The sequence below is a fragment of the Pseudochaenichthys georgianus genome, chromosome 9 (genome assembly GCF_902827115.2).
Source record: "Pseudochaenichthys georgianus chromosome 9, fPseGeo1.2, whole genome shotgun sequence".
Lineage (NCBI taxonomy): Eukaryota > Metazoa > Chordata > Actinopteri > Perciformes > Channichthyidae > Pseudochaenichthys > Pseudochaenichthys georgianus.
Window position 1 is genome coordinate 42,180,681 of NC_047511.1, and position 72,089 is coordinate 42,252,769.

The 72,089-nt window shown below is 43.6% G+C and overlaps 1 protein-coding gene across 4 annotated transcripts; it reads left to right on the top strand.

The window, feature by feature from the left end:
- The first annotated feature begins 857 nt into the window (after positions 1–857).
- On the top strand, positions 858–53,770 carry tet3 (tet methylcytosine dioxygenase 3). Of its 4 annotated transcripts, XM_034090561.2 has the most exons (11): positions 858–1,026; positions 1,548–1,610; positions 20,249–23,057; positions 26,972–27,062; positions 33,076–33,169; positions 37,717–37,925; positions 40,670–40,820; positions 41,432–41,521; positions 42,871–43,008; positions 43,973–44,327; positions 47,569–53,770. In XM_034090561.2, the coding sequence occupies exons 3-11, from the start codon at positions 20,297–20,299 to the stop codon at positions 49,191–49,193; spliced, it is 5,514 nt and encodes a 1,837-aa protein (XP_033946452.1). In that variant the 5' UTR covers positions 858–1,026; positions 1,548–1,610; positions 20,249–20,296; the 3' UTR covers positions 49,194–53,770. The 4 variants fall into 4 exon arrangements, with proteins under 4 accessions (XP_033946452.1, XP_033946450.1, XP_033946449.1 ...); XM_034090559.1 differs by lacking the exons at positions 858–1,026; positions 1,548–1,610 and adding an exon at positions 13,934–14,554; XM_034090558.1 differs by lacking the exons at positions 858–1,026; positions 1,548–1,610 and adding an exon at positions 15,837–16,223.
- Positions 53,771–72,089: the final 18,319 nt, after the last annotated feature.

Sequence of the window (72,089 nt, forward strand, 5' to 3'; positions counted from 1 at the left end):
ACACACACACACACACACACACACACACACACACACACACACACACACACACACACACACACACACACACACACACACACACACCATCCACCTTCGCTCTATCTCTTTTTGTCAGCCTTTCTTTGATGGTGCCACACACACACACACACACACACACACACACACACACACACACACACACACACACACACACACACACACACACACACACACACACACACACACACACACACACACACACACACACACACACACACACACACACACACACACACACACACACACACACACACAGTCCCTTTTTATTTTACCTCCCTTTTTTCTAGCTCTTTTTTCTCTCGCCCTCTCCCTCCCTCCTCCTCTCCCTCTCTCGCCGCCTTCACTTGCTCTCCTTCTATTTCACCCTAGCAGCAGAGCCCAGCCCGTCCTCTGATTGGTGGACGGACTGCCTTTGTGTGCTATCTCTAGCGTGACGACTCTCCCCGGCATGTGTGTGTGTGTGTGTGTGTGTGTGTGTGTGTGTGTGTGTGTGTGTGTACATTTGTTCACCAATGTATATGTTTGAAGAAGGGGGGGTGAGGGGGGGTTGGTTAAAGGGGCATTTACATCATGCATGAAGAAGGAAAAGAGAAAAATAAGTGAACGTGTGGGAGGAAAGAGGAATAGCGATCACACAGAGAGAGAGAGAAAAAACCTTTGCCGTGTGTGTGTGTGTGTGTGTGTGTGTGTGGTAGAGAGGGAGAGGGAGAGGGGTAGAGCTAGAGCGCAAGCGACACAGAGAGAGAAAGAGAGAGAGGGAGAACGTGCGTACGAGGGCTCATGTAAAACCAGATTAAAAACACAAGATGGCTTCCTGAATGGGCTGCTGGAACACAGGCGAGAGAGAGAGACCGAGGAAGAAGAGTGGAGAGAGGGAGAGAGAAAGGGAGAGAGAGGGATAGAGGTGAAGACAAGAGGGAGTCTTCTGATGGGGATTCGGCCAGCGGACGGCGGAGTAAAAACCAAAGCAGCTCAGAGGCTTGGAGGGTAAATATTCATCACTCCAGACTATTTCAGGATTGATAGGTGGGGGGGGGGGGGGGGGGGGCTTGGGGAACAGCTCTAGACAAAACACATAATTTAACATCGAGACATCCAGGGTTACGCAGACACGCCGTGCACAATGAGAAGACCCAGGGTCCATGTCCTGCGTCCCAGCTTTCACTCACACAATGTAGTTACACCTCTGAGGCTTGGGGTTGTGTCAGGTGGTGAGCACACAGACATTACATAATTCGTGAATAGAAATTGAATCCGTGTCCCGGCAGCAGAGGGAAGTGCCGGCTCGCTGTCTGAAACACCAATCAAAGAGAAAGACTTTATTTATCTTTGACGCGTGCCAGAAGGAGGCTGTACCCCCGGTGCTCCCGTCCTTAATGACCAGTCTTCTGCAAACCGGCCCTTGTCGCATTATTCTATTGATTGCTAATCTCCCCCCCTCCCATCTCTCCCCCCCTCCCATCTCTCCCCCCTTTCCCTCGCTCCCCGTCTGTTGACTGGCTGTACAGGTGGAGTATTTTGAAGACAACCAACGAGGCGGCTTGGGAAACCCTGGACCTGCAGCGGAGGAGGTAAGACGAGTGCCATCTCTGTCCATCTTGCTTTGATTCCCGCTTCTTTACGAGCTGTAAACATTCGTCAAGGCAGCGACCAATCCTGTGTGTTTGCATTCCTCTAAAGGTGACTAGTTTCCATGTCTATGTTTTCAATACGCAGAAAGCGCCGTGCTTCAGTCGCTAGTCAGTCATTGGACTGTTTGCTCCTCTCTCCGGCGAGCTCATTGTTTCTCCCTGAGATGGTCTCCGGTTGGAATCGAGGTGCATTATTAGACATCCCAGGATGTCCTTTGCCAATCTCAATTTCCCCGCTCGGTCGCAGACTGTGTTAAAGTTTATCTCCAAGCCGCGGTGAGCTGAGCGCCTCATGATGAAGTGGCGGCGTCCTCAGTTTAAAGCGTCCCACGCTGCCTTCTGATTGGTGCCAGAGAAAAGCATGTGTCGATACAACAAGCCAGGGAGAGGAGGGAGTAAGAGGGAGGAGGAGGAGGAGGAGGAGGAGGAAGCCGACTCGCCGGCTCCGGAGCCAGGAGGGCCGTCCTCCTTCTTCTCCTCCTCCTAGGTTCTGGAGTCAAGTGAGGTAAAGGGAGTAAAAGTTAGTGGGTCACGCATGCGTACGTGGGATTGCCGGCGTAGTAACCTGTGGCGTGAGGCGGCCGCTGAGCGCTGCTGTTCTTCTGTCTGTCGAGTCGAGACACGACTGTGCTTCTGTGCAGAGGAAGTTTGAGCGGCGAGGATTCATGAAGAAAGGATTTGTCGAGTTATAAGATTATTAGGATGTCATGTCTGCGGGAGAAAGAGCTTTCGTTGCACTTCACTTGCACGGGGGACAATGTCCGTGTTGTAGAACGAGACGATGTGGAAAAGACGAGATACCAGAGGTGGGAGAAGATCATCTGGTCAAAGCAGTAAAACCACTATTTAGAAATACGCAGTTCATTTTGTTGCTAAAGTACAGAAGTATTGGCATTAAAATTATTTTTTGATATTGATAAAGTACAACAACTAAAAGTACTCATTATGCAGAATGTCCATCTTTCAAATGATATATATTGTACTTCTGGATTATAATCATCCATGAATGAGTTTCTCTTTTTAAATGACTTATTAAACTGCTCGGTATCTTAATCCATAACGGTTCATCACAACAAACAATTGTATTTGATGTTGTGTTAATATTATAAAGGTACTTGTAACTAGCGTTGTCAAATACTTTTAGAGGAGTAAAAAGTACAATATTTGCTTCCAAATTGTAGAGGAACAGAAGTATACAGTAGGCTTAAATTGGAAATACTTAATACATGTCAAGTATTTCAAAGTTGTACTTAATTACTGTTAAATATACTTAGTTACTTTCCCACGCTGCAGGTTACGACTGGAGGACTTTCAAGGCTATGAGATGTTAGTTAATCAGTTTCAATGAACAGGTTTGCCTTAGGCCCGCTCTAATCCCGTGCCTCTTATCTTTACGGTATACACACGACCATCTGTCGGTGAGAAAGAAGTGCAGACGGTGTTTAACAAGTTTCTATTCTCTGCCGCCCTGAGATCCTGTTTGTCCGGGTCAGGGTCCTCGCCGCGGTGTTTATCTCGCCGGGATCGGTTTCCTTGTCAAACACTTCCCCGGTCACACAAAGAATACCCCGGGCGACCGCCGGCAGCAACGAGTTTTGACTAAAACAAAAACAGACGGAGAATATCAGCCATGCGGTAGCTAACCGGCACTGTCTCCAAGTGTCTTTGAGCGTTCACTTAACTGACCTGCTGGGACCAGAAAGGAAATGGCTGTTCGACCCGAATGTCCTCTAGTAACACTCGTGCGCTACATTCAGTGATGGCAGAATACAGAAGTTGGCACGTTGTCCATGTTCACACCTTTCCCCAGAAAACACAGAGATGACAAGTTGTAAGAACTAAAAAGAAATGTATACATACATAAATGTACATCGTCATATGCACATATAATCGGAAAAACCTACGTAAACAGATGATCAGAATGCAGACACACACATTCAAACATATATTTTAGTCATTGGAAGTGTCTTTTTAACCTTGGCATGAATACTATTGAATCCCATATCCAAGGCCATACAAGAAGCAAGCTCTGTACACATATTAAAAACAGATATATTCAGCATTGTGTTTCATGATATATCCCTGTTGTTGGTGTTGTACTTTTCATATGTATGTATTGCTTCGTTTTAATCAGTTTTATCAATGTGTGGTTGCATTTTCCCCCTCGTACGGAAGGTTCTGTATCGGCAAAGTCTATCATCCGTACTATTATGATTATGATAATTCCAGGACACACACACGTCAGATCAAAGACATGATCACAAGCACGTCAGTCTGCTCTCTCTAAGCGTCGCTGTTCAGGAAGTTAAGAGTGTGTACCACAACAGTCGACACGCAGCGCCCTCACGTGATTCTTCTTTCCACGCGCGAACGCAGGATTTCCTCTCTCGACTCGTGACGAACTTCAAACGGCCCGCTGGCAGGAAGGAGTCGGAGGAGAGACTGAATGTGCGTGACAGCAGATGGAAGGTCTTTAAAATCACAACGCTGGAATCCCCGGCTTCCATCGCAAAGGGTTAACGCTGACCCAGTTTCCGTGGCAACACTGAAGGTCTGATGACATCATCGCTTTAATTTTAGCTCAAGTCCTGCATCCAAAGTTTGGTCACGTGACAAACTCACCGGCACCGCACATGTGTGTGTGTGTGTGTGTGTGTGTGTGTAGTGTAGTAGTAGAGACTGAGGAAGTGGAGGGTTTGACATCACCTCTTCCATTCAGCTGGCTCACGATGCGTTCACTGCTCTGTGTGAAGTTTCCGTCTGTGAAGAGATGCAGCTAAGTTCCCCGTGTGCTCTGAAACGCAGCTAAGTTCCCCGTGTGCTCTGAAACGCAGCTATGTTCCCCGTGTGCTCTGAAACGCAGCTAAGTTCCCCGTGTGCTCTGAAACGCAGCTATGTTCCCCGTGTGCTCTGAAACGCAGCTATGTTCCCCGTGTGCTCTGAAATGCAGCTATGTTCCCCGTGTGCTCTGAAACGCAGCTAGTGATCTGATAGCTGTGGGGGAAACGTGGCTTATAGGCGAAAGTCTGCTCTTTGGTTCTCAGGGTGAACAGATGGTGCTGTCGTGGTCTTTATTCCACTCAAAAAGTCAAACATAAGGATTCAAGGACACGTCTTATTATTTTCCTTTAATATTCATTCATGAAAAACGCATTTTGTATGAATTACTAGCCTTGTGTTTCCTTGAACTCTTGATAATAATGTTGAATGCCTCCATGGGGAACATAACAATACAAATGTGGACTTTTGATGTCTGCAGAAATTACATCTGACTTCAGGATGTCACTACACAAACACGACTTTTCAATAAGACACTACTATACAAAACACTTGAACGAGTACGTTTGAGACATGCAGAGGTTATTTCAGTCTTGCTTTTTCTCCGTTTCTCATTCTTCGCTCACTGAGATCAAAGAGATCAAATCTGTTTTCTTTAGCGATAACACAAAGTACATCATTGATAAATAAATGGTTATTTCGCAGGAACTATATCTTGAGGATACTGGAATATAATAAATGTTATTTTCTACATACAAAGTATACACATGTCCTGAAAAGCATACATTTATTCTGCGTCCTTGAGTTGGTGACAGATCTTCGTGATCACATGACTTAAGTCGAGGCATTGTCTGCAGCTCAGACGTGACTACAAATAAACCCACTTCACCTTGACTACAACCCTGCAAGCAAACTCAGAAATAGTCAGCTGCTTCCTGGCAGTTCACAAATATCTACAGTACTTTGTGCAGAAGTCATTTCCTTTAACGGTTACAAAAGAAGTATTGTATCAAAGGCGCCTGAAGGACTGGAAAACATCACATCCAGTGAATCCTCATGAGAGTTCATAATGTGTATCGTCACCAAAGCTGGCCTCACATGCATGCAATCATTACAGCTCCCTATTATGCTGTTTTTCATCACTACATCACAGGTCTCAGATATATAGAGAACCTGTCTCTGATTGGCTGAAACACCAAACAGATCATTGCAGCATTACCCATAATCCCCTCTGTTTCAGCCCTGTTTCAAAAGGGCTGATTCTCTGTCTGTTACTTCAGATGAAGATACGGAGCCCCTCCCCGCGCCCCTCTCATACCTCATTCACACCAACGCAACTCCGGTTCAAGCTCCGTGCTAGAGCTTTTCAGGTTCAGAACCGGTTCTTCGGTTTAGCTCCGGCTCTTTTCACACCGTCCAGAGTGCGACTGGTGCTGCGTCATTGCGTCATCGTTTGCGTCATGACGTAACCGTTTGCGTACCAGATTCCCAGCAGGTAGCTGGCCTCCTCAGTGGACCACTGCTGCTTGTTAAGTTTCTCCATCGTTGTGTACAAGCTGGATAAAACGCCGGCTTGTTGTTGTTGTTCAGGAGTTGATCCCGCCCCTGCCCCCGCCTCGACGTAAACGTGACGTAAGCGGTGCTTTTGCTTTAGCCGGACAATTTGTTGGTGCTTGAAACGAACCGGATTCCGGAGCTAAGAGGCGGCTCCGCTGCGGTGTGAACAGGAAAACCCGGTGCTTTTCAAGCTCCAGCTCCGAACCGGCCCTGAAACACCGTTGGTGTGAATGAGGTATGAGAGATATTTGGTTAAAAAGAACACAATGGTGCTTTAGGAGGAGATTCAGGTGATAAGGGGGGGGGGGGGGGGGTTACCTTGGTTACACAAGCCAAACAATTGTTATGACATCATAAAGAGGCCAAAATCTGAAAACTTTCAGAGTCTCTTTACACAGAGGGGACACATGTTGATGTAGAAGAGACATGAAGAAGAGGAGACACATGTTGATGTAGAAGAGACATGAAGAAGAGGGGACACATGTTGATGTAGAGGAGACATGAAGAAGAGGAGACACATGTTGATGTAGAAGAGACATGAAGAAGAGGAGACACATGTTGATGTAGAAGAGACATGAAGAAGAGGGGACACATGTTGATGTAGAGGAGACATGAAGAAGAGGGGACACATGTTGATGTAGAGGAGACATGGAGAAGAGGGGACACATGTTGATGTAGAGGAGACATGAAGAAGAGGGGACACATGTTGATGTAGAAGAGACATGGAGAAGAGGGGACACATGTTGATGAAGAAGAGACATGAAGAAGAGGGGACACATGTTGATGTAGAAGAGACATGGAGAAGAGGGGACACATGTTGATGTAGAAGATACATGAAGAAGAGGGGACACATGTTGATGTAGAAGAGACGTGAAGAAGAGGGGACACATGTTGATGTAGAAGAGACGTGAGGAAGAGGGGACACATGTTGATGAAGAAGAGACATTAAGAAGAGGGGAAACATGTTGATGTAGAAGAGACGTGAAGAAGAGGGGACACATGTTGATGTAGAAGAGACGTGAAGAAGAGGGGACACGTGTTGATGTAGAAGAGACATGGAGAAGAGGGGACACATGTTGATGTAGAAGAGACGTGAAGAAGAGGGACACATGTTGATGTAGAAGAGACATGGAGAAGAGGGGACACATGTTGATGTAGAAGAGACGTGAAGAAGAGGGGACACATGTTGATGTAGAAGAGACGTGAGACCGCTCAGCTGTTGCTCGAGCTCTTTAACTCTCACCTCTCTGCTCACTCCCTCTGGACACTTTACTGGATCCTGAATCCCTCCGCTAACCCACCGCCAGGTTTTATGCAACACAACGCCACAACTGTCCAGGCTTTATGGCACGCGCACGAACATGTTGATCTCTGGAACAACAGAGGTTCCTTAATGTGAATTCCCATATGGTTGATCCAGAGAAATGTGGGAGATTGGACTGATTGTAATGTCAGATAGTATCGGTTATTTACATTATTGATTCATCTGCTGATTATTTTTCTCGATATATCGTTTGATCTATAAAGATGAAAATGGTCCACCCCAGTTTCTAAATGTTGTTTAAATGCTGTATTGTCAATCAAAAGGCCAAATATATTCACTATACTATGATATTAAACAGAAACATGCAGGAAATATCCACCAGGGGCTAAAAACAGCATTCGATGTCACTTTGGCATTCAAAAATTACTCGACTTTAAAATATTGTTGTTTTATCACTTACTCTGTGAACGATTAAACGATAATAAAAATAGTTGGACACCTTTCTCCTCCCTTCATCTGATTGATTAGCACACTTGTCTGTGCAGCTTTGATGTACGATAAGTAATACAGCTGATAGTCCAGAACACATGGCATGTATTTACTTCAGAAAGACATTATACATTAAAGGTAAAACATTTCCAGACATCATCCTCGATAAGAGCCTGTCTTTCATGGGACATACAAACCAGTTGGACCTTGACTGTAAATCAGCATGATTTAGTGTAAAGAGTGCTGGCCCTTTAAGCCCGGCTTCGCCTCACGTGAACATATGGGAAGCTAATCTTAGCCGAGTCCTGAGAGAGGCTGGCAGCCAGCCACTGAGCAGGGGCACGTTTCTGCAGCTCTCCCTCTCAAGTACGAGCAATTTAAAACATCATATAGTCTCCAAAAAGCCTTTTATTTATTTATAATTATTAAGTGTGTGATGTGTCTCACCTGAAGACAGGTTGCTTTACTAGATAGATAGATAGATAGATAGGTAGGTAGGTAGGTAGGTAGGTAGGTAGGTAGGTAGGTAGGTAGGTAGGTAGGTAGGTAGGTAGGTAGGTAGGTAGGTAGGTAGGTAGGTAGGTAGGTAGGTAGGTAGGTAGGTAGGTAGGTAGGTAGGTTAGTAGGTAGGTAGGTAGGTAGGTAGGTAGGTAGGTAGGTAGGTAGGTAGGTAGGTAGGTAGGTAGGTAGGTAGGTAGGTAGGTAGGTAGGTAGGTAGGTAGGTAGGTAGGTAGGTAGGTAGGTAGGTAGGTAGGTAGGTAGGTAGGTAGGTAGGTAGGTAGGTAGGTAGGTAGGTAGGTAGGTAGGTAGGTAGGTAGGTAGGTAGATAGGTAGGTAGGTAGATAGATAGATAGATAGATAGATAGATAGATAGATAGATAGATAGGTAGGTAGATACTTTATTTATCCAAAGTTGAGACATGGTTTTGTCACAGCAGCATGCTGACAGTCAATCTACAAGAATTACAAAATGTCTTCAAAATAGAGTGTGTTTAGTGTCCCCCCCTTTTGTAAAAGCGTCCTTGGGTATATGTGAGGCGCTATATAAATGTAGGTAATTATTATTATACTCTCAGTAAATAAGACATAGTCCCTAAACACTATCAAATATACAGAATACATAATGATACTCTCTTATATACCAATCTTCTACTATTCTAAATAACCGTTAATGCTGGACAATGATGTAAACTTTATTACGACTTGCCTCACATCACCCTGGCACACAGTGAGGTTTTATTTTATCATTTTTTTCCCACATCCATCTCCCGTCTGTCTTTTGTCCACTCTCTTTGTCTCGGATCCAAAAACATTTCCTATATATTGATTACATTCTTCTCCTTCTTTTCAAACCTCAGGCACAAAGAGCTGCCTCTTGAACACAGCGCCTCCCCCTCCTCGTTATTTTTTAGCAGCTCCACCCTGCCCAACAAACCCCCCCCCCTTCCTCTCCTCCCATAACAACCTTTAATTTTTTTCTTTTTCTCAAACCACTCCTCCCTTTCTCTTTGTGAGTAGAGGGGTAAGGGAGGGAGGGGGAGAGAGAGAGAGAGAGGGTTGGCCTTCCCCAGCTGGGCTATTCGTGCCGAGTTGCACGTGCCACAGTCAGGAGGTATGACTCAGACTGGATACCGTACATTCAGCACTACGATCTACACACAAACACACCCCGAACATAACACCGTCCTGCCTGGGAGCGTGTCGGGGGAGGAGCCATGGGGTGGGGGGGGGCAGATGGCAATGAAAGCAAAGACAAAGAGAGGGAAAGAGACCGGCGCAAGGTGGAAATAACACGGTGAAGCCTAAATGATGAACAACATGTGAACAGATAATGGATTCATGTGCACTGATCTGATGTTAGAAACCCTTTCACGCTATGCAAAAAAGTACTACTTTGTGACTATCCTTACCATTTTGTTTTGGCAATTAGAACAAAAACAAAGAGAGAGAGACAGACATGTGCAATGTGGAAATAACACGGAGAAGCTGTTAACAGTCTTTTAACAGATTCAAAGATAGTGTACTTTCCTTTTTACGTACACTTTTCGGATGTTGGGTATATTGCAAAAAAAAAACTATAACAATTATTTCACTTCTTACTATCCCTACCATTTTGTTTTGGCAATAAGATCAACAACAGAGAGAGCGAAACAGACAGATGCAATGTGGAAATAACAAGGAGAAGCTACTTTTCAGATCGGCCTCGATATGCTTTTCAAAACAGGCGCTGTCGATCATTGCTGTCGGATTGTCATCAACAAACAAAGACACGTGGACCGACTAAAAGATGCAAGGTGGAAATACCAAGGGGAAGCTTCATGTAAACGATAAAAGCAGCCAAACTGCGTTGAAAGAGGTATTGCGTCATCTGGACAGCGCTTAATATTCTGATCTTTCACTTAAAGTCGCTGTTTTGCACAACATGCGAAAACCATCCGACACTCTCAGCCCGCCAAATACTAAAATAGCTGTTATCTAAAAGTAGGGCTACTTCTGTCGCTTGGACTTTAAAACTTCTTAACATAATGAGAACAAACTTTACTTGTCGAGTGTTAAAAGCAAACGTAGGCTTTACCATGTGGTTGTTCTTTCTTTCTTTATTAAATTACCAGAAAAATTGCGATCTGACAATAAAATTACGTTTAAATCTTGAATTGAATCTGGCAATATATCAGTTGAAATGACACCATGGAATTTTAATATTGCGATAACAGGTTGTGTATACGGTATAAAGGCGATCTGGATAGTGAATGTTCTCCACATGTGCCGAGACTAAATATTCAATACAAAAAAGAAGTCTCGATGTACGACATTATAAAGTAGGGATGCTCCGATCGCCGGAATCAGTATCGGCCGATACCGATCGCCGATCCGATCGAGTGGGCGGGGCCTAAATGGAAGATTTAAACATCACTTTAAATCTTCCATTTGAAGTGATGTTTAAAACTCAGTTAATGCTCATTCACTGGAGCTTCCACAAACAATCAACTTAATTATTACATTCAAATGATGTACATTTCCCCTCTCTCTCTCCCCCCTCTCTCCCCCTCTCTCTCTCCCTCTCCTGACAGCCTGTCAGTATCTCATGCAGCTCACTGATCCAGTAATGAGTGACCCGACAGTGAAGAATACATATATTTATAATAACTAGTTTATCTTGTTCCAGAGGTAGATCAAATAGCTAAGTGTGTTAGGTCTACCTCTTACGGTACGTCCACACAGCAGCTTTTCAAAAATCTTGAAAATCTTGGAGCTGGGCGTGTCTGAAAGCTTGGGGATTTTTTGCGAGCAATGCGACCAACAACCAATCACATGAATCTCCTGCCCCCGACATACAAAGCAAAAACCCCCGGGGATTTTATGCGAGCAATATATATATATATATAAACTCCCCAAACAGGCGAAAACCTACCAGTTTCCCCCACTGCCTCTGCCACCTCCCTCCATGCCTGGCTCCTCCGGTTTGTATCCCCGGTAATAGTTCTAGTCGTAAAGAACCGGGTGATTTGCTACCGTAATTTCTCGTTTGGAATATGAGGATATGAACTGCGGTGAAGCCATGTTGGCGAGCTTGTTTTGCCGCACACAGAGAAAAGTGTCATGTATTTTACGTCATGCGATCGGCTCTCGCGATCGGCATGTTTAGAGAGCACCGATCGATCGGTAGAGGAGGTGAGTATCGGCCGATCTCGATCGGTGACTCGGTCGATCGGAGCATCCCTATTATAAAACGTTGTTCAGTGTTCTTTATAAAGAAGACAAAACTAGGCAAAAATAATAACTAACCATAAGATAGCCCAGTAATGTATTCATCTGTATTTGTTAAACCAGGCAGACACCCTTTATTTTCTGCTCTGTTAAATATTTGCAGCTTCTCGTCCTGCCCGCCAATAAACCCGCTGACCTGCTGAACAATCCAATGCTGTCGGCACTCTAGCATGTACGTGTGTGGGGAGAGAACATCACTGAAGTTTGCTCCTCTGCATGTGTTGCCTGTGTGTGTGTGTGTGTGTGTGTGTGTGTGTGTGTGTGTGTGTGTGTTTGTGTGTGTGTGTGTGGCCTATCATTACTATACTTGTGGGGACCTGAATCTGTTTACACAGTCACGTGTGGGGACTCGCCTCCCTTATGGGGACAAAATGGAGGTCCCCATGAGGGGAATCATTAATTTTAGGGTGAAGACTTGGTTAGGGTTAGGGTAAGTCTCCAGGAAATGCATGTAAGTCAATGTAATGTCCCCTGAAGTGATGTATACATGGTGTTGTGTGTGTGTGTGTGTGTGTGTGTGTGTGTGTGTGTGTGTGTGGTGTGTGTGTGTGTGTGTGTGTGTGTGTGTGTGTGTGTGTGATGGGAAACAGGAAAGTGTGTGTTGGGGGTCGGAAGAGGAGAAGAAGAAGACAAGAGGGGAGAAGGAAAGACGAAGTGTGTCAGATCTGATGACCTTGATGGCTTTAGACTGCAGGGTAATGTGGGGTGAGGGTGTATGGAAGTAGATGGGAGCAGGAGGGGGAGTCAGCTGGCGGGGAGAGATGTGAGGAGGGGGGGAGACCCTCATGTCATGACCATGTGAGCTGCTTGATGCCTTAACCCCTGATGAGAGGTGATCTGCAGAAAGAGAGAAAGCCGTTCCTGTAGATATCATTCACCTGAATGGCTTGTTCTGCGTTGGCTCTTCGTGTGTCTCCCACACACAGGCCTCCCACTATGTTGGTGTGCTGGTAACATCTAAACACAAGAAGTTTGTTTCGGGGCACAGAAGGGTTTTTACGTCAGGACTTTGTTGAGAAGAAAAGAAAAAAGATGATTCAGGGTTAGTCATATGCAATTCGACCCGGCACACACGGCCGAGGGTGGCTTTCTCATGTCAGTCATCACTCCTACAACCTGAACCTTTCCTCTGTGATGCTGAGAAACAGAAAGCGAGAGACGGAGAGAGACGGAGAGAGAAAGAGACGAAGGCGTGAAAAAAACCAACTAATTTGGACGATCATTTGCCTAGATTGTGAGATGATCCATGCGAGAGCGTGGTGTGCTTTCTTCTTTCTCGATGCCGGGTTGCAGCAGGTTTGCCGTGAGTACTTTCTCTTGAGCTCTTAGGGAACAGTTGATTTACAAGTTAGACGACAGGCCGTGTGCCCTTCAGTTATAATGCAGTCAGTCACGTTGTTCTGCTATCTCGATGAGAGTAACCCTTTGTGCTCCGGAGGTGACTTCAGGACAGCTCTCATGGGCAAACCCGAAAGGCAGCATGGTGGTGTGTCGAAACATCCGAAGCATACTATGGTGTAATATCTGGTTGACCCCTGACCTTTCGTCGAACAGGGCTCTGGTAGACACCTGGCTTTCCTCAGATATCACCGGCTACTTATATCCACCTCAACAGTACACGTTGATCACATGTTTTGTATTTACAGTGTGTTGTTTATCCTCTGCATGGCATGTGAGAAAGGTGGATCTCCCGTCGCGGAGGTTTCTCCTTTGTTGATGTTTGGCTCGAATTCTACTTCTTGGTTTTACTCAGCGATGTATTTGGACAGTGACGCTTTCACTCAGAGCTCGACTGTAGATGAAGAGTTTAACTTGCGTTTCTGTTTCTTCATGGTGTTGATAGTGTTAAAGGCATGTGCTGCTGTTGTTGTTGTTGTTGTTGTGATGACTGTGAGGTCTCTTTTAGCCAGGACTATTTCTAGGGTTGCTCCATTATGGCAACAACCATTAAAATAGATGTCTTCTCCATATCTCCTATTCTTATTCTATAACTATATTCAAGGCGGATTGTGTTCAATATGTAAAATTGTAATTATTTTATTTGGATTATCTTGTTTTCTTAATCTTTGGAAGACAATTGGCTCCGTACTGTTTCATTATGATTTATCGTGGCACGTGTTGTGTCGCGGTAAAGGACAGACAAAGCCTGCTGTGCTCATTAGTTCCTTCAAAAGAGGAACTGCGCGCGGAGAGCATGCGGCGCAGGGGTTAAGGCGAGTGTCGAGTTTGAAACTGCTGTGTCATTGCAGCCTGGAGAGTGAGTCGGGCGGATGCCGCCTCCGAGTGTCCGTCGGTGTGTGTTGTGGGTGATAGTTGTAAGTGGGCACGTGGCAGAAGAAAACATGTACCCGCCAAAGGCAAGCGTCAGGGTGGGAGACACTCGTGACGACGATGACGGCGCAGCTTCGTCACCGCCACATGTGTTTCCTACCTCTCTTGCTCACTGCTCTCCCCCTCGCTCATTGGCACTCCCCGGTCACATGACCTGATGCTCCACTTCTCTTCTCCTTCCCTTAGACAGCTTAGGCTGCGCTGTGTTCCTCTCTAGGATTTGACGCTCATCTGTGTGTGTGTGTGTGTATACGAATATGTGTGGCAACAGAGGGACAGACAGCGTGCACTTCACAGGGACACAGAGCGCGGGCGTCAGAAAGAGTTGGAAGGGAAATGCTACGAGGAGAAAAGGCTCAGGAAAGAAAACAGAGAGGCAGAGGCACTTTGAGAAAGCGACAGATCAAGAGGAAAAGGCAAAGTCAGAGAAGCAGCACAGGCTACTGAAGTTGATCCAGCGCAGCGTAGCTCTGTAACACAAGAGAAGAACACTACGCAGGAGCTGACAGCGATCTGCACGGGGAGGACGGCCATGTTTCCGCCCCTCCTCCTCCTCCCGGTTTAATCTGCTCCAAAACTCCAGCAATGTTGGAGAGAAGAGAGGAGACGCCACAAGGCCGGTCTGACAGGGAACATCCAGCGATCATGGCGACGTTGATGATGATAATGATGGCAAAGACGCCAAGGCAGGACAACGGTGAGGACACTAGAGGACATTTACCGGTGGATAGAAGTCCTCAGCGAACTGTGGTCTGTCTGTGCGCTCTTCATCCTCATCATCTTCGTTGCGCCCTTACATAATGACTGTTTTTCTCCTAAGACATCCTCCCCTTGTTGTCTTCCCTCTCCTCAGTGTTTCCATTCTGCTACTCTTTCTTGCTGATGTCGAAGTGTCATCGGCTCTCCCCTCTCCATCCCCTCACGTACTTCCTTTGACTTCTTTTGTAATCGCCATTGCTGTTCCGTTTATGTTCACCCCGCGTGCGCAGAGTGATTTGACATTATACCGTCGATGGTTTATAGGGCGAACCCAGCCGGAGACCGTCCACCTCGTCCGTTGGATCTTCGAGGCAGGGCCAGCAGCTCCCTCCCCATCTCCCATCCTTTCCTCTTTCCTGCGCATGCTGCCTCGCTTGCAGGATCTATTACTATCCGCCACAGGTGTAGGATTCAAGCGAATAGGCGACCGATGTGAATGGGAAAGAAAATGGAGATCCGAGAACCATAATCGGCGGCTTGTCCTTTGGCCCAGAGCCGTAATCTCGTTCGCTAAAACCATGGAACAAAAACCTCCGTAAGGAAAAGCAGACCCCATTTCCAGACGACATACACACGCGTAAACATAACATCGCTGTTTTCCTTTCGCTCCTTTTCCCCGTTGATGGTGTCGTGAGTTGTGCATTCGCTTGGCAGTCGATGGTTCGCCTCTTAGCACCGGAACATTCTGTCATAGCCCACATTGCCAACAGTGGGCTTTTTTGTGGATAAACAAAACACACAGTTATATGTAGCATCATCTAATGCAGTGGTGCTGAAGGGCGTGCACACACACACACACACACACACACACACACACACACACACACACACACACACACACACACACACACACACACACACACACACACACACACACACACACACACACACACACACACACACACACAGAGGTTTTCTCATTGGTTTTCTCTGCTGCACCGTGCTGTTTCCTAGGCTGCCGCTACTGGCGACTCTCCCCCACAGCTCTCTGTTTCTGCTCACTGCACACTCCCCCATTGCATCGTACGTGCCCACTGCGGCTCAGATAATGGCCTCTCGCTCTGCACACACTGGAGAGAGAGAGAGAGAGAGAGAGAGAGAGGAGATGGAGGGAGAGGCTGCGCGAGAGGGAGGGGAATGGAGAGAGAGAGAGAGAGGGGAGATGGAGGGAGAGGCTGCGCGAGAGGGAGGGGAATGGAGAGAGAGAGAGAGGGGGAAGGTGGGGGCTGCGAAGAGAAGCCGACTGCATGTGTAGCCGAGAGAAAGAAAGAGGATATTGAAAAAGGGAAGGGAGGAGCAGACAAGAGATAATGAGAAAGGAAAAAGGAGAGAACAGAAAGCGTCGGCCATAAGAAGAGGCACGAGAGAAATTAGAAATGTGTGTGTAGCCGTGTTTGGGGGAGGTTTGTTGCGTGTGTGTGTGTGTGTGAGAGAGGCTTGCTGTGTGTGAATGCATGCATGTGTATTTCGGCGCTCGCTCTGCCTGTGCAGACTGCAAGAGATAAAAACGGAATACAACCCATCGGGCTCGGACTGATCGTGGGCTGCTGGGAACCTCTCATGCTCCTCGTAGCGTCTGCTTTCCCCTTCTGGACGGCTAAGACCACGTAAGTATGCGGCGCCGCTGCTCGGGCTCTACGCCGGCTTCATATTGTCTCTGCTTCATGTTCCTGCTCGGCACGGCAGCAAAGGAAGGGGTGGGGGGGGAAGGAGGAGGACAAGAGGCAGGATTGAGGGGGGGCTGTTGTGTATCTGGGATTTAGGTTCAGCTGTCTGCTCACGAGCTGCACTTCACCCACTCGGCAGCACCATTAGTGCTACGGAGTGGCTTTGTTTCCTGCACCTAGTCGGTGTTGTTGTCAGGGGGACACAGCCCTCGCAGAGCTGCAAAAGCTTGTCTTGTGAAATCAGACTTCCACGTCTGATCTGGTTAGCTGTGTTGATGTCTTCAGAGACGCTTTAAAGAGTGTGTCAGGAGAGAAGACAGACACACTCTTGGCAGGCGCTCTCACGGTGTAAATATTTGTCAAAGTGTCACGTGGTCTGTCCAGCCAGAGATACCCGCATAGGTGTAAGTGCTGCAGGTGTCAAGTGCCGCCTTCGTTCCCAGGTTGGCGAGCTCAAGGTTAATCAGGGCTGCGATCATAAGAGGACTCGGAGAAGTGTCGCCGTGCAGGGTTTATTATCTGCACACCGGAGTGAAGTCCATTGGAGTGCAGCCCGCGGCGCTTTAAACTCACGTGACTGTGTGTGTGTGTGTGTGGCGGGGGTTTGTCTCTGTGACTGTGTGTACAAGGGGAAAGAGATGGCTTGGTTGGGGGGGGTGCAGTGTTGCAGTCACTGTGTTTCAACACACTGCAGTTCCCATAACTGCCGTGCATGCACCCCCCCCCCCCCCCCCCCCTCTTCTTCGTCTTCCTCTTTCCCGTGCGATGCAGACGTGGGGCCTCTCACGTATTGCATGCCGGCTGTTCACTGCTATCCCCGACAACCCCCTCCCCTCACACCTCTTTCCAATACCCCCCCCCCCCCCCCCATGGACCCCCAACAGACACCCGGCGCAGAAGGTGGATTCAAAAGGCCTGAGCATACTGCCCGTCCAGTAATTAGCCACTTGCAAAGGCTCATTTTAATAATATTCAAATGATGAGGAAGCTACACGTCAGGCTTACTCCTGCTGTCGAACGCTGATGGATGGACGCACAGCAGCCATGTTCTTTGTTTTTTACATCTTCTGGATCTGGAACTAGTTCACATGTATGTTGAGGAATCAGATAGCCTGCTATGGATTTGTGTGTAAGTGTACGTTGTTGTGTCTTCTTAAAGTGCAGGGTTTGATGCATGGAAGTGTCCTTTATAGTGAAGGCTACTATACAATGTGAAGAATACATAAGGTGCATGTTTAGATTTGTAATACAGTTTGTTATTTCTCAATCATCCAATTTATCCATAAAATGGCCAAAAATGGCATTCAGTGTTTAGCAAATGTCTCGTTTAGTCCACAACTCATATATGTATACATCTTACTTTCCTAGAGGAGTGACGAAACCATAACATGTTCACATTTATGAAGCTTGATAATATGTCTGTAAAATGGTCATCAATGTTTCCAAAAGCCCAAGATAAAGTCCTTCATTTTCTCGTTTAGTCCACACCTTAAAATCATTCATTTTACGGACATTGAGAAGTAAAGAAATCACATTTTAATTTAATATCTCACATTGTAACAAATCATCTTCGCAGCTTTTGGGCTAACACCAAAAAGCTATTTCTTTAGTGAGTCTGCCATTGATTATGTGCTGTTCAGCCACGACATGAACTCTGTCAATGATCCCTCAGACTGCCCTTGGTCCATCTGTTTGCTGGTACTCTCTTGAGTTATTTGAGGACAATCTACGAGGGGTTAACCTGGGGTGAATGCTGTTTGCACGTAGTATTTCAAGATTCATCAATGGATCACCAGAGGCGGCTTTAAATCATATATCAAGATATTTCAGATCAGTAGCCTTCCAAACAGACAATGTAAAATGATATCGATGAGATCTCACCCCCACCCCCTGAGCAAAAGAACAGAGTGCTTTTGAAAAAAGTCCAATTGGTGTGTTTGCAGTTTTTGGAGAAACTAGTGGTTCCTGACCCAATCCTGACTCAGAGAGGAAGTGAGAAATGTGGCTGCAGCGATCAGCTCTTGATACGTGCAACAAAACATCCGACAAGGTCTTTAAACCTTGAGGAATGAAGAAGCAATGTGTCCCCGATGTGTGACTCACAGCCAGCATGTCTATGAAATACTTTGAAGTAATGCATGGTGGGCTGTCGCAGGTGGTTAAAGACAGATCATTGCTTCTGTTTGTCTTTATAAATCACCGGTGCTCTAACGGGTATATTCCCTTTGAGAATCAGAGTCTCTTTTATACGGCAGGGGCAACGATGGAACCGTTTACAAGTGTTTACATGACAGGGAGGTACATGGGCCAAACTCCAAAGCACAGCTGTTTGACTTAAAAAACATACACTTATTCCAGATTACACATGTTACTGATGCAAAGTGCATTAGATGATGATTATAGAAGCAAAAAGAATCGTTAACTTTACTGATAAATGATATTATCGATGTTTCACTGACATAACGAGACATTTGAAGACATCACCGTGGGCAACGAGACACTTGGAAGGAGCTTTTATTTGTACTATTTGTTTTGCCAAATCTTGCCCTTTTTTGTATCATCGCTTAAAAGTCGGGACATCCCATCGGGTGTCTTGGTTTGCACATTTCACTCTTCAACGGTCCCACACATGTTGGGGTCGTTTGACTTGATGGAAAGGCACGCCATTCCCTTCACTTTTCTCACTGCATCGATTTCTCATGATGTGGCGGTCTCTCAACAGAAGCGTGATGGTATTCAACCACGTGGAGAAGTATTTTACACAGTAGCCACATGTTCCATTAGCCATGCAAACATGCAGTATACGTCCATGACCTTTAACACTAGACAGGCCTTTCTGTCTGCATACACATACATGTACAACGTCAATTCTGCCCAACTGCAATTGTACTCCCTACAACTTGGTAGCATTCAGTTGTAAATTCATCTTGTGTGTGTTCTTGTCATGTTTGAGAGCATTGCATGTGCAGAGCCACAATCTTCAATGAATACTGTTTTGAACGTTAAAGCCTCAATGTTCAAATGCCAACAAAGAATTTGAGTATTTGTAGCTCTCCAGCTCTTTGGCTGTGGTTTTACCAGCCAGGGCCGAAAGGGGGTTTTCTTCTATCTTAGCATGACATACTGATCTTCAGATATTTGGTTGATTCTGTGTTTGCCATTTAAGGTCTTGTTTTAGAAGAACATGTCTTGGGTTGAGGATATAGTCACTCAAGCGAATGGAAGTTGCGCTGCACACGTTCAGACTCTGAGTTGAGCTGACACATGTTTTTCAGAGACTTAAAAGAGTCCATCGTGAACAATATAAATCAACACAAAATTCCACAAGGCCGATGAAAGCAGAATCACAGATACAAGCATTGCATTACAAACACATGTTGTTATCAAGTGCAGTACATTTATTTTTGTGTGGGACATTTCTTAAATATCTTTATTCGTTTCTTTCAAAGTGCATTACCCTTTTTTAATGTACTAAGAACTTTGTAGTTTTTAATGTAAGTAGAATATTTTGGACCTCAAAGTCAATTTGTGTTTTGTATATTTGGTATTTGTCTCTCCTCTGCCACTCACACCGAGGGTGACATGCTTTAGAGCCAACTGCCTGCTTTGCATAGCCCAACTGATCTGGAGCACAGTGTCCTTTCATAAACAACAGTAACACCGTGCCTCACGACCGGTGGCTCGCTCGACAAAACACTCGCCTGTTATGAAAACAGTCACTGGAGCAAGAGCTAATGGAGCTTTCCTTTCCTGACATGACCCTGCAGCGCCGTATGTTCCGTGTGAAGTGGGAGGGAAACCCTGGGTGAGAGCTGAAAGAGGAAAAGGGAATGGAGTCTGTTATTAAAAATACAAATTCATCTGGTGATTTCCCTAAATCATGCCTCGTGTACAAAGTGTACTGTCTTACAAGTGTCCCTGGGTTGTTATGATCTCACTAACCTCAGTCCTTGTTTGTATTGCAGACTGTTCGCAAAGTCACTTCAGTGGATGGCCCCAGAAGTGGAGGCCAGATGGAAATTGGGTCACATGACCGCCTCCAGGAAGGCGCGCTGAGCCTGGAACTGGCCAATGGGGTGAATCGCTTCCCCAATGATGAAGCCTCGTCTATGGAAACAGATCAGCAGCGGGCAGGGAGTGTGCCTCCGAGGCAGTGCTGGGTGTCAGGACATGGGAAGGTCAGTGACACCCAACAACAATGTTGGAACGGCAGCAGCGGTCCCACCCCTGGAGAACCTGTCCACCACGCAAACATGGAGGACGCCCACAACCTGGTGGCTTTCTCTGCTATCGCCGGCTCCCTGCCTCCTTCCTCCTCCTCCTCCTGCCCCGCGCAGCCCAACACAGGCCAGCTCTATGAGAAGTTCACCAAAGAGGTGGGCGCTGATGGAGTTCAGGCCAAACCTGAGGGAAGCTGCCAAACTCCAGAAGACTTGAACACTCTCCAGTCGGCACTGAGCCAAGCTAAGCATGGACACAAGCCCCCCAACTGCAACTGTGATGGGCCTGACTGCCCAGACTACCTCGAGTGGCTGGAGAAGAAGGTTAAGTTGGCCAACAGTGGGGATCAAGGTGGCTGCAAGACGGCGGATGCTCCCCCACACGTACACCCTCATCTGCAGCATCGCCCTCAGCCCTACCCCGAGGTGAATGGTGGCCACCGTCTGTCTTCTCCCTACCCCCAGCAGCAGGGACCTCAAGGCCCTCACTCAGTCCATATGCCCTGCCCCAGACCCCCAATTCCCTGCTCTCCCCAGGTGCTCTCCATAGCCAAGGAAAAGAACGTCAGTCTTCAGACAGCCATCGCAATCGAAGCTCTGACGCAGTTATCTGGTACTGGTCCACAAGCTGCCGGCTCTCCCTACAACAGTAACCTCCATCACCACCAACATACCCACAACCTCCAGTCTCAACCCCCCAATGGCACGAGCGTGATCCCGTCCTCTCCCGGCCCCCAATCATCCTCCTCACGCTCTCAATCCGTCCCTCCAGGACTACACAACATCCAGCAGGCCCCGGGGTCCTGCGAGCACCACAGGCCCCCTTCCCAGGGCCAGCCACCCGATGCTTCCCCTCTCCCCTCCTCTACCTCTCCTTTCCCAGGCCAGGGAAAACATCCAGGCTTCAGCCCTAACCCCCAGCAGTGGCAGCAGGGTGCAGGTCGAGGCTCTGAACAGAGGAACCCGTGGATGTGTGTTAAGTCTGAGCCCCAGTCTCACTACGCCGCCGCGCCTCACAGCAGCTCAGACCCCATGTCAGAGCTCAAACAGCTGCTCGGTGACACCAGCAGCAAGTTTAGCCATTTCAAGCTTCCAGTCCCGGAGCAGCTGAAACAGAATGGCGGTGTCCAGGTCCAGGACAACCCAGTATTGGCCAGGATAAAGCAAGAACCGGACTCTGGTGAGCACTACCATCACACTGCCTCCATGGGGCATTACGGCATGGCTAATGGTCAGCAGCTGGGTCAGCACTACCCTGGCGGTCCTCTATCTCCTGGCCAGGCAGCCATCCGCCACTCCACTCAGGCAGCTCTGCAACAGCACCTTCACTACAAGAGGAACCTCTTCTCTAACCACTCCCCTGTCTTTGGAGCACCAGGCCCCCGTGCACCTATGGCTTGTCAAAACTTGAAAAGATGGTGGCCACAGATTGAGGCCGAGGGGTTGCCACATCTGCCCATCAAACAGGAACCCAAGGAACCCAAGAGGAGAAAAAGCAGCCACGGTTCTCCTGTTGTTAAAGCTACGAGCGGGATGCTTGCAGTGCCTCCTCTGCCCAAACCCAAGCCGATAGTCATCAAGAAGACCAAGCAGAAAGCCTCCCTGCCAACCTTCCTGCCTCAGAATCAGATCACCGTACAAAAACCATCAGTCCTCGCGATGGACAGAGCCGCAGCCCTGGCCGGCCTGCTCCCCTCTCTCCCCATCCACAGTAACTCCACTCAGGCTGCTGCTGCTGCAGGCCTCCCTGCCCCAGCCCAATCTCAGGTATCCATGTCCAGCTCCTCAATGACTCCCTCTTCCACTGTTTCCGCTTTGTCTGAAAACACTCCGGTCCTCATGGGCCACATTCTCCCACCTGTGGCCCTGTTTCCTAAATCAGATGGAGTGGGCATCTTGGCCTCCAGTAACACCAGCACCACCACACCTGTGACCTCCACGTCTCCATCCGGCACTTCACAATTACCGAGTGTCATGAACATAGACCCCAAGTATGAAGAACTGATCCGGCAGTTTGAGGCTGAATTCGGGGACTCGGCCTCGGACGCACCTGCCACTCAGTCCCTGGAGATGTCTACAGACCCTCAGCCGCCGAACCGGTCCCAGACAAGTTCTCAGGACCTCAGTCCCACATCAGCGACTCCCTTGATTCACACCTCTCAAACCAGCTCCACACCTCATCCAGACGATCGGGAGATGGACGTCAACAAGTCAGGGACCCAAAGTGAAGCAGCCATGAATAAGACACCGACAGAAAGCCCTATGGTGGATAAAAATCAGCAGCAGGAGGCCAGGAGACTTGAGGATATGTTCAGCATGCCGTGTTCTTCGCTGCCCAAGCGTATGAAGATCGAATCCTCTGGGGATATAACAGTACTTTCCACCACATGCTACTCTGAGGAGGACACGCCAACTAAGGACGGACTGCCCTCCTCTCCGTCTCTCAGAGGATTCCTAGAGTCTCCTCTGCGGTACCTGGACACCCCAACCAAGACCTTGCTGGATACTCCTTCCAAGGATCTACAGGCAGAGTTCCCCGTCTGCACTTGTGTCGGTAAGTCAGTGTGTTGAGAGCCCTTTTAGGATAAATATAGTATCAATCTTACACATTTCACACAGTGTCAAACGCTTCGACTCATATCTAAGTGGAGATAAGTTGATGTCTGTTGGAACAGTATGCATACTCTGCAGGGAGGACTCTTGGGAATCTAAATCTGGATATCTTGCAGCTTAACATGAATGCACCTGTCACTACTAGGTCAATTATTACAGTCCCTCTCTGTGTGGATGCCTGTTGAGTGATTCTGGGAATGTGTGTGTTGCCGGGGGGTGTGACCGTGACCATAGAGACTGCGACAGTGTGAGGCACTAAAGGCAGTGGGTGGGAACAATAGCAGTGGTGGCAGAAGGAGCCTTTTGTGTGGGTTTGGGTCTGGCAGGCAAGCAGAACAGAGCCTTTGTTGGACAGAAAGGCTTCAGTTTGGGTCGTACCCTGCTCAGGTGAACAGAGTAGGTGGTCCTACAGTAGAAGGCTGTGAAACACGTAGAGATCATGTCCTAGATTCCATATTTAGAATAGGATAACAGTAAGATAAAGGCAGAATGAGGCTTCAATACACCCACATCATTACAGGGTAAAGGCTGAGTCCTGTCATTCATGAGGGAGGAACTAAACCAGTATATCACCTGCGTTGACTGAGGTTAGCACCCATTAACTTGTTGCAATTATATAATCAGACAACGTCCGTTAAAAACATCATAACACACATAATGAGAGACGTTCTGCAGTAAGGCGTTTCCCTGACGACAGGTGTCTTACTTTGATGTAGTTGACGGAGCGCTTTTACTTTACACTTAATTCCGCTTCACTCTTTAACTAAACAACCGCGGAGGTCTTGAAAGACTCTTTCGCTAAAGATTGGGAAGGCATGCGCGTTCTTGTGACTCGTAAATACTATGTTTTGGTGCGGACTGCGTTCCCACCAGCGATGAACCGCTCCAGAGTTTGTTTGTAGCCGTTATTTAACCAGGTGAAGCCCCTTGAGGTGACCTGCAGGACATTAGTTACACATGGAACATAACAACAACAGAACAACAATAAGGACGACATACAACATAATGTACAGTTTACAAACTCTATTCACAGTGACGGGTACCAGGAGTATCAAACCAGCCGAGTTTTAAATGATGCAGGGGAACCAAAGCGCTCAGTTTTAAACATGTTAGCAGACTGTTCCAAGTCAGTGGAGCTGCACATCTAAACGCTTTCTTCCCAGACAGTCCGAGCACTTGGCACATTTAATAAAACCACATCATGAGATCTCAGGCAATACGTACTTTCAATTCGTCGAGAGATCAGAGCAGATACCGGAGACCACCACCGTTTAGTTCACTTCAGAGGTCTGGACTATACGAGGCCGGTGTGAACGCGACCTTGCCGTCGAGCTGTAGGCCTTCAAAAGATTCATGATATACTTAATATATATTTAGATGTTATTCCATGATATGTTATTTAACTCAGTCCTCAACCCCAAATTGCTTCTATGGGCATCTCTATGGGATGTTGGTGAACGTAAGTGGCCTCGAATATGAATGACGTACCTCATGTAACCTTCACATACTGAAGATGCCCCACAGGGTGAAGGAAGAATCAAAACATCCGCTAACCAACTCTCACACGACGCCCGCTGTATACTCCAAGTCTCATGCATCCAGCTGGGCTCACGACTTCACCAACACATGACTTGCTGTTACACAGTCCCTCACCGCTCATCCGTACAGGCTCTGATCTGGGTTTGGATACTAAGTGTGTGTGTAGGGCAGTGGGCACACAGCTGGACGAACGAGCTGTGGGACTTTGTGTTCAACATGTCAATATAGTTTTGATTAAACTCTGGCCCTACAGTATGTACTTCAGTTCGCCACGACTTTGATACATCTCAATTATTTGATGCATGTGAACTGAAGGCATGCGAGGACTCAACGTTTTCTTAAAGCGTTCTTGGTAACTCAGGGTAGTTAATATACAAATGATTATTTTGGGTATAAAGTATTTCTTGATGTCTGTTAAATAGACCTTTAACTTTGAAGAGGGTGCGCAGCAGGAGCAGAGCAGCTGTGTGGTGTTCCTGAGCAGAAGTCTTCATAGTAAAGCTTGGTCACACACACACACACACACACACACACACACACACACACACACACACACACACACACACACACACACACACACACACACACACACACACACACACACACACACACACACACACACACACACACACACACACACACACACACACACACACACACACACACACACACACACACACACACACACACACACACACACACACACACACATCAGATTTCCAGGCTAGGATTTAGTGACTCCTCCACTTCCTGCCCTGAGCCACACCCTGCTGCCTCCTGCACCAACAGGGGAATGTGACCTCATATTGCTTCTGAGCCACACACACACACACACACACACACACACACACACACACACACACACACACACACACACACACACACACACACACACACACACGCACGCACGCACGCACGCACGCACGCACGCACGCACGCACACACACACACACACACACACACACACACACACACACTCCAGACAGTCAGCTGATAGTAAAGAGCATTTAGCTAATGCTGTTATCTAGAGAGTGTGTGATAAAGAAGTGCCGTGCACAGGAGCCAGAGCAGCACCGCTTTGGTTGACTTGCACAGATGGGACATTTGAATCCATTAGGAATGTGATGTAGGTAGTTCTGTGCCGATCAGCTGTGAGGTTATTAACCACAAACTGTGGACAATACATGTCCTTATCGACACTTTGTAGGTACAAGCTGTAAACATTCCTTGATTCCAGCGTATGACAGTTTACTGAATGTCTTTAGTTGTGGACAATCCAGAGACATTTTAGGATGTCATCTCAGGCTTTGGAAACACATCTTCTAAATGTTATGATGTTTTATAGACGATTGATCAATTGATCAACCAAATAAACTATTAGTTAGTTGTTGGCCTAAATGTAGTAAACATGCAGCTGCGTGGTGCCACACACAGAGAGGACGTGGGGTACAACCACAGAGGCATGTAGGACAACGGTCTAAAGCAGTCACACACACACACACACACACACACACACACACACACACACACACACACACACACACACACACACACACACACACACACACACACACACACACACACACACACACACACACACACACACACACACACACACACACACACACACACACACACACACACACACACACACACACACACACACACGATATAAACACAGATGTAGACAGCGCTCACCGACACACCCTCACTCCCTCACAACAACACTCACACAAACTGTCTCATTCCTCACTACCTCAAAAAGCTTCTGCTTTACAAAGTGTCTACACACACACACACACACACACACACACACACACACACACACACACACACACACACACACACACACACACACACACACACACACACACACACACACACACACACACACACACACACACACACACACACACACACACACACACACACACACACACCACACCACACACACCCTGCAGTCTGTGTGTTCATGTGTGTATGTGTGTGAACTGGATGTTGCAATCGGTTGCACGTTCTCACGCTTCTCAAAGACGATGTATCTTCAGCTTCAAAGAGGATGTCTAAAAATAAATCGCAAAAGCCTTTTCTGTCGAACACCAGCTGAGATTTGCTTATATGCAGACACACTATATTCTTGGTTAAAGTCAAAGTACTTTACTGATACATATGAACTCTATCCAGGCACTAGTAAATACAGATTTGAGGCGTATCTTATTGCGATCTGTCGAATATAGTGAATTATTGTGTTGATTTATGTGTTTCTTCGGTCCAACTGTCTGCAGCCTTCTCACCCTGCACTGTCCCTGTTTCTAGAACAAATCCTGGAGAAAGATGAAGGGCCGTACTACAACCACCTGGGGTCTGGACCGACTGTAGCTTCAATACGAGATCTGATGGAGAGAAGGTGAGTCCTTCCCTCTCCTCTGTTTATCTTCCTCCCACATGCTCCTCCTCCTCCTCCTCCTCCTCCTCCTCCTCCTCCTCCTCCTCCTCCTCCTCCTCCTCACATTTTGTCCTCAGGGGATCCATGACCCAGAATCCAGCAGGAGAAACAGGAAACATCAGCACAAATATCACAAGCAAGGAAAGCAGCAGATGACGATGAGAGGAATCCAATCAGAGAGAACGAAGACGTCTGTCGTGTTTTTATTCTACTGTCTTTATTTATACCAGCTCTATAGTTATTACATTTCTACTACACTCTAATTTCATACTGCTCATAGTTTGTAAGCTGTTTTATATATATGTATTTGTCATTTATATTTATACTTATATTATAACATACATCCTTCATTTAATGTATGTGTTTTTATTTTGTATGTATTTATTATTTATTAATGTATTATAATATATATATATTTTTTAATTGTTCCAGTTTTATAAGAAATACAACTTTGTAACATATTGACATTTTAAAGGCAGAGTATTCAAACCCCGACTCAGTCATTCAAAATAAAAGTATCCCAAAAAATAAATACAAATATTTGTGATAGAAATGGAGCATTTCCTATTTAGGGTTTTGTTCAGTCTTTAATCTAAATTCAGACATTTGTTGTTTTTGATGCAAAGAATGTACACTCAAAGCAGATTAATCCAATAGTCCAGTTGAAGGTAAACATCTATGTTCAGCGTAGACCGTCAGGACGAGGTCGCGTTAACCGAATATCTTTTTTATAACAATGACGGAAAAATCTGAAAGCAGTCCGTCATTTTGACGGATTAGAACAAGCTCGGAACAGCGCCAACGCTTCCCCGCAGCGAGGCTCCGGTGTTATGCCGTGTTATGCCGTGTTATGCCGTGTTATGCCGTGTTATGCCGTGTTATGCCGTGGTATGCCGTGTTATGCCGTGTTATGCCGTGTTATGCCGTGTTATGCCGTGTTATGCATGCCCGCCAAAAAGGAAATGATACCGTTTCCAAACCGAACAAATCATTGAAATGTTGGTGGGCATGCATAACACGGCGCTAACAGTTCACGAGTGTGCGCCCCGCCCCCCGGTTGACAGTTCACGAGCGCGCTCAGAGTTGCGTAAAGGCCGACGCCGGGTAATACTGGAATTTTACGATCCTGGAATTTTACAACCTGTGGTCAGGACTCTAATTGAATCGATGTCACATACGCAACACGATCTGCACAGCTCTCCAAACCAATACATCCAATGAGCTGTTGTCCCTTTATACTCTGAGCATCTGCAGACTTGGTGGCAGAGAGACAGATTGAGATTAGCGGCTTGATCTTCATCCAGTAGGATTAGTATTTATTTAATTTAGGGGGAGAAACCAGAGAGCTCCCGGCTGGTCATTTTAATAACCAGAGTGCGTTCTGGATTAATCACTGGATTAACCACAGCATCAGTGCTTGATCTTACTGAATGAATGTTTTATATTTCATACCTTGGTTCAAGTCCTATTTCACGTCCATTTGTTCATCAATTACTCACCCTGCTTTGCTTTTGATCTCATGGCTCTGCTGCGGTCATTAAGGAGAACAAGTCTAAATGAATAATTGCAAACTATATCAAAACATCCTTTTAGAAACTCCCCCACGACTCGTGCAGCATAATCTCATTCATCCGCTCACTGCTTGGCAAACAAATGACTTTTCCAAACCCTTCAGTTTAAGCAGTCTTAACACAGGCAGCCATCTGCACGGCCAACGTGTTTTAAACATCAAACTATCAAGTGTTTGGGAAAAAGTCATGGTTTTTTTCCTGCGAGTTTTGAAACGACAATTACTTCAAGTTACTTATTTTTCAGTTTTTGATTCTTCATTGTCTCCGTGAACACAGGGCGAAACATGTATATATCATGATTACTTTGTGGGTGAAATACTCCATTTAGTTTAGTCAATTTATTGAACATGTCAGAAACAAAACAAATATATAACAATAATATATATATATTCTCCTTTTTTTTTTTTTTTCACTCAGATTAATAATTATAACAAAGTACCAAAAAATAAAATAATAACAAACAAAAAAAAATAAAAAAAAATATCAATAATAATAATTTTCAGACCATTAACCCTTCATAGCCCGACAGTGAACATATAGTGCCTTAAAAGAATAGTTGTTTTTTATTTTTGAGAACCAAATATAGTGATTTCACCACGAAAATGTACTTACAGAAGTAATACTCATTCATTGATACCACACTTAATGAACTTAGGCTTAGTGCTTTTAAATACAATAGACGTAACCTTTTAGACTTTAATGAAGTGGGTGTTTCAAATTGAGAATCCTTGTAACCTAACTTTATCTTACCATGAAAGCATGCAATAAATAAAAAGTCTTCCCTAAACTTTATGAATTATTATGTTATTTGAAACCCTAAAATACAGAAACAGCTTGTTCTAAAAGTGACTTCCTTTAGCTAAAGGATGCCACATTGTGTTGAGCTTCATGTCAACAGGAGTGATCGTTGAACTGAATCCACATTTGGCTGCTATTCACTGAGAGGACCGCTGAGTCATTACAGAGAGGGAGAGGGGGGGAGAAACCCCACTCTCAGTTGTTGGAGAGATGACACAAGACGTTCAGGCCACAATGTCCCCAGCTGACCTTTGACCCCCCCCAGCAACCCCCTCTCTGAGCCACCTCGGGGTGCGTCCCATTCAGCTGCAGCCCCCGGTGCTCACTGTCACATCAGATCAGGGTTTCACAATGGCAGGTATCAAGCATGCAGGAGACTCGATCTGAGCCGTGTGCAAAACTCTGACTACTTCTGACCCCCCCCCCCAAAACCCAATGTAACCTCTAACCTCAACACCCCCGCACTCTAACAGCAGGCCGCGAGAAATACACACATGCACCATCGGGAATAATAGTAAAGTAGCTTTAAATCAAGAAAAATGTTTGTTCCCTCTCACTTGGAAGGCAAGTTTATTTATTTAGCAGCTATTTTCTTTTTTTTTCTTGAGTCAGGCACAATGAGTTTACATTTATACAGTCAATATTTTTATTTATTTTTCCCCTTTCCCTCCCTCCCGGTCCTAGCTAGTAAAATAAATAACTAACTAAATAAATAAGATAGATACCTGTATAGGTAAAAGTAAAGTAATATAGAAGATAATATTAAAAGAAAATGTATAGATAAGGGAATAAAGAATAGTAACAGTAATACTTGTACCCATATACTCATATGTATACCCACATGTACACATGCACATACATACACGTACCTACCTACATACATACATGTATACAAAGACAGAACAAATAAATAAAAATAAATAAATAAAAAATTAATATAAAAAGAGACACAAGAAAAAACAAAGAAAAAAGGCACAAAGAGATTTACAAAAATGAAAAACATTAAGAAATAGTGAAGCAGAAACACGTTATCAAATGTCATTTCAAAACAGTGACTGAAGCAGACAATAACATACACAACAAACAAGCTAATATCAAATTACACCGTGCAGTGGAAGATATGAATAGGACTTGTTTCGAGAGGTTTCATGTAGGAACTATTTTCTTTGTACCGAACTACACTCACGCAATCAAATCACCACTCGCGGACAATAATGCAAGATTATTTATGTTGTACATTTGTGTTTTCTCCAGAACATTATGCTTTCAAAAGGTCTTCCTGTTAACTGTAGTGTTGTCCATCGATGTAGATTGTGTTGTTGTGTGTTGCCAAGCTTTAGAGATATCTACTGCCTCTCAAATGCACTCAGCTGGTGTTGTTCAAAACACCAAAAACATACATTTTACAAACTCAAAAGCAATGTATCTTTCCAGAAATCATGACGTGTTACACAAGATTATCCACAGAGCTTGTTGTGATCAGTTTCATGTTGGAACTTGTTCTTGTTGTGTTCTGGTGCACCTACCCATAGACAAGAAGCTAACCTGAGATATCTCACGTTACAGCTGTCTCATCTTGCGCTGCGACACGCCTCTCATCCACGAGAAGCGGCATGCTCCTTCTGCACAGAGATGAGACAGAAGTCAAGTCACATTTATGTATGAGGCAACTTGCCATACAGACAGGAGCAAGTAGCCAACGTCACAAATAAAAAACACTTATAAACATTAACGCAATAGCTCAATTACTCAAATAAACAATCCAATCCACTTTATTTCTATAGCACAGTTTAAAAACAGAGGGTTTGCCAAAGTGCTTCACAATGAACATAACATTATAATAAAATATAATATTACACGAATAGATAAAAAGCACACATAAGAATAAATACAAGGCACATAAAGGCTAAGGACAGACAGTAAAGCATACAAATAGGTATGACACAGCTCAGACTGGTAAGCGAGGGAAAAGAGGTGGGTTTTTAGGCGGGACTTAAAAGCTTCAAGAGTGGGCGACAATTTAACATGAGGGGGCAGGTCGTTCCAGAGCCTGGGGGCTACCGATGAGAACGCTCGGTCTCCCAAACAACCCATCGGCCACATCAGCCTTCACATGCTAAGAATGAGAAGTCTGTTTTGACACCCAACTTAAAATAGTCCTGAGAGAAGGGGTTGCTTTTCAACAGTCTAGAAATCGGTTTTTTCTACATTCAAATTCTCACAACAACATCGGTGGATTATCCTGATCAGGTTTAACAGAAAGAGAAATAGCTTTTGAGATTTAAATGTATTTACTTTGGCAGTTTGAGAACCACAGTGCCCTCTCGTTAAAGTATATTGGAGGCAAGGCAGACATCTCTTCAGCCGAACTCACCCCAAAGCAATCGAGATGGATCAAAGCACTGAGGGCAAGGAGGGGAAATATGTTTTTTTTGGGGTGAACGGCCCCTTTAGATATTCTCTCCCCAATCAACGATTAGCTCAAGCAGGTGTTCACAGACCCTGACAAACAAAAGACGTGTAAATAGATGTTATGTGTGCACTAAAAAGCTCATGCATGCACACGTGGACACAAAGGGCGTCGGGTCGGGTCTCGTGGGTTCTGGTTCTCTGTGCCGTGTTGGTGTGAATCTCAGCAGAGCGTCGTGAACACACCCGTCTCTGTCAGGGCTGGCTTCCACACACTGAAATACACTCGTGAGGAGGTCGGTGATGACCAATAGGAATCATTCATATCCTTTAAAACGTGAATATGTCTCATATTGCAGCTGAGATGCACTGATTTACTTTTCTTGTCTGATTTTGTAAGAGTTTGACTGACACAAGATCTTGTCATGACTTTACTTCAAATGCTGGGTCATAATGAAGCATTCACAATCCCAAAACACGGAAGGTTTTGGTTTGTTGTCAAACCTTACTCTAAGGTTGCTGCTTCACCCTGAAATGTGGACTTGCACGTGTTACAAATTGCCTTTTTCACATTTCATTTTTTCTGGGGTTGGCTGTGATGTGCCACTGCGTCCACAATGTCAAACAAGAATGCGTTTAATATAACCTTCCTAAAAGGAAACATATACAGTATGACACAGTCAGTCTCGTCTGTAGCTGTTCCTGTTATCCAGTGCCAATATTTCACCTCTTTAATCTGAGCTGTCAACTTGTTGTGTTCATGTGGAGTACAAAACTGTTAAAACTGATATGCAGCATGTTTTTAAAGTTTTATTTGGTTGTGAGTGCATTCATGGAGCACAGATCCATATTGCTGGTTACTTGTTTTTCAGTATTTTTCAGTTTTCTTGTGTTTGAGTGCAAATTGGATTTGATGAAGTATTATTTTCCTCATCTTTAAACTGACACTTATAGTGAGCAATGTCTATTCCAGTTTAAGTCCAAAGTTATGTCTTTTAATGTCAAAAGATATTAAGTGTATATGATATACACACAGAGAAACAGCACATCTTCATGTATTTGAAATGAAAATATATGAAATATTTCCCCACGAGGGATTAATAAAAGTCCATCTTATTTCTTTAACAGATTATAAAAATAGTTGCAGCTGTGAATGAACTTTAATAACACTGAATGGTATTGTTGCTCTTGTGCAGGTACGGAGAGAAAGGAGATGCCATCCGGGTGGAGAAGGTGGTTTACACGGGCCGAGAGGGGAAGAGCTCACATGGATGTCCTATCGCTAAATGGGTAAGCAGCCTCACATCTAACATGGGTTTGAGGTTTTGAAAGAGATGATGAGGTTTCTGGGACGTTGGGATATGAAGCGTCCGTTTTGGGAGCCATAGTATTGTCTCTTCTTATTCCTTTGATTACATTTCCATTTTAAAATACTGGCCTTTTAACTCTCAAAAACACATTTGAGACAGTCTGTCAAAAACTCAGCCACATCCTGTTTTCAGGTGAGAGAACACTTTGTCCCACCTGACATAAATGGCAGCCAATCAACAACAGATTTATGCAGCAAGTGTGTGTGTGTGTGTGTGTGTGTGTGTGTGTGTGTGTGTGTGTGTGTGTGTGTGTGTGTGTGTGTGTGTGTGTGTGTGTGTGTGTGTGTGTGTGTGTATAATGAGACACCTAGACAGGTTTGTCACCCACAGTGAGTGGAGAAGCAGGAGGCCTCCCCCTCAGGTGTCACCCCTGACACCTCCTGCTAATGGCTTTATGGATTCAAAATAGCCATCCTGCTGAGTGTTGGCGTTGGAGACATAAAGAGGGGGGGTGTGGGGATAATACACCCCCCCTCTTTACACTTATTAACAGTCATTTCTCTTTCTTTGTATAAGCAACAATTGTAAAAAAAAAAAAACACAAATTAAAGGTGTGGTTTTTTGATTTTGGTTTGAGAAGCAGTCAAGTACGAGCAGAGGTATTTACTGCCGTGGACATGGCAGCTGCAAAAAGTATTTGAACCACCTAATTTAAAGGCCCACCTACAGAAATCCATATCAGTTGAAGAGTATGTTATATATAGAATACTTTCACAGCTTAACCTTGCTGCCAAAGAGCAACTGAAGCCATTATTGAAGCGCTTTTGAACGCTACCAGATTCAAACACAAACCATAGGAGTTGCTGTTCTCCCGCTGCCTCCATGTTTGAGTTAGTTTGTGTTATTTAATCACTTTGATGGATCTGAACCAACCGCTTAAAACAGGGGTGTCAAACTCAATTTCATCTCGGGCCACATCAGCATCACGGGCCGGTTTTATATACATACAAAAAATACATATATAAATATTTTATATATTTAAAAGAATGTATTATATTACATTATTGCCGTCTGCATTGGATTATTATCGGATAGGGTAATAACTTAATAACATGTCATGGTCCTTTCTACTGATCATAATTCCATTGTTGAGGGATAATGATATTATAATAGAAAAATACTGTGCAATTTTCCAAACTCACATTGTTTCGCATGCAGCATCTCTGTAAACTACGTGTATTCACTCTCTCCACTAAACGGCTCGTTGGAGCTCTTGCCCCCCTCCCTGTGAGCCCAGTGTGCTCCGATTGGCCAATCCACAGACTTCCTCACACACACGCAGCTCAGCTGATGTCTCCTCCGGGCTGCTGCTGATAACAGACAGTTGCGATCGCGGCGAAATTCTCTCTGCAGACCCATTCTCACAGCGTTTATCAACCTTTTTCTTCTCAATACCAAGCCACACTTATTGTTTTTACTTCGGCTGAGACTTTGTGTGTGCTCGGGGTGATTCACAACGTCCGATTGTTTCACGTTGTGAATCGCGCTGAGCTCCGTGGAGGTGTGATTTCCTTGTTTAGCGATACACAGCGAAACACAGCCAAACTCACCCAGAGAATTTCGCCGCGATCCCAACTGTCTGTTATCAGCAGCAGCCCGGAGGAGACATCAGCTGAGCTGCGTGTGTGTGTGAGGAAGTCCGTGGATTGGTCAATTTGGACCAATCAGCGGGGGCTTAACGTAACGGCTCCGCGGACTTAACGTAACGGCTCCACGGATTGGTCCATTTCGTTCCGGTTACAACATGACGTCCTGATGTACCCGGAAGAATCAAATGGATGATGACGTTTCACCAACGAGGCGTTTTGGGGAGTTCTTCTCTGTGTTAGAGTTGTACTCGCTACAGGGTGTACTTTGAGGGTTTTGACTCTGCACACCGTTTACATGCAGAAAAACCTTCATAACACACAAGGGGACGGGTAATAACCGGAAAAGCATGACATGTCACCTTTAAAAAGAAAAGCCAAATTCTGGAAAAAATTGAAAATAAAATAAGTGACATTTTGAAAAAAAAGTCAGATTCTGAGAAGAAAAGTCAAACTTCAGATGCATTGTGGGTAGTGCTGCGTACCTGGACTCACATTCAGGTTCAGGTCCGGACTCAAGTCCAGAGGTTCAGGTTCAGGTCCGGACTTATAAGTCCGGACCTGAACCCATGTCTTGTGTCAAGTTGTGTGAGTAACTAAAGTGAACTTATTGTGAGCTAATTATCAATTTAAATTAACAATAATCAACAATAATCAACTCAAATTCAAACTCATCAGGTTTATTGCGCTCCCATCTAACTTGTATCTACATTTCTCTACAAAGTACAAATGTAAAAAAACACTTTTTGCCACTTAGTCTACAAATGACTTATGACAGCAACTACAGTGAACTACTACAAAGTTCAAACATGTATTTCATTTACCAAACTAAAGTAACCAAACAGTCCCTGAGCTGACTGAGCCTAAATCCCTAAAGCTTTGCTGAAAGGTAGAGTAGACTATACGCATTACACTGTTACACACCTACTATACAGTATAGGCTACACTGTAGTGACTGTACAGTCAGAGTGTACTGTACTGTCTTTACTACAACTCTACATGTGTACATTATACAGTACATACTACATACATAGTGATGTACATACTGTTAGAAATTAAAATCAATGTTGATATGGCGTAATTTTGAATTAAATACACTATTTAATTTAAATCAGTTTTATTCTGAAAAAACCGGAAGTTCACTAACTATTAACTTAATACTTTTATTCTGAAAATTATTCACTTCCGGTTAGCATTAGCATGTGGCGAAATGCTACGTTTTCAAACCGTGAATCGAAGGTGAAATGACATGTGATGTTGTACACTGAGCACACTGGGATTAGCACTCATTTGTTAACGCTGAATAACGTTTATCAGGGAATGTTTAAATAACCACAGACACCAGAATATACGTAAGTGCTAGTTTTTTTGCGAGTCCAAGTACCGGTTCCTGACGTTCCGGTTTTAACCGGACTTGAACCGAAACTTTTTACAAGTCCAGTACCGGTTCCGCTGGCCGGTACGCAGCACTAATTGTGGGACATGTAGTTTATGGGCAACGTGCTTCTGTGAAGTAGCATGTAACCGTATAGTAAACATATTATATTGTTTAAAACAACAAATGCACACAGTTACACAAACTAACAAGACAAGCAACGCCCAGGTTCTGCAGAATACAAGTCTTATTTATTTTACTGAGTCTGCTGGTGGTGTTGGCGAGAGCATAGATCGCGGCTTGAGTCAGAAGAATAGACGTAATAACTGTCCGTATTTAATGTAAAGCAGTGACAATATTTCCATTTGCGCGTACATGAAAGCTGATTTGGATGTTCTGTTACGAGGGTCTTTTTCTAGGTGGCTTAAATACGTTATCCGTGCATTGATCAGCTTCCTCATTTATTACTCGTAAAGCGTCAGAAGCACATTTGGGACTGGGATCCGGTGACCACAGCCGGTCAGATTTCAGTAGAGGTGTCAGATAGCTTTTCAAAAAGCCGTGTGACATCACCTGTTTGTCATTGTGTCTTTCGAATGCATCGGACATTGAGTAATAATAACCACAACCACATGATCAGGTGAACTCCTCCACACCTTTTCCTCCTCTTGGTTCGCGTCTGACTCAAGTTGGAAGTTTGGAATTCTATATTCATGTCTTCATGTCTCCCCTCTTCTCCATGTCTCTTCTACATCAACATGTGTCCCCTCTTCTTCATGTCTCTTCTACATCAACATGTGTCCCCTCTTCCTCACGTCTCTTCTACATCAACACGTGTCCCCTCTTCTTCACGTCTCTTCGACATCAACACGTGTCCCCTCTTCTTCATGTCTCTTCTACATCAACACGTGTCCCCTCTTCTTCATGTCTCTTCCACATCAACATGTGTCCCCTCTTCTCCATGTCTCCTCTACATCAACATGTGTCCCCTCTTCTTCATGTCTCTTCTCCATCAACATGTGTCCCCTCTTCTCCATGTCTCCTCTACATCAACATGTGTCCCCACTTCTTCATGTCTCTTCTACATCAACATGTGTCCCCTCTTCTTCATGTCTCTTCTACATCAACATGTGTCCCCTCTTCTTCATGTCTCTTCCACATCAACATGTGTCCCCTCTTCTCCATGTCTCTTCTACATCAACATGTGTCCCCTCTTCTTCATGTCTCTTCTACATCAACATGTGTCCCCTCTTCTCCATGTCTCTTCTACATCAACATGTGTCCCCTCTTCTTCATGTCTCTTCTACATCAACATGTGTCCCCTCTGTGGAAAGAGACTCTGAAAGTTTCAGGAACAAAGATTCTCTCTCTTTTTGATCCATTTCTATAAAGCGGTCTGAAAGAGAGCGGATCAGAAGTGATATCTGAGACCTGTAATATATTGATGAAAAACAGGATGACAGGACCTTTAAAGCAAAATAATTATAATCCTCTGCTTCCTGTCAGGTGATTCGTCGTAGCGGTGAGACGGAGAAGCTGCTGTGTTTGGTGCGTCACCGTGCCGGACACCACTGTGAGAACGCCCACATCATCATCCTCATCATGGCGTGGGAGGGGGTGCAGCGGGGGCTCGCTGACCAGCTGTACCAAGAGCTCAGCAACACCCTCACTCAGTACGGAAACGCCACCAGCCGGCGCTGCGGCCTCAACGACGAGTGAGTAGCGTCTCGGTGCTCTCTGACACTCTTTGGGCTTATAACAGGGGTGTCCAAACTACGGTCCGGGGGCCAAATGCGGCCCGCGAGCCATTTTGAATCGGCCCTCATCAAATTCAAAAAGTATAATGTTATACGGCCCACAAATGAAACTTGAGCTTGTCTTGTATTGCACTTCTTAAATACATCTGTAAACATATATTACTCAGTAGTGGTCATGCGTTAATAAGCCCAATTTCCAATGAATTAAGTCAATTAAAGTAAAAAATATGTTCTAACAAGTTGATAAAAAAAGCCCAATGACTTATTTACATAACAATCTTGAAATACACCTCTTCATATTTCCACTTATAAGCAATCTGAGGCGTCTGTTTTAAGGAACGAGCTGCCATCGAAATACATGAAACCCTCTGGAGAGCTGTGATGTAGGCTGTTCAGTTCTCTTAAAGCAAGTAACGAGTATAATTTACATTTGATTGATTTTGCTGACTTGTAACTGAACTTATGAGGCCATAAACCTCTCCTCTCGGGAGTGGCCCAGCCCTTCGAATATCTTTCTGTATGTGGCCCTCGGGGAAAAACTCTGGACACCCCTGGTTTATAATATACATGTGTGTGAATGTGCAGAGAGCGTTTTGTGTTTTAACTGCACCTGCTTTTTAAGTGTTTTTCTTGGCATCCTAATAAGAACCTTTTGGACCTAAGACATGAGTGAAAGCATGCGCAAACATGTTCTTATGTATTTGAGTGGACGAGTCATGAACTTCTGTGCAGAATATGTGATGTTAAAACTAGTTTAAAAAGGCTAAATGACCTCCCACACCCTAGGAAGATTACAAAAACAAGAACTTGCGAAAAAGTTACAAATTGTAATATACAACTTATATGTACGTTTCATGGATACAACCTTATGCGATGGCGGTCCAAATGCTCCCTAATAAGGATCTGTGACAATGAAAAGTCACATTTGACCTTTTAAATGATGACGAAACGTTGACGGGAACCAGTTTCCCCCGAAAGGTATGCATTTTGAACACACCCTTGTTTAACCTGTTCCAGATACAGCAAGCCTTCACCACCCGCTGCCACACTCTGTTATTACTCTACTTTCAAACTGTATACGCTGATGAGCTGATCATATATCAAGTCAACTTGTATCTGTTTGTCTTACACACAAGATAAAGTAAATATATGTGTTTTATGACACTTCTAAGAAGTAACTGCCAGAAATACACCAGATAATTGACAGTTTAAAAAGAATTACACTTTAGGTTCAGTGACCAGTCTAATACGGTTGAATAAGAGCTTGTATTTGCACTCCTGATATAATCATATTCAATTGAATTTAGCGCTTTTCTAAATGCTCAAACACGCTGTACCATTTACAAAAAACTATAGCATACAAACAAGCAATCATAAACAGATACAAAGACACAAAATGCAATAAAATGAATTAGAAAAGCAGAAAATTACAAAACAAAAAAAGTCGTGTCATTCTTTTCCCTAAGTTCCCTTGAGACATTTCTCTCTGCCATGTTGTTACATCCCACTCAGCCCAGTTCAGACAGAGGGTACCCAGGATGTAAAGCATGCACAGGTTACACATCATCAGTGGCTCAGTCAGTGGGGGCTTGGACTGGGAGCCGTGGGTCGCCGGTTCAAGTCCCCGACCAGACCTAAAATATGGAGTGTGGATTGCTACTTGGAGAGGTCCCAGTTCACCTCCTGCCCTGCCGTGGTGCCCTTGAGCAAGGCACCAGACACCCCCCTTCCCCTCTTACTCCCCGGGTGCTGTACAATAGCTGCCCACTGCTCCTGGTACTAGGATGGGCTAAAAGCAGAGCACACATTTCACTGTGTGCTCTGCATGTGGGACCATTAAAGAGGGTTTCATCCCTCCCATTCCATTCTATCATTTATGCATTAAAACAGGTTTGAATATCCTGATTCTGGGAAAAGTGATTTAAAGGTCACAGATGGGTTCGGGTAACAGTAAAATAGGGGGAAATGTGTTGTTTGGGGATTGAAAGAGAAGAATGAAAGGAATATAAAAAGGTTAGAGAACCGTCAAAAGAACTGTAACTTCACGGGAAGACTAGGGGTTAGAGCAGTGGTCCGCCCCCTAGTGGTCCGCGAGTATATTGGTAACATTTCACATATGAAATAAATAAATACATTTAAGTTTTACGCACTCTCGCGGGAATATCTCCGCAATGGAGCGAGCTTAAGTTTCACTTTCGATTGCATGATATAGCCCCGCGCAACACCTTCATCACACATGTTGCCACTTGTTTGTACAATTTTCAGGCGATTTGTAATCTGTTCTAGAAAAACGCGTGTTTTTTTTATTGGTTAAGTGGTCCTTGGTATGAAAAAGTATGAGAAAGACTGGGTTAGAGGAATGTGAGAATTCGGTTCGGGGTATTGTCAAATATCTGGAACAAACTCCCAGAAACCTGCAGGTCCGCTGCAACTCTGACTACTTTTAAATCCAGGCTGAAGACTTTCTTTTTGCCGCTGCTTTTAATTGAGCTATTCACATCTCACACTGCACTGTAACTTGTATTCATGTACCTGTATTGTTATTCATGTTTTATTATCTTTGCTTTTTAATGTTTCTAATGTGTTTAATGCCCTTAATGTCTTTCATTTTTTTAAAGCACTTTGAATTGCCTTGTGTTGAAAAGTGCTGTATAAATAAACTTGCCTGACCCTGAGAGCGTGCTCCCTGTCTCCCCCTGCAGTCGGACCTGTGCATGTCAGGGTAAAGACATGGAGACCTGCGGCGCTTCCTTCTCCTTCGGGTGCTCCTGGAGTATGTACTTCAACGGCTGCAAGTACGCCCGCAGCAAAACCCCGCGCAAGTTCAGGCTGCAAGGAGAGCGCCCTGAACAGGTACTCGTTTTATTTCACACTTTAGTCACTTTTGTTGTCTTGGGTAAACTTTATGCGGCTTTGTTTTAACTTCAAGCATCAGTTTGCACGTACTACTGTAGTTGGCGTAAAGAAGTGGAATTCTTTGCCGAATGATTTAAAGGGCTGTAAGAAAATGTTGATGTTTAAGAACATGTATAAAGAAAGCGTAATTAGACAGTAGGAAGTTATTTATTATTATTTTTTCCCACACATGGCACAATAACAGGAGCAAATACTGAGTACAAATGCAGGTGCTATATAAAAAAGAAATACAATAATAATATCATAAAAAGACCATTACAGTAATAGCAATGACAAGAATAAACCGAAATACACAATGACGTGATAAGACAGAAACAGAAAACCCCTAAGACCTGAAGTTGACTTTTGAGTGTGTTTGTAAGCAACTGTGACTGAAAGAATATTGCTTTTATTCTACTTTTCTATGGTAAGGGGAAGGTAAAATAAGATGTTCTTCTCCCTGCTCCTTTGCACCATGCGCTATACACAACAACAAAAAAGTGTACATGTTTTGTAAAGTGTACATGTGTGGAATAAACAAAGTTCTGATCTGTGTGTGTGCTCTTCAGGAGGAAAAACTGGGGGTTAACCTGCAGCACCTGGCGACAGAACTGGCTCCTCTGTACAAGCAGCTGGCTCCGCAGGCATACAGCAACCAGGTGAGTTGAGGTTCAGTGCAAGAATGCTTTCTTTCCATTTATTTTAAAGCAGAACAAATGATCTGGAGGGGACTGAGGCAACAATGTGCCCTCTTGTAGCTTCTGTAAACTATTCTCATTTAAAACAAAAAAAACGGCGAACGCTGAACACAGTTTCCCAAAAAGCAACAGGTCATAATGAGAGCTACGAGGATTAGGTAATTGATAGAAAACGACTCACTGCTAAAAGTTTCAGTGATAGCTCGGTACAACAACATTAACAGTTCAATTCGTAGCAAGAACCAACCAGAGTTTTTAAACAGTAACACAAACAACTACACTTATAATCGTCCTCACACACAATGAGTAGAATCCTCAAGACTTTCACATGATAGATAGATACTTTATTAATCCAGAGTTGGCATATTGGTAATAACACTTCCTGTATCTTTGCAAAAAGACTAATGTGCTGTTCTCCAGCGCTTTCGAGCGGTCTCGTGCGGAAGTACAGCGCCACTTACAGGCCCGGCATATGTACTACAGCGTCTCCAGCGCGGTCTCGTGTGAACGGAATACTTTTTTGTTATCGTATCCGGTTCGTTTGCGTTTCGTATGCGTTTCCGTGTAAATGGGGTGTGACGAAGGTAACTTGGACTGACGGCTTCAGGCCGGGTGATAGGGCACTTTGTTGGCGTGATTGCACAGTATATGTTGTCTGTGGCTGATGATTGTGTGCACCTGGTGTCCTGTGTTGTCTCCTCCCCCCTCACCTGTGTCTTGTTGTGCTGATTAGAGTGTGTGTATTTGGGCTCTGTTTCCCTGTCTGTTGAGAGGGCTGTGTGTGTGTGTGTGTGAGATCCTTGTGGCTGCAGGATGTGTGCAAGGAGAACAGCAGGATTGAAGCTGTGAACTTTGTGCCCATGTTTTTAATAAATGCCCACGTCGGGTTATATTTTTGGACGTTCTGCCTCCTTGCTTGGTCTGGGCCGCTCAACGGTCAGCGTCACAGGGGGTCTAAGACATTTACTTTTACAATGTGCCTCTGAAGTGCTCCTTTGTGTATTTATCTTGAATGAATGTGAGGAAATGAGATTAGATAGACTTTATTGTTCACCCGGGGGAAACATTTACTTTGGCTTTTCTAAGGACAGCAGCGGTACACACAATACTCACCATTAGAACATAGCAATGAACATGAACAATTGTTCAAATGGGAATGTAGCAGCAATACATTAGACGAGTATAAAGAGGGCGCATATTATAAAATAGAAAGCTTAACCTGATCAGCAGGGCGAGACATGAGCAGCTTAAACTGTGAAAGAGAGGACACGTCTGCAGATATGTGTAATAAACTGTGTCCTCTCCCTCAGTGCCTGACAGAGTCCAAGGCTCCAGAGTGCCGGCTGGGACTGAAGGAAGGCCGGCCGTTCTCCGGAGTCACCGCGTGCATGGACTTCTGTGCACACGCTCACAAGGACCAGCACAACCTGTACAACGGCAGCACAGTGGTAAGATCACGATGTCAGGGTATTTTGAGATGAATTAAGAACATAATACAATGTTATTACTGTAACAAGAATCTGTAAGTAATGCATCATTTTACCTCTGTTATCTAGCTTCTACCACACGTTACACTTCATTTATTTCATAATACATGTTATTATGCATGCCCTTCATCTAATAGTGTTTTATTTTTTGTCTCACGGCTTCCACGTTTGCTGTAAGGTAAATGTCCCCTATGTGGGACGAATGCATACGTTTTCAAGATGCAAGGCTTTTATTGTCATGTGTGCATAGCTACAGTGGAGTTATGACGATGCAAGTCTTAGGTCCCAGGCTCCTCCAACAGTGCAACACAAGAACACAGATAATAGTGCAAGTCAATCAAATATAATATAAATAGTGCAGAATAGTGTATATACAAGTAATTGGAATATTGATATTGATTGATACATTTTATTTCGAACAAGTAAAATAAATAATTACAAAAACAAAAAATGCTGCAGTGCATATTCATGTAAGAGAAAACAAAAAACAAAGTGACATTTACAACAACAACAACAACAACAACAACAACAACAACAGCATTAGCAACATAAACAGTCCCACATCTAGTGTTCGAAAAGGAGTGAGAAGAAGTATAACTTATTTAATCTCACCCCCTTGTCCCTAAATTATTTATTTATAATCTATAAATAATTATCAATATTATTATTATTAATCTGCTTTACTTGTTTGACATATATACATATACATACACATACACACACATCGATACATACAGTCGAACACCCTCTCCATCCCTGTACCTGGAGAAAACAAGTTGCGAACAGGTGAATGTTATGGATGTTGTTTCAAAAGTTCCGGTGTTGAACAGTCTTATGGCCGGTGGGGTGAAGCTGTCCCCGAGTCCGGTGGTTTTAGTAAAGCAAAAAAGATTCATACTTTAGTCTCCCTCTCTCTGTGTTTTAGGTGTGTACGTTGACGAAGGAGGACAACCGCGCGGTGAAGGGTGTCCCTGACGACGAGCAGCTGCACGTGCTGCCTCTCTACAGGATCTCTCCCACGGACGAGTTTGGCAGCGAGGAGGGGCAGCGGATGAAGATGAAGACGGGAGCCATCCACGTGCTGCAGGCTTTCCGACGACCGGTGCGCAAGCTGCCCGAACCGGCCAAGTCCTGCCGACAGCGCCGCCTGGAGGCCAAGAAGGCAAACTCGGAGAAGAAGAAGAACAAACTCCTGCAGCAGGCGGGGGGGACGCCGGAGAAAACCGTGGTGAAGGCAGAGGTCTGCGTCACGGGGTGCCCTCACCCCCCAGGCAATAAAGGTAACATGATGTTTTGGTACTCTTGAATTGAATTGTCGTTTGAGCAGATGTTCAGTAGGGCTGTAAGGAATAATAATACACTTTATCTGTAGAGCACCGTTCATGCACAAAGCAGCCCAAAGTAAACACAAGAAAACACAACAACAATATTACAATAAATACAGAACAAGATAACACATCAAGTGATCCTAATACAATTCCCTTAAATGAAAGCTGACAAGAAATTACAATAGGTTAAAATAAAACAATTTTAAAATGTAAAATAAAAGCAAAACAAAAAAGACAGTAAAACATGGACAATGATACCAGTGAGAATTGAAAGTAAACCCAAATTAAAAGCCATAGTAGTACCAACATTCATTCATCAGGGTTCTTACACCTTTTCCAAAGTCAAATTCAAGCACTTTTCAAGCATTTTCAAGGTGCATTTCCCAGCTTTTCAAGCATCTTACAGCTGTTGTAAATTACATATTTATATACACATACTCAAATGATTATTTCCCTACCTCACATTAAATCAGATGTTCTTTATGCTACAAACAACCAAATGTGTGTTTCGTGATAGCCTTCTACACAAGGATGAAAAATTAAAGAAAAGAAAACTAAGTTTAATATTTCAAAAGGAGTGACCTGTACGTAGACTGGGCCTCCCATATAACCTGTCTGAGCCAATATACAACAATCAGCCAAATAACTTTTCAATACATTATTGATTACTATTGTTGAGGTACTTTTAGGTTGGCAGTAAACATAAGTCAGAGGTAAATGGTGTACTTTTACTCCACGACATGTATTTAATACTTTTAGTTACTTCACAGATCTGGATGAATGATGTGAAATATAACCACGTGTTGAATCAGACTTTAGTTCCACCTGGAGTAAATCCACCAGCTGCCCTGCAGTCTACAAAGTACTTCAGACTAGCTGCTCCTTCACCAGCTTTGAGAACACTTTCATGATCAATCATTATAAAACATATCATATATATTATTCTGAAATGGACCAATCTGCACAACGACTACTTTTACTGTCGCTACTTTCACTATATTTAGATGAGAATACTTTTATATTTTCACTTGAGGAACATTTTGAATGCAGGACTTTTACTCTAACAGAGTATTCCTACACCCTGGTACTTCTACTTTTACTCAAGTACAAGATCTGAGTACTTCTACTTTTACTCAAGTACAAGATCTGAGTACTTATAATTTCACTAGAAGATCTGAGTACTTCTACTTTTACTCAAGTACAAGATCTGAGTACTTCTACTTTTACTCAAGTACAAGATCTGAGTACTTCTACTTTTACTCAAGTACAAGATCTGAGTACTTATAATTTCACTAGAAGATCTGAGTACTTGTACTTTTACTCAAGTACAACATCTGAGTACTTATCCACCTCTGGTAGTGTATTAGTCTGAATTGTAGCCACAAAATCACGCAGAGCTGCATAAAAATATTCTCACAATGGTAACAAGTGGAAAATAATATTTTACAAATGTGTACAATGATTGTAGGTAATGTTGACTACTCAAGACACCGACTTATACATCTCCAAAGGAAGACTGTTCATTCTACAATTACATGGGATTAAAGCAAAATGTAGTTTTACTTCAATTTTATATAAAAGACAGTTTGTTTTCATCTGTTTTCAAATAAACAAAGTCTTGGCTTTCAGAATATTAAACTTGTTTCGGCAAATTCAGATGATAAATACAACTTTGAAGCTTCGGCATGATTACAAGCAGAGAACGGACTAATGTAACGTCACAGCAGGCATACGTGTTTCCCCGGTACACACACACACACACACACACACACACACACACACACACACACACACACACACACACACACACACACACACACACACACACACACACACACACACACACACACACACACACACACACACACACACACACACACACACACACACACACACACACACACACACACACACACACACACACACACACACACACACACACACACACACACACACACACACACACACACACACACACACACACACACACACACACACACACACTCGCGAGCTTCCCCCAGACCAGTAATACAAACGAAGATGTGTCTTCGGGTCAATGTGACTGATTTCGATAGAGCAAGTCACATTTGGTTTAGGCACGAAACATACAGTAGAAATACATTGCTTTCAAAATCGCTCTGTGTCGAATCAATAGATTATATTTCGTGACTATATAACACGAAATGCCGTGAGAGCTTCGTCCTCTGAACACCACAGGATGGCGACTGGAACGCACATATTAACATAGGTACGCTCCTCTGAAATGATTGTCCCCTGCAATTATTATTATCCCTCATGGAGTTCGCTATTCAGCTCGCTAACGTTAGCTTAAACAAACGTAACATGCAACGTTAGCCTAATCTAAAATGCTCTACTCCGGCGTACCTTTCATGTGGCTCGTCAGCGCAGACTCTCCCATCGTTATTTGTTGCAAACTTTGCAGGAGGCTACTCGTGGGCTTGACCCTCGTCTTAGCCATGGCTTGTATTTGTCTTCTGCTAGCCAACGCTCGGTGAAACTGCAACCTCCTGGCACACAGTCATCTATCTCTCATCAGAACGCCCAGGTCACACGTAAACACTTGCAGGTCGCGCGCATAGCGAAGCAATTATTTTCTTTTAATCTAAAAAGCGAACTATTCAGTCAGACAGCAATTTTTTGTAAAAGTAAAGCATTTACATTTTCAAGCACTTTATCTCAATTTCAAGCACCATTCCCAAAATTCAAGCACTTTCCCAACCTTGAAAACACCACGTCAAATTTCAAGCATTTTCAAGCACCCGTACGAACCCTGGTCATGATATGAGCGCTGCACGGCTTTCATATATCTAAACCTGGCTTTTCTGCACAGTTGGAGATTGAGGCTACATTCATATATTTGTAGAATTAGATTCCAGCGGTGGCTTTGTAGATATTGTTTCATTTTAGATAACTGAAGAGCTTTGTAAAATACAAAAGTACATTTGTTGAATAAAGAGGTATTTAATCTCTCCCAAAATGGTGTTTTATACAACCAAAGGCTCTTCCTCAATCCAGGGTAGCTTTGTTGCAGTAAGTTATTTTAGTGGGTATTGATTAGAACCTTGCAAAGATTGTAAAGTATCTCATTAACACTAAACAGAAAGCTCAAACATTACAAACTGAAATGCATTTGAAGTTTGTTTTGACCTTGTCTTGTGTTTTAAACTTTCAGCAATTATAAAACAAGAGGTGAAGCCCAACATCAAGAAGGAGCCCTTCAACGGATCAATGGATGGATACCCTGTGCAGGCAGCAGACCCCTTCAACAGCAGGTACCCCCACCCTGCCTACTATGCAAGGGGAGGCCCCCCCCCTACCGGCCAGCCCTCTGCACCCGACCCCGTCAACGGTCTCCACCCAAATCTGCCCGCAATGCACTATGGCTACTACAACTACCCCGCCAATGCACTTTTCCGCCCCAAGCTGAGGACCTACGAGGGTCGAAACGGCTCTTTGCCCAAACAGGGCCGCACTCCTGTCCCGGTGGACACTAAGCCGGATGTTCAGAGTCTCCAGGCCCGGCTGGCGCAGTCCTACCCGAACCCCCCCGAGCTCGCCAACCACCCGAACCACAGTGCTTACATCCAGCCTGTGGACTACACCCAGTCCCGCCCCTCCTCCGTCTGCTCCGACTCCTCCAACAGAGGCACGCCGCTCATCAAACAGGAGCCTATGGACATGCCGGTGTATGAGAACCCGATGCAGAGCCAGGCTAACACACCGAGCACCACCCCCCAGCCGGCCCCCTGGCCTGGGCACAAGCTCAATGGGAGTATCGGCCCCGAGGCCTCGCTGATGACCCCCGACAAGCAGCAGCCGTTCCCCCAGCAGTGGACGTCCTACCCCGGCTTAAACCCCCGGATGGCATCCCCTGCCCCGTCGCCATCACTCCAGATACCTCCCTCTCCATCTCCGTCCCCTCATCTCGTCCCAGCACTCCAGGGTAACATCCACCAGGGGTCTCCCCGTCCGGGAACACCTCAGCACTGGCCCAGCCCGGCCCCCAGCCCGCAGCCCAACCCGTGGGCCATGGGGCCGGCGTTCATCCCCGGTTTGAAGCACAGCAACCCCGCAGGAGCTTACCCCGACAAGATCTGGTCCAAGACGGGGGAGAGTCGGTGTCCCACTCCCCTCGGGCTGCAGGAGAAATCGTGGAAGTTGTGCGGAGGTTCGCTGGCGGGCAGCACGCCGTCCCCCGTCCCCGAGGGCCGCCTTTTCCCCGACGCCCTGCAGCAGTCGGATCAGGCGAGCTGGAACACCGGCCGCGCAGAGAGCGACGCCGAGAGCAACAAGGGCCTCGACGAGGACGAGTGGTCCGACAGCGAGCACAACTTCCTGGACAACAACATCGGGGGTGTGGCGGTCGCCCCGACCCACGGCTCCATCCTGATCGAGTGCGCTCGGCGGGAGCTGCACGCCACCACTCCGCTCAAAAAGCCCGATCGCTCCCACCCCACGCGCATCTCCCTGGTCTTCTACCAGCACAAGAACCTGAACCAGCCCAACCACGGCCTGGCCATCTGGGAGGCCAAGATGAAGCTGCTGGCGGAGCGGGCGCGGCAGCGGCAGCTGGAGGGCGCGCTGCTTGGCCTCTCGCAGGAGGAGATCAAGGCACTCTCGAAGAAGCGCAAGTGGGGGACGACGGAGGCCGGCGCCAGCCCAGGACCGGGACAATCTAAAGACAACAGGGAGGGGCCGGTGACGCGGTTAGCCCCCACTTGCCACACGTCCTCCATGGTGACTGTGTCTCCCTATGCCTTCACCCGCCTCACTGGGCCCTACAGCCACTTTGTCTGAGGGCGGACGTTCACACACACTGACGGTGGAGCAGCGCAGGGTGGATGAATGTCTCTCAGCCGTCCTGCAGTCTGGCATCTCCCCCCCTTCACAGTCCACTTGGAGGAGGGGATGTTTTTATTGTTTTTTACCTCATGTCAGGCAGGTGTTTCCGACACGCTGCCTGTGGTGCTCTGCCTCTCTCGTCCCCGGAGAGGAACTCCATTTGCTTTTTCTTGTTCATAGAATTTTAATGATTCGAATTATTGCTATTATTATCAATATTATTATGATTGCTATTGTTACTGTCAATGTTGTTATTACAGGTATTATTAAAATGAAGACTTGTTTTTTTTTATTATTGCTGTTGTCATTAATGTTATTATTAATGATGTGATTGTTTGTTTTTTTTGGTTATATATTTTTTTAAATCAATCAGTCTGAGTCCGTCAGACATTTGCTTTTTCCGTGTTTGAAAAACGTGTAACCTTTTGTTTCTGTTTCCGATTTGTCTTTGTTCTTGTCAAACTTCCAGCTGTACCTAGAGGAGGAGACACTATCTGCCTGGCAAGAAACGCGCAAAGTCATCATCCGTACACATCCGTATACACAGCCTTAGATACCTATCTTTATTTGTCTAATAAACAGATACGCATCTTTGAATTCAAGGCAGTTTAGACTTCGATAAAAGATCATTGCAATTGTTATCAACTTGTGTTTAATATTCAAATGTCATTACCTGGAATGATTCAGTGCACCAGCAGCACTTTTGTCGAATACATTATATTATATTTGCTATTACCTGGCACTTGCATATACTTTATCTTGGTATTTGCTTCAAATTTTCATAGGCATTTTCCTAGCATCATTTGCAACAAGAACATGTTCTGTTGTTGTCTGATCAATAGAAGTGGTTTCTGCCGTCAACGCAGTTTAGTGGAAATAACAGTTGTAGTTGCACAAGCAGTTGGACTTTAATGTTGACCTTTTTGATGTGGTCGCAGTAAGAAGTAGGACACATGAAAAGGCTGCGTCTCTGATGTTAGAGCTGAAGAGCAGCGCTTGGTTTTGCTTTTGATCCCCTCGCACTCTAAAACTGAAGTGAATCAAAAGCAAGCACAAAACAAGGAAACGACGCCGAGTTTAGAACAATTGCAATTGACATTTTAACCCACATTCGGACAGAAAGTTGCTGCTTGTCTTGCCGTTAGATGACGTGCTCCTCCTCTTCTGCACCCCTCCAGCTTTTTCCACCCGGTGCTCAACTTCCAGCTCTGATCCATTGTCATTCCTTCGGCTACTCTTCACGGCACTTGATGCTGTGCTTCGGTGCTCTGACTCTAATCTGGCTCAAATAGCGTTGGCAAGTGAATCGATTGATTGAGTGATGATGTAATGCTTCGAGACATTTGTCCTTTGTGCAAAAGGAATTGTTTGCTCGCCATGTGTTCCTGTAACTGTACACATCTGTTGCCCCACAGAGGCTGAAATAAGTGACACTTTTTGCAAATGCCACTTGACCCAGATCTGCAACTTCTACAGAACTGGTGGCACGCGCTTTCTTCCTATTACATTCAAGTAGTGGTGAGCATCTCTCTGTGTAAGCTCTAGAGGGCAGCAGTGGCAAAGCGGTCTCGCTCCCTTCCTGCTGACCGTGCATGGGCCTCTGAAATGCAGCTAGGGGTAAACGTTGTCCCCTTGTGGCACAAATGTGAATAACGTCTAGAGATGCCCCTCCTGGGTTTGCTTCAGACCTGATAGTGGTGCTCCTACACACTCTGGTGCTCTCCTATCAAACTTGATTTACTGTGAAGGGCCTTCCCTCTGCATGGTGCTGTCATCTTCGAGCAGGGGGGGTACCTTGGAAACAAACGACTGTAGCTTCTAGGAGTTGGCGCCAAGTGCATTGAGTCTGCAAAGGACTCGAATGCCAGGGTGCGTGGAGAGAAAAGCCAAAGAGAGAGACTATCTGATGGATAGAATCGCTCCTTTTAGATTTCAGGCAGCAACCACGTGATCCATTTGAATTCAAACGGTCACATGGTTTACTTGCAATGAAAGTGAGCGAGTAATAGATTTGGGAACAGGCTAACTCCTGGATGCTGGGGGGTGGTGTTACCTCTCTGCAGAGACACTGCATCACAATCACAACGTGCTACTGAGGGCCGAGACACGCTCCACACTCATTTTAAACCTCCTTTTTTATTTTGTACTCTTATTTATTACTACATGGTGATGATTGTCTTTGATGTTTTTTTTCTCGTCTTTGTTTTTTTATATAGCTAATACAAATTGTACATAGAGAAGAAAAGATTTATAAAAGCACTTTTAATCTTGATTTTAATGACGAAAAGAAAGAGCCGGCTATTGACAACTTGAAGCTTAGTTTTTTTTGTTCTTTTGTTTTTTTTCTCAAGAGAGAGATACAAATGTAAATATTAAAATATTTAGGTAAGATTATTTAACTGGTGAGGATAGTAACTAAACCATGAATGACGGGGGTATTTTGAAGTCTCTGACAGCCCTCAACAACAGTGTGTTGTGTGTACATGTGTGCTTAGTAACACTGCTGTTTGCTTTCCTTAGTACTGTACCCCTCGTCTATCAAACTAACTCACAATGAAACTACACTTCCCTTTAAACAACTGGAGGTTCCCCCACAGTGACCACACCGTCTACACCAAGTATTTAAGAAGCTTAAAACACTTTTTTAATTGTGTTTAAACATCTTGAAAGGGAGCCGTACATGTGATTGGAGCAGTTTGTGGTTTAAAGGAGCAGTGTGACGTTATGGGAAATCTGCCTGTTCACTTTCAGAGAGGTAGAAGAGAAGATGAGATGTTAGATATGGAGCTCGAGCAAACTTATCTGAGCATAAGGATGGACAACTATCATGGTTATTCTACAATAGGTTTGAAATTATTCATATTTCAAGGAATAAAATCGTATGCAAGTTATAACCATAAGAACAAATAGGTGTTAATGTTTCATTTTTCAATGATAAACGATTTGTTCAAATGCTTTTTGTCTTTTTAAAAGAAAGCTAACAACTTAAATCATTTGGCCTAATGGTGTATTTGAAACAACTCGATGTTTACCACATAGATCAAACAAATACAATCATCTTAGTGCAGAGTGTAACACTGACAGGAACAAACTCCGGGTTTGGATTAACCAATGTAGCTTTACACACGTTTATAGAGGCCATGCTAGCTGTTTCCTATCTTAATGCTAAGCTAACTAGCTGCGTACAGAATTGAGTTACATCCATCTTCTCATCTCTCTTTCAAACCTTTTCCCCGAATATCAGAAGAGTTTCCCTTTATTCATTTTACCGTGGATCATGTGCAGGACCACAACCAGAGGGGGGGTGTAAGGGATTTGCAGTCTGAGGGGATCAGTGGGCGATGTTTTAGCCAGTAATAAGCCCAGGTATCTTTGTCAGTTGTGTTAGCCTATCAGGAAAGAGACGGCCTCCCTGCGCGTTTGAACGTATCTACGATTATCTACTATAGCTCGCATACCAGTACGTATGAACTTGGCATACAAATCATGACGCCCCTGTGTTTAGCTTGTAACAATTGATCAAAAATCATGAACAACGGTAGTTTCACTGGTGCAATTTTACTCTTTAGCCCTCTAATGCATGGCCCACATTACACACAGACACACACTTGCCTAACGATTGGTGCTGAGGATACAGTGTATGTGACATCTTAATAACTTTGTACATTTCTATGGTTCTGAGATTCGGGGGTTGGTAAGCTGGTGCTATGAAGCTACACCTTGAAATTCACTGTGTTTAAAAAACAAAAAAAGTAAAATTGTGAGGGGAAAAATGATACCACAGATATTTTTCTGAGCTCTTCGAATGTCAGGAGAAGTATACTTTTGATTCAAGCAGTTTCACATGAGGGGAAGCTGTCCTGGTGCTGACTTTGTGAAAAGTCTTTTATTACAATGCTACAAATGTACATCTCTTTGTGAGGCCAGGGGGGCGCTCAAACAGCTCATATTCTCTGATTAATATTCATTGCATATTGTACTTGAAGTCATTCAAACTAGGATAAGATATAGAATCATAATGGAGACTGTTATCGGGGTTTGGTGCAGCGCAAGAACCAAAGGCTCTTGAAATGTACTAACTGAAGATGTTTTGATCAAAACAAGAACCTCCCTTCCTCTCCCTGTTCATGCACTTCCTCTACTCACCCCCTCTTTTTATTCATCACACCTTGTATATTTTGTCTCACACATTCACACACACACAGATGTACATCTCACTGTGTATGGCCCACTTTTAAAGGACACATAATTTAATTGTTGAACACTCAATTTTGAGACTTGGACTCTGGCCCCGTACGATAAAAAAAGATGAACCTACACAACGGCAGCTACATTCCTTTCTGAGTTTTAGGATTGTTCTTGGTTCTTTATTTTTCATGTCAAGGATGCAGTATGTAAAAAAAAAAAAGTGTTTTTGTTCAGTCTCTCTCTTTGTAGCTGTATGGTGTATTATGTGAATACATAGTGTATGTGGTAAAAACCCCACAATATTGTTTCATGTTGCGCGATAAATAAAAACATTGAAGTGAAAATGTGTTTCCTGAAGTGATTTATGTTTGTTTTCCCTCACAAATCTCCTGCTTGGAAATAAAAGGTTAGTTTGATAGCGAGTGGTGAAGATAGATGGATAGATAGAGGATCTTTTATAACACACTACACTATGCTTGGAAATAAAAGGTTAGTTTGATAGCGAGTGGTGAAGATAGATGGATAGATAGAGGATCTTTTATAACACACTACACTATGACTATTTTATGATACTGTGAGTTTTCATTACATACCATACAACTTTTTTATGAAATACTATGACTTTTTTTAGAACATAATATACCATGACTTTTTTACGGCATATTATATTTTGACTTTCTTTATGACATAATATACGACATATGGTGGCGAAGCCTGCGATCTAGTTCAGGCAGTCAACTCGAGCAACAATGATACATTAACACGTGACGCACCTCGTCCCTCTTACAACCAACCAATCACATTCTCCTAAACATGCCGCTCTATTGAAGCTGCCAGGTCTTCCTGCCTCTGCCTCGCTAGCTCCTGCTGCCCCTGCTGTGTTCACTTGCTATTGCTACGTTCATGTTCCTGTTGCTGTGTTTCATGTTGCTGCTGCTCGCCTGCCCCACCACCACCCCAGCTTCCACCTGTAGGCTCGGGGATAGTTATCTAATTATCACTCAATGTTCTTTGTAAATCTGTGGAGTGATGAGGCCCGAGCCTAGACGCCAAACTCAAACTGCTTCTAATAAATATATTAAGAAACACGTGAGTTGTCTGACCGAAATAGAAATATTCTATGACTTTTTGATATCATAATATTCAATGACTATTTTATAGCATATTATACAACAATTATGATAATATATTTACAGAAAAAACGACTTTTAGTCGTTTAGTCTGTATGTAATTCTTCTTTCCCTCAGTAATTATTGGGACCTTGGGTGGGAGGAGAGGGGAGACGATGAGTGACCTCCACTTCTTCTTTAGAATATACCTAAAGAGCTTCCAATCCTCATCTCATATTATTGCTTTCACACTTTGCACACTGATGCTTTCTCTCCAATTCAAAAGCTTGTTCCCATTTCTCTGGATGAATTGTCGCATGGAGCTTTTGTAGATATAATGGCTGTGAAAATGAAAAGCATACACACTAAACTGACCATGACATTTCAATAAGACCAAGGTGATGTCTTTTACAAAGGAAAGGTGACTCGTGACGAGACAGGCGATCAAATTGAGACACAGAAGAGGTCCATGTCATTTATGTGGTTCATGCTATTGATCATATATTGAACTGCTCTTTCCTTAACTTCGATGAACTTGCATATAATAAAAAACAACTTTAAAAAAAAAAAGTTAAAAATTAAACACAACACAAATACATTTAACCAAATTCAAGTAAATAAATAACATTGCACCTTTCATACAAGAATCACAGTCCTAGGGGCTTCACAGTAGACAGTTTACATCTCTTTAAAAAGTCACAGAAGAATTTATATCACATGGAATACGGTTACCAGTAAAAGACAAATACATAAAGAAAACAACAATAACATAGTGCATTAAAGGGAGGATATAGTGCAAATTCACCCTGTGGTTACACATAATAGTAATAACAGCGATGGGATAATAATAATAACTTAAAGCCACATCCTGTTTCATGGCTAGTTGTCTGTCGCCATGGCAACGGCATTTGAAGACACCCCATAATATGCTTAGATGCGTTGATGGCTGCATCGTTACCAAACCTGTGAAGTTCTGGGCTGTGTGGAGTATTTTCACTGAAGTTATGAGAAAACCGTGTTTCAACGCGAGCATTGTGTTGCCATGGCAATGGCATTTGAAGAAATCTCAAGGCTGGACTGTTGAAGTCTGCGATCTGAAGTCTGCTGCTCTGAGCATGTCAGTTGGAGTGATGACATCATTGTGTTCCATTGCACAGGTGTTTATAGTTGAGCTAACGAGCTCTGTAGAGATCACAGGTTTCCATTGTTCTGAATGAGAGATGAACCTCTTACATGTGAACGTTTTGTGGAAGAACCGTAACAGATATCTGTGAAATATCAAAACGTGAAGCATGTCAAGCAAGTTGAGTATCTGAAGTGTAATTTGTGTGTACTTTCGGGTTAATAATGTGGGCTTTTTGGCAGTTTAACTAAAGGTGTGCGGCTGCTACCGTGAGGAAATATCTGCCTGAAATTACAATGGGCTTCAATGGAGGAATGTTGAACGTTTTTGTCACTTCATGCCCTCAAGAGGCATTTTGTTGAATTATTTTTGCTTAATTATTTGTCATTTTTCAAGCTACGAGATGTTTTCCTACGTTTATCATGAAGAAGTATGTCCCAGGAATGTAGGGTTTGGGAATTATGGCAGTTTAAAAAAAATATATAAAGGCACATTTCAAGATTTCTTACCCTCTAGCTGTGACATCACGAACTCTATAGTTAATGTTATAATGTGAATAAAACCTCTAAAACAAGGTCTGAACAAATGTTAATATCTCTAAAAGTGAGAATCAGATTTAAAAGTTTTTTCACATGAATAATGTCAGAAAGATTTGTAACATTTTAAAGTTGGAATGAGGTTTCTGAGTGAAAGTATGAATGAGCAGTTAGCAGTTGAAGTCGCATGAAGATTTGTTGAAGTCTGAAGATGTCCTCCATTGACTTCAATGTTACAAATGTGATGTATTATGGGATGTATCTCTGGAATTATGAAAGTTATGAATGAGAAAAGTAATAGCCATCGATTCCCGACCGAGCTGATCGTTTTGATGTTTGAACGGAGTTTCTGCGATGTTCAATGCGGGAGAAGAAGAGGGCCAAAATACCGGCGGAATAATAATACAAATGTTGTCCGTAGAAGAACAGTTAGTTGGAATGCTGTAAACAGCATTCCCACTAAACTAGAGAATGCAATTCCTGAAGAAATTGCTAGTGGGAATGCTTTATGCTGAAAAGCTGACGCTAAACTGCTATGCTGAAATGTAATGTGTAAGAAGAAAGTGAATCAATTAGATTAAAGTGAAATGTGTAAGAAGAATGTGAATAATTTAGATTGAAATGAAATGTGTAAGAAGAAAGTGAAGAATTTAGATTGAAATGATACATGAACACAGGGGGCTTGAATGTGTGATGACGAGAGAAGAAAATAAAGTAAAAAGGCTTGGAAAAGCAGCAGAATATTTGAATTGCAAACTTCTGAACTAACTTGATGGCGAATGATCTGTCGCCATGGCAACGGCATTTGATGACACCCCATAATACGCTTAGATGCGTTGATGGCTGCATTGTTACCAAACCTGTGAAGTTTTGGGGCGTTTGGAGCAGTTTCACTGAAGTTATGAGAAAACCGTGTTTCATGGCGAGCATTGTGTTGCCATGGCAAAGGCATTTGAAGAAATCTCAAAACTGTCCCATAGATGTCTTCACGGCTGGACTGTTAGCACAAATGTGAAGTTTGAGCACTTTTGAAACATTTTCATAGGAGTTATAGCGACATCATGTTTTATGGCGAGGGATGTTGGCATATAGTGAGATCTCAGATTTGGCGTAGAGCTCTTGAGGCATGGACCGGTGATATACAAGTGAATATTGGGGGACGATTGGACCGTGTCCATTGGACTTATAGCGACATCCTGTTTTATGGCGAGGGATGCGTTTCCATGGAAACGGCATATGGTGAGATCTCAGATTTGGCGTAGAGCTGTTGAGGCATGGACCGGTGATATATAAGTGAAGACTGGGGGACGATTGGACCGTGTCGATTGGACTTACAGCCACATTGTGTTTCATGGCGAGTGGTCTGTCGCCATGGCAACGGCATTTGATGACACCCTATACTACGCTTAGATGCGTTGATGGTTGCATCGTTACCAAACCTGTGAAGTTCTGGGCTGTTTGGAGTATTTTCACTGAAGTTATGAGAAAACCGTGTTTCAAGGCGAGCATTGTGTTGCCATGACAACGGCATTAGAAGAAATCTCAAAACTGTCCCGTAGATCTCTTCACGGCTGGACTGTTAGCACACTGCTATCTGAAGTCTGCTGCTCTGAGCATGTCAGTTGGAGCGATGACATCATTGTGTTCCATTTGAGCTCTGTCGAGTTCACAGGTTTCCATTGTTCTGAATGAGAGATACACCTCTTACATGTGTACGTTTTGTGGAAGAACCGTAACAGATATCTGTGAAATTTCAAAACGTGAAGCATGTCAAGCAAGTTGAGTATCTGAAGTGTCATTTTTGTGTACTTTCGGGTTAATAATGTGGCCTTTTTGGCAGTTTAACTAAAGGTGTGCGGCTGCTACCGTGAGGAAATATCTGCCTGAAATTACAATGGGCTTCAATGGAGGGATTTTGAACGTTTTTGTCACTTCATGCCCTCAAGAGGCATTTTGTTGAATTATTTTTGTAATATCACAAATGTTACATTTGTCTCAGTGGTCTTCACAGTGTGTACAGAATATCAGTATGACAATACGACACCCTCTGTCCTTAGACCCTCTGTCCTTAGACCCTCTGTCCTTAGACCCTCACATCGTACAAGGAAAAACTTCCGGAGAAAACCCACAGTTTAAAGGGAACATGGGAGAAACCTCTGGGAGAGCAGCAGAGGAGGGATCCCTCTCCCAGGACGGACAGACGTGCAATAGATGCCGTGTGTACATTGAAAAGATAATACATTTACAACATAGGTAGACCAAATGTTTGGAAATGTGTGTGTCTGTAATAAGAAGATGAATCCACGAGGATGTCAGCAATTCTGTGGGAGCCATCAGGGAAGTAGTATGGTGAGAGTCAGGCAGGACCGCAGAGACAGGTTCAGCCAGGACTCAAAGTCCAGGACTCAGATCCAGAACTCAGGATAGAGGATCCAGGACACACGACCACAGCAACAGGATTAGCCTCGACTCAGGATCCCGGCGTAGATATGGACACAAAAAAGAGATTTGGGGGAAGCTGGGTTAATCGGAACATGAGAGTACACAGGTATACAGCCAGAAAGACGGAGTAAGGTGCCCCCCCCAACAGTCCAAGCCTATAGCAGCTAAACTAACGTGTCTACATACATGCACTCCCTTAGGATAGGTTGAGGGAAAAGGGTAGCCAGTAAGAAACAGAGGCGGAGAGGCACACAGGGAGAAAGGTCCCCACTGGAACCTGAATTGGAATTGGTTAGAGGTAGGAGTAGGTCTGTGGCTGCGTTTCACACTCCCCGGCCGGGCTAGGCCTCTCTGCAACCTGTTGCCCTCTAATAAACCTCGAGAGGTCAGAGAGGGGAAAGGTTTGGATAAAGTTTTAAATATAAGATCTAAGTTTTTAGGATTTAAGTGAAAGAGTAAGAACTAAAATGTATAGGTGAAGAGGCACAACGTATCTACGTCAATGCAGTCTTATTAGATTATTTTTATTTTATTACTCTGTCCTTAGACCCTCTGTCCTTAGACCCTCTGTCCTTAGACCCTCACATCGCACAAGGAAAAACTTCCGGAGAAAACCCACAGTTTAAAGGGAACATGGGAGAAACCTCAGGGAGAGCAACAGAGGAGGGATCCCTCTCCCAGGACGGACAGACGTGCAATAGATGCCGTGTGTAAATTGAAAAGATAATACATTTGCAACATAGGTAGTCCAGATGTTTGGAAATGCATGTGTGTATAATAGGAAGATGAATCCACGAGGATATCCATCCAGGACCGATGATCCAGGACCACGGCCACGACTCAAGATCCAGGGCTCGCGATCCAGGACACAGGACCGCAGGATCATCCATGACTACGGATCCCGGCGTATATAGACACCAACAAGAAAGAGATGTGGGGAAGCTGGGTTAATCGGAACATGAGAGTACACAGGTAGAGACAGAGAGAAGGAAGAAGTAAGATGTCCCCCGACAAACTAAGCCTATATCAGCAAAACTAGGGGCTGAATCTAATCAGCCTAACTATAAGCTTTATCAAAAAGGAAGGTCTTAAGCGCACTCTTAAAAACGGATAGGGTGTCTGCCGCCCGAACACAAACTGGAAGCTGATTCCACAAATGTGGAGCTTGATAAGAAAAGGCTCTGGCTCTCATTGTACTTTTAGAGACTCTAGGAACAACCAACAACCCTGCATTCTTGGAACGCAATGCCCTAGTAGGACAGTAGGGTATAATGAGTTCTTTAAGGTAAGATGGCGCCTGCCCATTAAGGGCTTTGTAGGCGAGAAGAAGAATTTTAAATGTTATCCTGTGTTCTATAGGGAGCCAGTGTAAGGCAGCCAGAGCAGGAGTAATGTGGTCCCTTTTCCTAACTCTGGTTAGTACACGAGCCGCAGCATTTTGAATCAGCTGAAGCGACTTGACTGACTTCTTGGTACTCCCTGATAATAAGGAGTTACAATAATCCAGCCTTGAAGTAACAAATGCATGGACTAGTTTCTCTGCATCGTTTTGAGGCAAGATATGCCTGATTTTTGCAATGTTGCGTAGATGGAAGTAGGCGGTCCTTGAAATAGATTTTATGTGGGCGTTAAAGGATCAATGATCAAATATAACACCAAGATTCCTTACAGTCTCACTGGAGGCCAAATTAATGCCATCCATAGCTGGTATATCTTTAGATAGTTTGTTTCGTAGTTTGTTCAGACTCAAACTGTATACAGTATATAAAAACAATATGACGTGCGTGTCAGAAAGTATTGAGAGCCGGAATTCAGTGTTGATAAAAAAAGTTAAAGCCATGGAAACACAATGAACCTGCGCGGATCGTCGAAGACTAACAATAAGATATTTCCACATCTAAGAAAGAGAAAGCTTACCTTCAAATCAAGAGAAAAGAACACATTAGTCATACAAAAGAAGAATGAAGACAATAGACATCATGGCTAAAAATAACACATGTGTTGTAAATGAGTTGGTTCTTTTTATTGTTAGGTTGGCCTTCTCCTTTTAAGGAAGGTCAACATGATGTGTCCTATGTTGCCAACACGTTAAAACCTGTTCACTCGTCACCGGCTTGGTCTTCAATATCAGGATACATGTATTTATTATCCTTGCAATAATGGAAGCAGTCATCACACACAGGGCTGCGTGGGACACATAGTCCCCAGAACAGTGTCCTTCAGAGCAAGAGAGGGTGTTACAGTCAACAAGCTGGAAGAATACTGGTTCAAATCTTTAGGTCGACTCACACAGAATCTCAGGGTGTTTCTCAATGTCGAGGACGCTTGCTTGGTAGCACATGCAGGCTTGGAATTTCGTCATTTTAGGGGCAAGGCCATTTGTCCTTCCCGTTCACATTTTTTTCAAGGGCACAAAGGCCACATGACAGGGCACAAAGGCCACATGACAGGGCACAAAGGCCACATGACAGGGCACAAAGGCCGTTTGGTTAAATTACGCTGGTTTTACCTTTCAGATTAATACCGTGACATTCTCATTCACCAAGAAACATTAATGATGTATTAAAACATTTGTTTTAATTTAAAAACATTGAATAACTATGAACATATACACTCAAACACACAAACAAAACTACTTAACAATACAAGCTCAATTTGAAACAGTGTGTGTGTGAGAGAAAGAGAGAGAGAGAATGTGAGTGAGAGAGTGATGGAGACTGTATGAGAGAGACGGAGAGAGTGTGAGTGAGAGAGACAGGGAGTTTTAATCTGACTCGGAATCAGAATCAGAATCTGGAACAGGGTCAGAGTTCAGTCTTAGCCCATACGGCTGAATGTCTGGTCTCCTGCTTGAGAGGCCAGCTCTCCACCACCTTGCCACTGCATCCTCACTTTGGTATTCCAAGGGATCACATCCCTGTGATTTGATTAAGAGGAGATCTTCTATTGTCACGCAGAAGTTTATCTTTTTTTTACGGATTCTGTCAAATCCAGGCATCTCTGAAAAGGGAGAAATGCAAGACGATTATTATAGTGTTGGCGACCTATTAGTTGCATTCAATGTTGGGAAGTATACTTTTAAAATGTATTCAGTTACAGAATACAGAATACATGCTCTAAAATGTCATTTGTAACATATTCCGTTACATTACTCCATCTAATTACCGTATTCTAAATATACTTGGATTACATCAGCGCTGTTTTACATTTGATCAAGTGTGAATCAAGCTGCTATTTCAGAGTTTGAATCACCCACATGATGCCAGCAGAAACCCACAACTTAACTATAGGATAAACTGAAACATTATGCATCATCTCACAGAAATGTCAGAATTTTTGTTCAAAAAGCCCAGAAAATCATATGAGAAGGATTCCAAAAGTAACCCCTACAATTCCTTCAAAGAGAGACGTATCCTCCTAACTAGTGATGATAGCTCACCAGCTATCGCTAGTCAATCAACATGATGGAAAAGTGTAGCACTAACGTCAACGCCAGTCGTTTTACAAATGGCTGAATGAATAGCAATAGTGTTTCTTAAACGTATACGTTAAGTTCAGCCATAAACCACATAAGTCTGTCATGTATTATATCAAAACCGCTTAGCAAGAAAAATACTAGATTCAAAGGTGACAGCTATCTGCTAGCTTGTAGAAGCAACACTAGATGTAGACCCCTTGAAGGGAAGACGTTAGCGCTATCCAAACTAGCTAGCTAGCTATCGCTAGTTTTCATGACAAAATGTACTAACGAGTCGACTTTAAATAGGATAATACAATGGTAATTACCTATCAATAGTACTTTCTATAAACACGTAAATGTTAAGTCCTTTCAAATATACCACATCATATCAAAACAGCTTGGTCCGCTTGCTTACCTGTGCTTCTCTTGCTCCCGCGGCTGAGGAGGAGGCTGTCGGGTATGGGGGTTATTCCCTATCTTTATTCAAGAGCGTGGTATTTAAATTTGAGAGCATACTTTATGTATTTATTTCCCTCAAACTCTGTCCTCGCACTCAAATAGTGCCCTCGCACTCAAATAGTGCCTGCTTGCACTTAGATTTGCTCTGCTTGTGCTCAAACTGTACGCTTGCACTCAGATATATTGCTGCTCAGAATTATTCTGTGCGCGCTCGAAACTTTTTCTGCTCTCAGAATTATTCTGTGCGCGCTCGAAATTTTTGTGCAACAATCCTGTCGAAATCCCTCAACCAATAGGAGGCCAGGTGTCCTTGCGGGTGCGTTCGCTTTACTTATTACAGCGTCCCGTCTTTATAACATAACATGTACATGACGCTGTAATAAGTAAAGCGAACGCATAAATACATAAAGTATGCTCTCAAATTTAAATACCACGCTCTTGAATAAAGATAGGGAATAACCCCCATAGTCGGGCACCTACAGGCATGTCTGACGGAACAATAACAGCGGGACTGCGCGCATTAATATGACTTCACTCGCGTTGTTTACACGGCATGTCTGACGGAACAATCACAGCAGAGCAATCGCTCTGATCCACAGGCACGGGACTTGAAGGAGTTGGTATTACTTTTCTCCGCGCCGTTCCTAATGAGCTTGCTTTAAAAGAAGGAACACTCAAAACAACCAGGACGAGGGTTAAACAAAAATCTGTTTTAATCATAAAAGGTAATAATGCAATACCATATAATACATTACCATACAAAGCCATATCATATGAGTAATGTCAGGAGTATGCCTACTCCTGGCCTTGTTCACGGGCTGCCCCGACCTCCCGGTCCGGGCCGCGAGAGAAGAGAGGACGAAGCAACAAGTTGCACGTCCCAAAACCAACAGAAAGGGGTGGAGTTTCATTTGGGAGATACCAACACGCTGTCTCACAGGGAATCAGCGCGGGCAGCTATGAAAGCCACAGGTGTTGAGAAGGCCTGCAGGATGCACCTCATTAAAATCAGGGAAAATGTCCCTCCCAATTTGCAAAGCCTATCGATGGTTTAACCCAGAAAAACACTCTGGGATAATCTTTTCACTCAAAACAGAAATCACCATTAATTCTGCATCTTCCTTCTTCACAAATAGCTTAAAACACTCTTTTGATAAACAGGTAAAAAGTCAAACAAAAAGACTATTGCGCTAATCTACTTTTAAGAAAAAGGGAACATTGTTTCAGGAATCTATAAAAAACCTCTCTATATGGTAGAGGAAAAATGTACTTTTTGTTCCTTCAACTATTAACACACAGGAATGTATAAACCCACACATATATTAGAGATGACATGATGTAATACACCTCCTATAGATGGGTGACATTAAAATGAACATACCAAAAATATGCTGCCTCATTTCTTTGGTACAATAACTCACATCAATTTCCACAATTCCCTCTTTTGCACTCTTAAAAAAGAGTGCAACTTCGAATGGTTTCATCAGACCCCTCTGAGGGCAGGATGGGCTGGTTACACGCAGCACATTTAGGCGCCAGGACCCTGTGGTAGTCTTTCAAACAGTAGATTTTATTCTCAGTGTCCACAGTGAAGGGCACTCCGTCCAGGCTCTCGTTGCAGATGACGCAGCGGAAGCAACCGGGGCGGTACGACTTCCCCAGGGCCTGCAGGATCATGTCCATGATCAGATGTCCACATGCGTTGCACTTGTCTGCAGACTGCTGGAACCCAGAGTACAGAAAGTCCTCTTCACAGAAAACCCTTCCTCCGACATAGTAGAATGCCTTCCCTCTCAGCCTTCGACTACAGGCGCTGCAGGTGAAGCAGCTGTCATGGTAGAGGCTGCCCATAGCTTGGCAGGCCTGGTTGGCTCCATACACCGTCTTGTTGCACTTAACACACACTCCTGTTTCAGCGGAGAGTGGAGTCCCCTGTGTCGTCCTGGCTTGCCGTGTCTTTGTCCCCCCGATCCGCTGACGGCGGCTTCTGGGCTGCCTGCTAGAGAGATGTCTTCCTTCTCCTCCGGCTCGCTGATGGCGGCTTCCGAGTCGATGCTGAATAGATGTCCTCCCGATCTTCCTTCTCCGGTCCGATGATGATGCCTCCCGGGACGACTGCTGGATGGATGTCCTCGAGGTCCCTCTCCTCCAGTCCGCTGATGACCGCATCCGAGTCGACCTCCATGAGGAGAGCCAGATCCGTCCTGATGTCGTCTAGGGTCCTCGCAGGTGTTTTCCCGACCGCACACTGGCTCCAGTAGTACCAGTTGTCCCCCTCTCCTTGTAGGCGGACGGCATGGGATGTCCTCTGGGTCACTCGGTAGGGGCCGGAAAACCTGGGGTTGAGCCACTTTGTCCTGATGACAGTCTGCCTCCTGCGTCTCGGGTCCCCCTTTTGGCGTCAACAACCTGTGTGGAGAAATCTGATACAAATCCCTTAAGCCTACGCTAATTGTGCAGCTTCAGAATCTTAATACTTGGACTGTGCCAACTAAATAAGAACCCCAACATCTTTAGGTAAACTAAATAACATATTTCAATAGCTCTGAATTTCTGACAAGCATCTGTGTTTATTTTTAAATGAAATCCTTGAGATCCCATTAAAAATCTAAATATGATTTGAACTGCTAATGTTTCTGGTAAAGAAACACACTAATGTTATGGATTCAAAAACAACCAAAATCACGATACTAACAAAGTGAATGGCTTCCTGGTGATACTGCTTTTACCCGTCAGTGCTTAGATATTATCCCGCTGAAAAAATGAATACAGAATTCCAACAAACTGTCATCAAATGTCTTTCTATTATGAATGTGGTGAAATGTATATCCCCATAATGACCTAAACAATAAAGTCTATGGCTTTTACTTCTTTACCAGGCTAGTTACATGATGTTGTTTAAATTACATTGTGTCTCATTACATTACTATGTTTTAGCTGAACTGTAAATATGTTCTTTCTACATTTCAAACCTCAGTTACTTTAATACCTGTTGAAACATTACTCACAGGTCAGCTTCTTCAGTATTCCATTCTGGACTTACATCTCTCACAGCAGCCCCTTGGCCACTGATTCTTTATCTGTGTTACCTGCTATAACTCAATCAATATTAGAGACATGTCAACATTCATCAAACCGTGTCTTATCCCCAGATATGGAGCAGGTCAATTCTAAAACTGTCAATCAATGGTCAGATTGAACAATCGAGTTTGGGCAGCCGGTTCCTTTCAGTCCCTAAATGAAAAATGTACATTGTGAAGTTTACACTCCCCCTTTTTTACACATTAACTCATGTGTAAACAAAATCCTGTATGGGAAGAAAACCTTCAGGTCATAATGGATTATAAGACAATACCAAACATTTTTCCCAAATGTACATCCATCATTTCCACAGTAAACACTTCAGTGAAATTAAGTGTTTCTCTCCATCTTTCAGTCCTAAAAGAAACAGAATCTTCATGTTTTAGTTTGAGTTTCACATTCTGCAAACTGCCACCTCCTGTGGGAGTGAAACATCATCAAGCAGAAAGTAAACGTCACATGTACGGTTTCCTCTTTTGTGCAATGTTAGGAAACCTCTCATTTCACACATTATTATCACACAAAAATAATGTGTTAGTCCAAAACATGCTTGATTAGTCATTGTTTTAAATCATGCAGTTGCACTTATCAGATGCAGACATACACTCACACTGTCAGGTTGTAAAGTCAGGTTTGGTCAGGTTCACCTCAGAGTCAGTCATTGAGAGTGCCTTCCCAAGTTACCCTGTCGGTCAGGGTCAAAGGTCAGTTGGTCTCAGTCTTTTTGGCCATGTGTCGTGCTCTGCAGAGACTCCGATCTTCCAGCACAGGCCAGCATCCTCCGTCTATAAAAATCTGTATATATTGAGCGCCATCATTTATTAATTCACAATTCCAACTATAATGTTCAAGATATCTCTAACTTTTCATCGGAACAGCTGTTTCCCAAATTCCCTGAAAAGTGTTAGCCAAAAAATGTCACTTGCTTATTGTACTACTACTATTACTGCAATTCATTTACACCTAATCAATATCAACACGTCTAATAGATGTAATTCAGAAACTTGTGCACACAATTATTATCTTGAGTCAAAACATTATCAGGATCTGTAAAGCTCTGCTATGTATTTCATAACTCATTATACTAATTTATCTTCAATTCTGGTCCACTTAAAGAATAATGTTACCCTCTTTAACAGTGCGTGGAACCCTGGGTGTCCGAACATGCAACAATTACTCCCTCCTATAGCAAGGACCTAAAAACAGAAGTAATTTCATCAATGGTTTGTAGCGGAACTTAGGAATTATCCCTCATGGTAGGTATGTTTTTACTTTTTAACATCTCTAAATGTCAGTTAATTACTAACTAAATGAATGTCCATTAGGAGGTGGTGACGCTAGTCCTCTAAACTCATAATCTGGTGCCGTGCGCTTCCTGTGAAGCTGCAAGTAAGATTTTAAAACCCCACTGCAGGGTGGGTCGAGTGACCCCTCCTCCCTATTGGTCGTCAATAATATGCACCATTACAATGAGTGATTGAAGGCCCCACATTATTTCCCATTTCAGCATCAGCCCTCTTTACTCTAAAATTACTTTTTAAATAGGAATATGTAGAAATGGAACAAATATTCAATTCTTAACCAATGTCTATCTGGTGACTAGCCAACATATTTTAAAATGTCAGATGTATAAAAATAAGCCTAAATACTCCCTTACCATCTAAGTCCAAATCTAGACACAAGGTGAACAGTTTTGGTAACGGACAATTTAATCTAAAAACAAAACAAAATTGGACTTGTGTCCTTGTTATTTGTTCTTCAAAATACATTAGCAAATACCCTGCGAAGTATTCGCAACATAACTAACCCTCCCTAGGATATGAACTCCATTAATCCCTTTACTCATAGTTAGTTTATATGTCTAAATTATTATGTGTGACCTAATAATCAGATGTCTTGTTTGCCAAACAAGGATATTAAACTTTAATCTTTTCAGTATTCCAGACCATCGTTTAAACAATCAGCCTCCCCTCTCAAACACTAACCCTATTGTTCTACACCACCCTCTGGAAAACTCTTGCACAGTTATGCTGTCAAATCATCGCATCATTTCTTCAGAGTCTGAACCGTCTGAGACCAGCCTGTCTCAAGATCTTGTCATAATGTGAACAGTCAGTGATGTGTTGTCCTCTGCAGCTGTAGTCAATAGGATCAATGAAACTCTTGTTTTGCACTGGGATGTCCTGAGGGGGAAGGCACCTCTGGATCAATGTGCTACAATCAGCAGACACACGTTGTCCTCTGCACAGCAGGAATCCCCAAAAACTGCTGTTCCTCTTCCCACCACTGTTGCCTTGGCAACGAGGTACACGCAAAATGTCAAACCCTCCTCAGATGCGTTCTTTGCACAGTTCTTCTGTTTCTGTAGTGAGCAACTCCTCACCAACACACTGATTCAGAGTACAACCCAAAGGTGGCGCACAACTTTCCAGTGCCGCTGTAATCACAATAAATCAGCAACTGGAGATAAACTCAATTTAAATCTCTCCCCCAAAGGGTTACAAAATAAAACGGCTGAGTGTCTATATGGTCAGGAATGCTGAAACATGTGAATGTTAAAACAAATCAATGGCAGTAGTCTACCCAGATTCTTTACTCCATTAAAAGTAGTAAAACCACATTGTAAAATCTCTTTTGTCTAGTTGAAGTCCTGCTTCTAAAATTCTTAGTCAGAAAAAATAAACTTCATCTTTAAAATCTCCTTTAATTTGAAACCAAAAAAGGTCTTCCTTCTCCACCATGATCCTATTTCTACAACAAAGTCCATACAAACTGATGATTTATCTTTAGAAACCATGAGGAATGACAGTTCTCATAAAACACTATTCTTCCTTACTTCAGTTCTAAACCAAATGAGCCAAAGAGGAAACCCCCTTTAACCACTTGCTTATTCTATTCTTTTTGAAATTGTTTATCTAAGTTGTGTTACAAGCAGGTTAGATCTGTTACAAAATACAAAACTAACTGTATTTAGCGCTATAATTGAAAAACAAGTAATCTGATCATATCTAATGAATATATATGTTTGAACACTTATTATTGCCGGACAGGTTTCCTCACAAAATGTAATCTCCATTACTAAAGCTCAAACCTAAAGAAATCATCACGGAACAGTTTTCTGTCCTTATCACTTAATTGTCTCAATACAAACTAAAAAGCGTTGTGAAAACTCCCACTCTTGAGAACATCTCAACACTTTATTCCATCTGAGCACGAGTGTCTGACAGACACGCCCTATTAATCCAAAACGGTCTTTAATGGTATCAATTGTGGACTTCCTTAATATGAATTGTAAATGCAACATATGTTCTCTTTAGAACACAGATATGACAGTAGCTGCTGAAACTGGTTAATAGCAGTTTTCTGTCAACCTAGTTAAGCATGTTGTTGTTGTATCTAGTAAATATATTTTTATTTCATGTTTACTCACAAAACAATATGACATTATTTAGAAACAAGTTTTACTCTCTCTGAACTCTTCAAAACATCTACTTGTCTTTCTCTTTTACTCCCTGTGCCCTGCAGCTGCTGGCTCAAGTTTCCCCTCATCAATCACCTGTGTGTTTGTGCAACACCTCTGTCATGCGTAACCATTTAACAGATTCATTCTGACTGACAAACTTATAACAACCTCTCGTTTACTTTCTACTCTTTCTTCATAAACTTACAAACACAATTAATGTCTACTAATGATATTACAAAAACACTAGGTGGAATAATCCACTATTATGTTCAATTTGAATCAAACTTTAACCTGCTTCATATACTCAGCAAAAGCTATTATTACTTTCCCTCAACGTTACTGTATGCAATAAATGCCTCTGAAATATAAGTAAACTTCTCAGTAAATGACAAATACCACGAAATCCACAATGCAATGTTTCTTATTTATTTAAATATCTACGACACATTGATCTATTAATCTTCAATGTTATTCCCTCCTTTTTCAGAGGAAAGCTGTGAAGTGGGGGCTTTCTCGAACCTACGCCTCCAGCCTGACTTCGCATGTCTTTATCTGACTTTTCTCCCTTATCTTATTAGTAATTATTCACAGAAAATTATTCCCCGTACAGTCTATCGAGCTTTTTTAGATTAATAACCCCACAGAACAAGAGAACGAGATTCCGTTCGTTTCAAAATGGCTTTTTGAAATTTGCGTATCTCTCCCTTGGATTTATAACATATAATACACTCCAGCATCCTATGAAGCTGAAGAAGCATTATTCAGATTCGCCCTGGATGGATATCTTATCAGGAAACCCACTGGACTTCCCCGACGGAAATTGCCGACTTGATTTCTGTAAAACCAACGGGGCCTTGCAGCTTCGTCTTACATTTCTCGCCGCTTCACGTGTAGCTAATCCCCGAGGTTCCTAACCGTTGCTTTATCAATATTAGTAGTCCATCGTTACCTACCTATGCTAATATATGCATTGCACCATTTTATAACATTGATAGTCCGTCGTTACTAGGGTTGGGTATCGTTTGAATTTCCACGATTCCGATTCCGATTCTACTTTTCGATTCCGGTTCTTAACGGTTCTCGATTCCGGTTCCTTGAGGGGCAGGGTAAAAAAAATGTTACATGCTTCTTCCACCAAAAAAATTACATTTATTCGAGAAACTTTTACACAGGTTAGTTTACAGTAATATTCACATTAATCAGTCTGTTTATATTCACTGCTATGTAACTGTAACCTGAGAACCACTGAAGCTACAACAGTGCAACAGTCCAACTTTTAAAGAACAGTTCTTGTTGAGAAAAACCAGCATATCTGCCTTCTCAGGCATACCGGGAAGAAATGTTTGAACATTTTGAAGTAAAATGCTTCAATCTGGTACACTTTAAGCAGAATTACTAGAGACTAGATCTAGGGGGTACAACTCTAAACACCCATATGAAAAAGATCGGTTCACATTTGAATAATTAAATAAGTATGTGAGCATAACCAGTAACCTACCATAGCCAATAACAAATACATGTAACGTATTTTATTTTTGTTGTTCATTCATATCTTATTTTACTATTTTATTTATGCATATTTTTTGTATCTCTCCAGTTTAAAACGATATGTCTGGTTTACTGTCCTATAGTATACATTGGAATGATTTCAAACCTGTTTTATCCCAATAATTATAAAGGAGAGCCTTGGAAATATGTGTTTACGTAAATTGTGATCAAAACGTTTGAGACCCACTGAGATAACTTAGACTAAAGTGAACTATCTCAACCCTCAGAGTCCTTTACCTCCTTTAGTCTGACTGGAGAGGACTCTCTTCCACATCATTGTAGAAACATCTTCTTCTTCCGTTAGAGCAGCTAGCACAAGATGCTAATAACAACAGCGCCCTCCCTTTCTCCCTCGCTCACTCGCACTTTGGCTGTGAGCTGCGGTTGCCAGATAAGCCAACATCCCCCATTTTCATCACTTACAGCGCCCATCGTACAGGGGAAATGAAAATTGTAACCGGGATGAAAAGGGTATTACATTTACTTAATTATGAATGTTGTTACATCAAGGCCAACAATTAGGATGAGCACCAACGGTCAAAACAAATTGTTTTCCTCCCAGAGCTGCCAGCGCAGCGCCTCCACAGATCTGGCGCCCTAGGCGAACATCTATAACGCCAGTGCGATGGGCCGGCCCTGGTCTCAGGTTACACTGTAGAAAGTGTAGGTACAACGCTACATCTCCCGCCCCGCTGCAGGCATATAGTAGGCTACGGAGAGCGGCGAGAAACATTTCCTCAGGCATCGAAAAGCGGAACCGAAATTCACATTTCTAAATGATGCCGTTGGAATCGAAATGTTGGAACCGGTTCCGGTTCGGAACCGGTTCTCGGTACCCAACCCTAGTCGTTACCTACCTATGCTAATATATGCATTGCATTATTTTATAAGATTAGTAGTCCTTCGTTACCTACCTATGCTAATATATGCATTGCACCATTTTATAACATTGATAGTCCGTCGTTACCTACCTATGCTAATATATGCATTGCATTATTTTATAAGATTAGTAGTCCTTTGTTACCTACGCTAATATATACATTGCACTCTTTACCGTAAATGACACCTGGAAATATCTTTGACAACTCTAAAATTTAGCTTGAGCCAATTACAGACCTTCGATAGCAACAGGCGTCCGTTTTACTTTTCAGTTGGATCCATAGTTGTCAAATATTATTCCAGGCATCTCCCTTCTTTCGCTGGCTGCCCGTGCTTCCTCAAAAAACACTCATGACGTCACCACGTCGGAACGTCCTTACGTCTCCACGTCATGACGTTGTCGGGGTCACCATTTTGAAGGAGTTGGTACTACTTTTCTCCGCGCCGTTCCTAATGAGCTTGCTTTAAAAGAAGGAACACTCAAAACAACCAGGACGAGGGTTAAACAAACATTTGTTTTAATCATAAAAGGTAATAATGCAATACCATATAATACATTACCA

Bases quoted from the DNA above. Each gene is read 5' to 3' on its own strand.
- tet3 (XM_034090557.2), top strand. The intron at 37,926-40,669 runs GTGAGTAGCGTC...CTCCCCCTGCAG, and splicing joins CGCTGCGGCCTCAACGACGA to TCGGACCTGTGCATGTCAGG. The intron at 44,328-47,568 runs GTAACATGATGT...TTAAACTTTCAG, and splicing joins TCACCCCCCAGGCAATAAAG to CAATTATAAAACAAGAGGTG.